The 72089-nt window shown below is 42.6% G+C and overlaps 2 protein-coding genes across 4 annotated transcripts; one reads left to right on the top strand and one right to left on the bottom strand.

Annotated features, from left to right (window-relative positions):
- The first annotated feature begins 13852 nt into the window (after window positions 1-13852).
- LOC121581320 (opsin-5-like) lies at window positions 13853-48982 on the top strand. Its single transcript, XM_045224859.1, has 6 exons — window positions 13853-13945; window positions 16850-16943; window positions 42693-42855; window positions 43646-43773; window positions 44807-45141; window positions 48275-48982. Exons 1-6 carry the CDS (start codon window positions 13853-13855, stop codon window positions 48980-48982), a joined length of 1521 nt encoding a protein of 506 aa, XP_045080794.1.
- Window positions 48983-58578: 9596 nt separating this feature from the next.
- Window positions 58579-71409, bottom strand: LOC121581011 (receptor-interacting serine/threonine-protein kinase 1). 3 transcript variants are annotated; one of them, XM_041896297.2, is made up of 11 exons: window positions 71334-71409; window positions 70802-70992; window positions 69626-69782; window positions 69245-69382; window positions 68787-69030; window positions 67207-67356; window positions 66501-66577; window positions 66129-66204; window positions 62753-63463; window positions 62418-62570; window positions 58579-61185 (listed from the first exon to the last, which is right to left on the bottom strand). In XM_041896297.2, the coding sequence occupies exons 2-11, from the start codon at window positions 70957-70959 to the stop codon at window positions 60890-60892; spliced, it is 2160 nt and encodes a 719-aa protein (XP_041752231.2). In that variant the 5' UTR covers window positions 70960-70992; window positions 71334-71409; the 3' UTR covers window positions 58579-60889. The 3 variants fall into 3 exon arrangements, with proteins under 3 accessions (XP_041752231.2, XP_041752233.2, XP_041752232.2); XM_041896299.2 differs by having other exon boundaries at window positions 62418-62567; XM_041896298.2 differs by having other exon boundaries at window positions 70802-71391.
- Window positions 71410-72089: the final 680 nt, after the last annotated feature.

Below are 72089 nucleotides of genomic sequence, written 5' to 3'. Positions count from 1 at the left end.
TAACCGTGATATCATTCAACCCCCGATAATCAATACACGGTCGAAGAGAGCCATCCTTCTTACCCACAAAGAAGAATCCTGCCCCCAGGGGTGATGACGAGGGATGAATGAGACCAGCAGCTAGGGACTCCTTGATGTAGGTCTCCAAAGCCTCACGTTCAGGTCGGGAGATACTGTATAACCGTCCCTTGGGATAGACAGCTCCAGGGAACAGGTTGATGGCACAATCATATGGTCGGTGGGGAGGGAGTGACAGAGCCCTCTGCTTACTGAACACTTCCCCCAAATCGTGATATGTCTCGGGATCCAGGGACAAATCTGGGGGTTTAGCCTCAATCACCTGACTGGGAACCGAATGGGAACAGGCAGTCTTGAGACAGTTAGCATGACAATCAAGGCTCCAACTAGTTACCTTGCCAGTCACCCAATCGAACGTGGGATTGTGTTCCTTCAGCCAGGGGTATCCAAGGACCAGAGGAACATGGGAAGAAGGCAGAATGAAGAATGAGATCACCTCAGAATGATTCCCTGACAACAGCATCTTAACCGGTTCAGTCCTCATCGTGATACGTGCCAGACTACTGCCGTTCAGAGTGGTAGCTTCAATGGCTTCCGGTAATTGCTCCTTGGAAAGCCCCAGCTGTTCCACCACTTCGGCATCAATAAAGCTCCCATCGGCACCTGAATCGACAAAAGCGTTAATCGCTAAACTCTGATTCCTGTTCATGAGGGTAGCCGGGAAACGGGGTCTGACAGAGGTATTGAGAGGTTGAAACTGGCTCGCTAAAAGTCCTCCCAACTTTAGCGAGCCGAGCAGTTTGACGACCGCCGGGAACAAGTGGAGATGTAATGTCCCGAACTACCACAGTAGAGGCAGCAGTTGGTCTTACGTCTATGTTGGCGCTCCTCCTTGGTTAACCCGTGCCGCCCCACTTGTATGGGTTCAGAATCGGGAGGCAGGACCTCTCCACTAATACTGTGTGGTGGACAATGATCGACGTATTCTGGTCCACCCCCCGACCCGACTGGGAACTGAGAAGCTGATCGACTGGACGGGCCCCATTGCTTCTCCCTCCTTCACTCTCGAACTCGGTTATCCACCCGAATAGACAAGGCTACTAAGCTGTCCAGGTCACTAGGCTCCGGATAGGAGATCAACTCATCCTTGAGCTGCTCCGACAGGCCCTGGTAAAAGGCCGCTTGCAGAGACTCCTCATTCCACCCACTCTCCACAGCCAACGTCCTGAACTCGATCACGAACTCGGCAACGCTGCGAGTTCCTTGGTGAAGCGAAAACAGGCGCCTAGCTGCGTCCATACCTCGGACGGAATGGTCGAATAGCTTCCTCATCTCGGGCGTGAACTCCTGGTATGAAGCCATGCAGGTGTCCTGTCGTTCCCAAACGGCTGAAGCCCACTCCAGCGCTCGACCACGCAGCAACTCAATAACAAAGGCTATCCTAGCCTTGTCTGTGGCATAATAGTTGGGCTGTAGATCGAACACCAATCCACACTGCATAAGGAAAGAACGGCATCTTCCCAGCTCCCCCTCATATTTATCCGGCGTCGGAACCTTGGGCTCACGGAAGGACACAGCTCCAGAAGCGGCAGGCGAGATGGGTGAAACCGGTAGTGGGTTCTCCACCGGCAAACTGAGCTGGGCCTGGATCTTCGTCAGACTGGTAGAAAGGTTCCGAACTGACAACGCTATCTCCTGTAGTGCCGTGCTATGGTGTCCCAACATCTTCTCCTGATGGGTAATGGCATGGCGAACAGAGTCCAGGTCCGCTGGGTTCATTACGGGCCGGATCGTTCTGTCACGGGTTACAAAGCCAGAACCCAGAAGCAGACCAGGACAAGGTGAGTTGAAACGAAGGTGAATATTTATTTAACAGATTCAAAAGCGATGCTGAATAATCCAGGGAACAGAGCGGGCGGCGGAGATGAGTTGGTGGGGGTGCAGTGACAGGTCCAATAATGGCTCGGCAGCCGCCGACCACCAGGCAGGGGTTGGGTGAAGGTTCCGGGTGAGTGACTGCAGATAGAACAAAACGGAGGTAAGTACACAGCAAGCCAACAAGGTGCAAAACAACAAAACTAACGCTAGAAGCTCCAAGGCTGATACACTGACAAACATACTGTTCATGGCTAACGATCCGGCAGGGAATGGATGTCAGGTCAGAGCTTAAAAAGGGTGATGATCAGGACCAGGTGTGCAGATCGCTGATGGGATGCAGGTGCGGTTAATCAGGAGAGCTCCCGCCTAGCAACGTCGCCCGGCAACCAGGCAGGGAGCGTTCCAGAACCCTCAGGAAACTGGAGATTCCGAGCAGAAAATGACAACACAGGCAGGAACCGACTCAGGATGCAGGGTTCATGACAGTATACTTATCTAACCAAGATATATTAGTGTTTTATTTTCCATTCATTACAGAGTATTTTGTGTAGATCATTGACAAAATATGACAATTAAATCAATTTTAATCTTACTTTGTAACACAATAAAATGCGGAAAAAGTCAAGGGGTGTGAATATTTCCTGAAAGCACTGTACCTGTGATGCAATACAGAGGGAGAAATCATTTTACTGTCATGTAGCGATTGAGGAGGAAGAGTAGATGTGGGGTTTGAACAAGCAACCCTGTGGAATCAGAGTGCACTTCCACCTGTTCCAAAAAGGCTCACGTCTTGGCTGAGGCTGTAGTGAACTGATATACAGGGAGAACGGCTACGCTAAAGTCTGTGAGAGAGTCTGAATGTTTGATTTACATTTGGTTGAGTTGTCGACTATTGGGAATTCAACGTGAAATCAACAAAACATTTCACCATGTCATTGGATTTAGATAAACATTTAGGTGAAAAATAGACACAATTCCCTTCCGTTGATGACTTTTTGCAAATCCAATGAGTTTTCCACGTTGATTCAACGTCAACACATTGATTTTTTGGGTTGAAATGATGTGGCATCAACGTTGATTTAACCAGTTTTTGCCCAGTGGATTTTTTCAGTCGATACATACTAAATAAAACATGTAATAATTAGTGCTTGGATTCTTGAAGAAATGTTGATCAGCCATATGTGCAATTTGAAATGATGATGAACACTTCAATCATATACACCTTTCAAACCAAGACATTTTTTCGCGAACTTCAGCTTCCCGCCATTTCCCCCCCCACTTTTTCTTTATATCTGAAAGATGTTGCCAGTATCAAAGCCTAAACTTTTATTTCCGCAAATCGACGTACTCATGATTGCGGTAAAGTTCTTAGTAAAGTTAATCAGTCCACGCCTACGCACACTTCTAAACTTGCCGGCATGAGCACGGGAAATATAAAAGGCTTATCACGGCAAGAATGTGGCAAAAATGGAACTGTGAATTGGGTTCTAAAAAACATTGTCTGGGTTGAACATTCATCATGTAAATATTTTAGTTTAGAACAGGGAACTGTTATGACCCTGGAACTATAATGATGAAATGTTGTGATTTTGAAAGCAAACACCCAAATCTGGTACAACAATGTTATAACAATGATTGTTATTACACACTAATTGAAGTCCCTGGGACACACAAACACAAAATATAGTTCCTACCAGATCATGTAAAAAGTTTTATCACAAACAAATCATGTTTGCTGCATGATGAAGTTCTCCACTTTATAATTCAATAAACAGCTTGTGGATAAAGGAAATAAAGTGTATCAACTTAAAGCCCAACTTTAGTTAGGCCTTTTTATCATTGATTGAACTGCAAACAAGTGCTAACAACTGTGAGACCATTTCTTTGCCAAAAAATTCATTTTCATGTCTGAGGGGTCATGCTGTTCAGTCTTATCATCAACATCAAATTCATTCTAACCCTCATGGATGTCTGGGTGCTTCAAGGACACTACGTTTTCATCTTTCAGATAAGCTTTGTGCGTCATTAGACCAATTATACCAGTATCACTAATTGAATGTCCCCTGGGAAACACAGACGCAACATATAGCTCCGACCAGGTCACATAAAGTTAATGTTACTTTTAACAAACAATATTGAGCTGCACTGCCAATTAATGTGTTCTGCTTTATAATAAAACAAAGTACAATAACATTAGCCTGTGGTTAAAGCGGAATGTAATGGGATCAATGTTTAGCCCATGTTTATATCCAAGGTCTTTCTAGCTATAATAAACAAGAACTACTGAAACAAAGTTCCTGCAAAACAAAGCCTTTTCATTCATGGTAGGCAGAACTCTCCCCAGGTCATGCTGCTTTTAATCTCATCATCGAGATTCAATTAATTCTAACCCCTGTGGGTTTCTGTGTACACAATTAATTCATGGCCACTACCTTTACATCTCGGCGATAAACTCGCTTAGCAGAATTCTAGCAAGATTCACTGTCCTGCGTTCCAACGCAGCTCTTCCATCAATGAGGGGAGAGAAAGGCATGTGGATATCCAGGGGCCAATAGAGATAGTTTAAACATGCAAGATGGGTAACTCGTCCTCCGCAGATGTAATTTGTTTGAGGATAATTCATCTCAGCTTTCAAGGTATGATAAATGTGAATGTTCTCCCCTTTTTTCATTTTCTGTGGCAAATGACATTTTCAAGAGGTAACCATATGCGCATTTTGACCATATATATAAACAATCCTTTGTAGGAAGTGCCTACTTTATTATGCATCTTATTCGTCAATTGTTGAATTAATGTATGCGGATAAAAATGATATAATGATATAGTACAACCGAATAATCGAGACGCAAACAAAAGGAGTTTGAAGAAGTTATTCAGGAATGATCGGGTTTCACAGAGCAAATTGGATGGAGAAGTTTTTCCTAAACCTTCAATATAGAAATACAACCAAAAATAACATACATCAAATACAGTGAGCTCTAAAAGTATTGGGACAGTAACAATTTGGTTGTTGTTTTGGCTCTGTACTCCAGCACTTTGGATTTGAATTCAGGTCCGCTCCTTTAATTTGAGGGTATTTTCATCCATATCAGGTGAACCGTTTAGAAATTTCAGCACTTTTTGTACATAGTCCCCCCAGTTTATGGGACCAAAAGTAGTTTAGTCGAATATATGATATTTGTGCGTCTGTAACTTTCTCACTCATCATTATCCACAATTTATTCAGGACTATTCGTAATCATGGTAGCAGAGATAAAAAGCTGAAATGTCTTGAGTCAGTAAGTATTCAACCCCTTTTGTTATGGCAAGCCTAAATAAATTCTGGAGTAAAAATGTGCTTAACAAGTCACATAATAAGTTGCATAGACTCACTCTGTGTGCAATAACAATGTTTAACATGATTTTTGAATGTCTACCTCATCTCTATACCCCACACATACAATTATCTGTAAGGTCCCTCAGTCGAGCAGTGAATTTCAAACACAGATTAAACCACAAAGATCAGTGAGGTTTTCCAATGCCTCGCAAAGAAGGACACCTATTGGTAGATGGGTAAATAAAAAGCAGACATTGTGAATATCCCTTTGAGCATGGTAAAGTTATTAATTACACTTTGGATGGTGTAACAATATATCCAGTCACTACAAAGATACAGGTGTCCTGTCACGGTTTCGGCCGAGGCTGCTCCTCCTCCTGGTTCGGGCAGGCTTCGGCGTTCGCTGTCCCCGGAATACTAGCTACCACCGTTGTATGTTTCGTGTGTTGATTGCTTTGGTCTGTCTGGTACACCTGTGTCTGTTTGTGTCCTAATTACGTGTCCTATAAGTTCCCTGTTTTGTGTTTGTGTGTTGTTGTCCGCGTGTCGTTTGAGCTGCGTGTTTTTTGCTCTATATGTTTTGTTTTACGCATGTTGCGTAGTGTTCTCGCCTCTGTATTTTCGAGGTCGTGTATTGTATATTGTTCACTTTACAATAGTAAAGTTTGTTGGACTAAACCTCTGTGTCCTGCGCCTGACTCCTCATCACATCCACATCGGTGCCAAACTGACATGTCCTTCCTAACTCAGTTGCTGGAGAGGAAGGAAATCGCTCAGGGATTTCACCATGAGGCCTATGGTAACTTTAAAACAGTTACAGTTTAATGGCTGTGATGGGAGAAAACGGAGGATTGATCAACATCATTGTAGGGTGGCAGGTAGGGCGGCAGGTAGCCTAGCAGTTAAGTGTGTTGGGCCAGTAACTGAAAGGTTGCTGGTTTGAATCCCTGAGCTGTCTAGGTGACAAATCTGTCGATGTGCCCTTGAGCAAGGCACTTAACCCTAAGGGCTCCTGTAAATCGCTCTGGATTTGAGTATCTGCTAAATAATGTAAATGTAGTTAATCCACAATACTAACCTAAATGACAGAGTGAAAAGAAGGAATCCTGTTCCAGAACATCCATCCTGTTTGCAATAAGGCACTAAAGTAAAAATGTGACAAAGAAATTAACTTTATGTCCTGAATATAACGTGTTATATTTGGGGCAAATACAACACAACATATCACTGAGTACCACTCTTCATATTTCCAAGTATGGTGGTGGCTGCATCATGTTATGGGTTTGCTTGTCATCGGCAAGGACTAGGGAGTTTTTTAGGATAAAAATAAATGGAATAGACTTAAGCACAGGCAAAATCCTAGAGGAAAACCTGGTTCAGTCTGCTTTCCAACAGACACTGGGAGACAAATTCCCCTTTCAGCAGGACAATAACCTAAAACACAAGGCCAAATATACACTGGAGTTGCCTACCAAGACGACATTGAATGTTTCTGAGTGGCTTAGTTACAGTTTTGACTTAAGTCGGCTTGAAAATCTATGGCAAGACTTGACAATGGATGTCTAGCAATGATCATCAACCAACTTGACAGAGCTTGAAGAATTGAAAAAAAAAACAATGTGCAAATGTTGTACAATCCAGGTATACAAAACTCTTAGAGATATACCCAGAAAAATTCACAGCTGTAATCGCTGACAAAGGGGATTCTAACATGTATTGACTCAGGGGTGTGAATATATTGGAAACTGCATTAGACAACTACTAGACATAATTGAAAACTATGAGAATGCAGGGAAACCAGGTATAATCTTTATAGCAGATTTTGTGAAAGCCTTCAATACAGTACGTCTAGAATCTGTTTTTAAGTGGCTGAATTTTTTCAATTTTGGAGAATCTCTCATAAAATGGGTAAAAGGGATGTACAACAATCCTTTATGTAAAATAATAAATAACGGTTAATTCTCTGAGAACTTAGAATTTTAAGAGGCGTAAAACAAGGTTGCCCTCTGTCATCATACTCATTTATTATGGTCATTGAACTGTTAGCTATAAAAATCAGATCTAATGATAACATTAAGGGGCTAAAAATGTATGGATAAGAGACAAAAGTATCAATGTATGCCGATGATTCAAGTTTTCTCTTGTCCTCAAACTTCAACCTTGAAGGGCCTTATTGAGGACCTGGATAATTTCTACAGTTTCTCTGGACTAAAGACAGCTATGATAAGTCTACTATTTTATGGATTGGGTCTCTAAAATATAAACTTTGAATTGTCATGTGGTCTCCCGATTAAATGGGCCGATGGTGAAGTTGATGTGCTTGGTGTACATATCCCGGAAAAGTTTAGTGATCTTGCAAAAATTAACTTCGATAGAAAGGATATTGAAACCGTGGAGAGGGAAACCACCTGTCCATCTATGGAAAAGCTACTGTTCTGAAGGATCATGCCATCTCAACAATTCCCTAATTACCCTCTGGATACGCCCCCTCTCCTGCCAACTCACCCCACTGAACTCACTCTGATAATCACCATTCCTCTCCCTTCCTCACCTATATAAGCAGCTTGTTTTACTTCATTGTTTGTTCAGTGTTTGTGGTGGCATGGGGCGGCCCAAGTCCTTATTCTTTGTTCTGTGTACCTGACGCTAAAGTAAGTAAAACCGAGGCTTCCGCACTTTCACCAAATTGTGCTGAAAAATATTTTAATCAAAACTCTGTGGCGCAGCGGTAAGTGTTTTGCTTTAGTAGCCTATAATCAGTTGGAATAACAACCAAGTTCACATCTTACATAATGCTTTTCTTTTTGTTGCTTCAACTTTACTCTTTTTCAAACACAGAATCTATGGCATTAATTAGGATGCTTAAGACAGAAGCTTCTTCTTAGAATGGCAAACTTCTTAGAATGATGCCGGATGGGATGGCTGCCGTTTTACAGGCTCTTAACCAATTGTGCTATTTTGTGTATTTTTCGCATTGTTTGCAATGTATTTTTTACATAATGTTTCTGCAACCGTCTCTTATGACCGAAAATAGCTTCTGGATATCAGAACAGTGATTACTCACCTCGAACTGGACGAAGATTTTGAATTAATGAATCTGACGCAAAGGATTTACTGCTTCTCCCGGACCAGGCCCAAATCCCCGTTATTCACATAAAGAGGCGACGGAGATCCAGACGCCGCAGATCCGGGTGCCTTGTGAGAATTCGTTGGCAAGTGGATAACCTGTCTCTACCATCCGTCCTATTGGCCAACGTGCAATCAATGAAGAATAAACTGGATGAGCTCCATTCGAGACTATCCTACCAACGGGACATTAAAAACTGTAATATCTTATGTTCCTTAGAGTTGTGACTGAACTATACATGGATAATATACAGTTGGCTGGGTTTTCGTGCATCGGCAAGACAGAACAGCTACCTCCGGTAAGATGAGGGGTGGTGGTCTGTGTCTATTTGTCAATAACAGCTGGTGCGCAATCTCTAATATTAAGGTAGTCTCAAGGTTTTGCTCGCCTCAGGTAGAGTACCTCATGAAATGCTGTAGACCACACTATCTACCAAGAGAGTTTTCATCTATATTTTTCGTAGCTGTCTATTTACAACCACAAACCAATGCTGGCACTAAGACCGCACTCAACGAGCTGTATAAGGCCATCAGCAAACAAGAAAATGCTCATCCAGAAGCGGCGCTCCTAGTGGCTGGGGACTTTAATGCAGGAAAACTTAAATCAGTTTTACCTTATTTCTACCAGCATGTTAAATGTGCAACCAGAGGGAAAACAACTCTAGACCACCTTTACTCCACACACAGAGACAGGTACAAACTCTCCCTCGCCCTCCATTTGGCACATCTGACCATCATTCTATCCTCCTGATTCCTGCTTACAAGCAAAAACTAAAACAGGAAGTACCTGTGACTTGGTCAACATGGATGTGGTCAGATGACTTGGATGCTAAGCTACAGGACTCTTCTGATAGCACAGACTAGAATATGTTCCGGGATCCATCCGGTGGCATTGAGGAGTGTACCACATCAGTAACTGGCTTCATCAATAAACTACCAGTCAAACATTTGGACACACCTACTCATTCAAAGGTTTTCATTATTTTAATTTTTTTCATTGTACAATAATAGTGAAGACATCAAAACTATGAAATAACACATATGGAAACATGTAGTAACCAGAAAAGTGTTTAACAAATCAAAATATATTTTATATTTGAGATTCTTCAAATAGCCACCCTTTGCCTTGATGACAGCTTTGCACACTCTTGACATTCTGTCAACCAGCTTCATGAGGTAGTCACCTGGAATGCATTTAAATTAACTGGTGTGCCTTCTTAAAAGTTCATTTGTAGAATTTCTTAATGCGTATGAGCCAATCAGTTGTGTTGTGATAAGGTAGGGGTGGTATGCAGAAGATAGCCCTATTTGGTAAAAGACCAAGTCCATACTCTGCTTCACAGAGTTCAAGTCACAGACACATCTCAACATCAACTGTTCAGAGGGGACTGTGTGAATCAGGCCTTCATGGTCGAATTGCTGCAAAGCATGTGACCAAACGAAGATTCGGACTTCATTGACGTACTTCTCATAAAGTGATACACGCATTGGACACTGCTGCGAAGTTGGCTGCTTAGCGATTTCGATGCATGCCTCGGAGCTCCGGTATCAAACGTAACATCACTAGTAATTGCCTTTCATGTGTATGGTGAATTGTATAATGCTAATGTTAACTTTCTAGCCTGTATGTTTATTGTGAATCAGATGTTTTTGATGCTTTCCTTAGAATACTTTCTTGGTTGTCCTATCCTGAGTTCCATAGATATTGGGAATGTCCTTTGTTTGGTTAGCATGTTTGTTTACATTTACATTCTCCTATTAGTTATGGCACTTTGCTTTCTAAAGTCATGCGATGAATTTTCTTTTTCCTTTTATTTGAAATGGCAAACCAGAAAGTTAAAACCTGAGTTTGGAGGGTTAAAACTATTAAATATGAAGGCATTAAACCTCTCTTAAAGCGTATATTATATCTAAATCCAAGCTGGTTTCCAGCAGGCTACTACGAGGGGCACATCCAATGTCCATTACTTTTTTACATTTACATTTTAGTCATTTAGCAGACGCTCTTATCCAGAGCGACTTACAGGGGCAATTAGGGTTAAGTGCCTTGCTTAAGGGCACATCGACAGATTTTTCACCTAGTTGGCTTGGGGATTAGAACCAGCAACATTTCAGGAACTGGCACAACGCTCTTATCCACTAAGCTACCTGCCGCCCATTCATAAGGGGGCTTTTTGCCATTATACAGATTAAAACCAACTATTTCTGGTGGATTGATAATGGAACCTTGTTTAAAGTATCCTCCTTTTTAAATGAAGCAATAGTTGGTTACGATTTCATCCTCCAGAAGAGCCAAAACAAATACTACAGCAAATAGTATGGCTAAACACCAATGTACTGATAGAGGAAAGTACCAAAAAAATGTGTGAAGGTATCATGTTTATGAATGATATTGTAAATAAGGACGGTCAAATTGTCACACGCAATTAACAAAAGTGTAACAAAGGTGTATTCCAACATAAAGTATAATTAACTCATCACAACTCTGCCCAAAAGAATGGAAGAGGCAATTACTCAAGAGAAGAATGAATTGGGGTGTCTGCCTCCAATGAAAAACCATGCATGGCTTAAAATGACTAGTATAAATCCTAAAATGTATGTTTCACTTAAGGTCGAGAGGTTTGACAACTATGCTGCATAAAATCCAAGATAGTTGGGAACAGATTTGATGTCCCAATATCATGGCATCGAGTTTATGAACTGATAATCAAAATAACAATGTGCGCATAAATCCGTTATTTTCTATTTAAACTTATATAAAATTCTCGCCACAAAAAGAATGCTCAATACAGTGCCTTGCAAAAGTATTCATCCCCTTTGGCGTTTTTCCTATTTTTTTGTATTACAACCTGTAATTTAAATGGATTTGGATTTGGATTTCATGTAATGGACATACACAAAATAGTCAAAATTGGTGAAATGAAATGAAAAAAAATGACTTGTTTCAAAAGGACATTAATCAGAGAGGCAACAAAGAGACCAAAGATAACCCTGAAGGAGCTGCAAAGCTCCACAGCGGAGATTGGAGTATCTGTCCATAGGACCACTTTAAGCCATACACTCCACAGAGCTGGGCTTTACAGAAGAGTGGCCAGAAAAAAAGCCATTGCTTAAAGAAAAAAATAAGCAAACACATTTGGTGTTCGCCAAAAGGCATGTGGGAGACTCCCCAAACATATGGAAGAAGGTACTCTGGTCAGATGAGACTAAAATTGAGTGTTTTGGCCATCAAGGAAAACACTATGTGGCTAGATATGCCAAGCTTATAGAGACATACCCCAAGAGACTTGCAGCTGTAATTGCTGCAAAATGTGGCTCTACAAAGTATTGACTTTGGGGGGGTGAATAGTTATGCACGCTCAAGTTTTCTGTTTTTTTGTCTTATTTCTTGTTTGTTTCACAAAAAAAATATTTTGCATCTTCAAAGTGGTAGGCATGTTTTGTAAATCAAATGATACAAACTCCCCAAAAATCAATTTTAATTCCAGGTTGTAAGGCAACAAAATAGGAAAAATGCCAAGAGGGGTTAATACTTTCGCATTGAACTGTCAGCCCTTTGCAGACTCTGCCACGTGGAAACAGAACCAATAGATAATCTCTTTTGGTACTGTCTTTGGTGGCTCGCTTTTGGAATCAGGTTCAGGAGTGGTTAAGTAATGTCTATGTTCAGATGGACTTACAAACAGTACTGTTAGGAGATATGAAACCATGATCAATCAATGAGAAAAATGATTATACTCTTAGGTAAAGTATTTCTTTTTAAGGCAATCTCGGTAGAAATTATACAAATAGAGAGGTTCAAGACCCTCGACATCACAGTAAAATGTGTAGGATGTATTGCAAATGGAAATAGTAAAATGGTAGTGTACTGTGAAAAATGGGTTAGCCTGTGGACATCTGAGGGTTGGAATTAAGATTAGTGTATTGTTTATGTGTGAAAATAGCTGTACATTTCAGTAGAAGACTTATTGTTGTCTGTTAGTTTACTCCAATCAGGAGAGGGGTGGGGGGTGGGGGGGGTGATTAGAAATTATACAAACAATGAAATCGATTTTGGGTCCTATCAATCTGCAGGGTATGACAGATGTGAATGTTTCCCCTTTTTTTCATTTTCTGTGACAAATTGAAAAATTTATTTTCAAGAGGAATCCAAAAGGGCCTTTGATTTAATCCAAGCAATGGATCCCTTTAAGGTTACGGGGGGGATATGCAATGAACTTCTGTTGTAATTAAAGATGGATCAGTGAGGCACATTTAAAAGAAAATGACTCAACCATTGAATACAATCCCCCCAAAAAATTGAGGCGATGGGGGTTGACTGCATGAAATTACAAATTTGTCCTCGATATGAATTATTAATTAAATCTGACATGCCAGTGACATACAGTTCCACTTTAGGGATGCCAGCCGATCATGTAGAGTCCCTAATTACAATATAATAAAGTTCGTAAAAAAAGTTGTGATGAGCTTGTATTGAACCCTCTAGAATGTTGTCCAATGTCCACTATAATCTTTGAAAGTGAAAATCCATTTGGAATGCAATTAGGTACAGATATCTGTACATAAGTGCATTCCAAATGGATTTTCACTTTCAAAAATTATAGTGGACATTGCAGGACATTCCATACACACAATGAAATGGTGATGGATCAGTACATAATGTACTTTGGAAGGTTATGCGACGTCTGAAAACCCATAGGGGTGGGTGAGTCACATGGCCTAGGAATAATTAAACATGTGTACCATAATATTTCACAGGGGATGCTCACACAGAATACAGGCAACACAGAGGTAATTAGATAATGGGGTATTGTCCACAATTAAAGGCTACTTTTTCTCTTCAGCATATACTGATCCTACTCACACAAGCTACAAAGTGGAGAGGCTATTCATCCATGGACTGCCATCACACAAATCCACAAAGTAAATTATGCACTTCATGTAGGTTACTCATCACACTAAACTAAAGGGTACTATTATCATATTTAGACGAGTCTAATAAAATAAATAATTTGGTAAAGTTGAGGAAGTTTTAGATTTTGAATGGAAATAATCAAAATAGCATTTGAGATAAGTGTAATGTATGAATAATTGTTTGAATACCATCCGTGTGTAAAATGTCTAAGTTATACATGAGTGAATGCTGACAAAATAAATAAGTGTATCAATGTGCGTAAAAGCCCCGGGCTCCCATTGTCTACAGAATTCTACGAATTTCCACCTGACGTCAGCCATTAACAGAAGCATTATGCTGTTGAATTCATTCAGTAGTGTTTTGACAAAGCCAGTGAAGTAGGCTTCAGAACATGTGGACAGATTTCTATTGGAAGCCCAATTGACACACAGACGATTCTCTCACAGCTGCACTATGCCACCTTTCGCCAGGAACCTTCAATGAGCGCTCAGCGTGCGTTCCACATTTCTTAATTCATTTTGGAGACCGGGGGAGCTGATTGTTTTGTGTGCATATTTCCGACACACAACTCACTGAATAACCACGGCTGGACATGACCAATGTGGATTGGAGGGCATCTTCAGGTAACTTCCTGGGGCTTTCTAGAAATTGACAAGCAACATACCTGGAATCCAGCAGCACACTCTGACAAGGTAAGAAACTGAATTAGCCTTTACTTTTTTTCATTTTGAATGCACAATTAGGCTTTTGGAATGGGATTCAATATGTAGCCTACTATCAACACTTCAAAAAATGCTTTGCACGCACAAGTTGGTATCGAATATGTATCATCATTTCAATTTTTTACAGTTCTCATTTTACATAACAACAGAACACTGTTTATTGCTGTTCTTTAAGCACCACTGGTGATGCTTTTTGGGAATTATTGTTGGACATGAAAGAGTGTAAAGTCAGCAGAAATCAGTTCCAGGTGATTTTAATTTTGGAAATCTGTTCCAAGGTATTCCCACACATAATAGAGAGATACAGTATCTCTCTATTATGCGTGGGAATACAGATTTCCAAAATTATATTCACTTGGAGCTGATTTGCTGATGTTTTTACAATATTTTACGTCCAACAATAATGTGATCGTATACAAATGTAAGCCAGGTTTGAAATTATTTTGTTTTAGTCAAATATGATATTGTTTGGGCTTTTGGTCATTTTGCAGTCTACAAATTATTTGTAATTATGTGACCATCCGCTGAAGAAAAAATCGGCCTGCGGCTGAATCTAGTTGATGATCCCTGGGTTAGGGGTTAAGGTTAGGGAAAGAGTTAGCTAAAAGGGTTAGGGGAAGGGTTAGCTAACATGCTAAGTATTTGCAAAGTACCTAAAAAGTAGTAAGTAGTGCCAAGTTGCTAAAATGCTAACGTTGTCCGTGATGAGCAAAGAACACGCAACCTTTGGGCTGCTAGACATTCGCGTTATACACCCACCCATTCATTTGACTATCCATCCTCAATTCATTTTTGCCTTAAGTCACCTTCTGTCTTCTTCTGTCTTATGTAACCATGCCAAACACAACATATACTAATTTGAGTGTCCCGGATTTACATTTACTATGTTACGTCCAGTCTGAGACCAGTCAGAGCTTTGTTTTGTCAGGATGTCCAATAATAAAAAATACAGCGATTTCACACATGATAGAAAATCACTCCAAAATCCATCTCAATTCCACTGAACTGAAATAATCTAGACGGTATAGTCTAGGCTAGAATTAAAGTTACTCACAGAAGGTGTGGAATTGGTGTGACAGAAAACTCAGCTGCAAAACATCAACTGAAGATACATCAAATCAGAGTTAGCGCATACCTGGTAATTAATTACCTTTCAGAGCTGACAACGTGTTCTGCTTTTGAACAGAGCTCACAGCAAATCCATTACTGAATTTGGCCAACCGTAAGAAAAGTCATTTCAATTTAACATGCCCCCAGTCAGCATGGAGTTGAATTTAGTTCGCTAACCCCCAGGGTGACTTTTGATTAAAGCAGTGGTGTTCTAAAGTGTAGGTCATTGTCTTGTCATCCACACAGGTAAGTGGAAACCCTGCACTTCACATTTACTATCCAATTGGATAGTGTAGCCTACTTCTGTCAAATGACTGAATCGAACTCTCATTTAACTGTTGTGATGGCGGTTTAAAGCAGAGCTTGTGACACAGTGGTTGAAGTCAATACAAGTATTTTTGGAACATATTGATACTCTTGTCTAATCCTTGTCTTGGACTAATGATAATAAGAGTTCTAACTTGATACATAGACATTTCAATTGTGATTTCATTTCTGGTTGGAGATGTTGGCTATGCCATTGCTCAATATCTGGTCTTACCAGGCAACCCAAAGTAATTGACCCCTGTGACCACTGTGTCTGGTGACATCATTGGTGTATCAGATCTTTACTTGATCCCCTCAAAGAAAATAGGTGATTAAGATCATCACCTGTAAAGGATAGTTGAGGTACAGCCTTTTATTGTGTAACAGCTTAGTTATTATGTAATTAGTTAAGGCTACTAGTTTCATTGCAGATTTTATGTCCTATTTCTGTAGTACTTTTTATGTGAAAATGGAAAAAAACATCTCATATAATGATTGATGTTTCATCTTAGGGAGAATAACATTGAACCAACAACAGGCTGAAACCATGTGTTTGATGTATTTGATACCATTCCACTGATTCTGCTCCAACCATTACCTCCCCAATTAAGGTGCCACCAACCTTCTGCGCTGTAAGTCAAACAAGTCCACATCAACCCCCCCCCCATCTCACTCTCTCTCCATCTGTTTCTTTCTCTCTCACATGCAAATGTGTGCGCTCGCACACACACACCGTCTTCTTTACAGTAGCCTACAGTAGATGATCCATGCATAAAGATTGCAGTTTTGCAATGACAATATCCATTCAGAAATCCATTTCATACTACCACCAGTGGTCCCAGCGCCATGCATTGGTTTAAATGTGTGACCACATACACTCAAACAGACTCACACTGAGCTAACATGACCCTGCAGTGCTAAGCACCACATACTTAATTGCTGTGAACAGCCGAAAGGATCATATACTACCATAAGGTATAATCCCATTTATTTATCTCTGATATCCCACAACACACCACACACACACACACACACACAAATAATCAAGCATACTCTCATCTCCCATCCCTCTCCATGCCTTGGAGCAAATAAAGAGTTCTTACTCATCTTTCTGTTAACAATGCAACTTAAAAACACTTTGGTGATGGTGTGTGTGGACTTGGGGGCATGGATGTTATCTGATTTGCTGACATGCAACACAGAAAAAAAAGCAAACTTGTCAGTAAACCTCCAAGTACACCAAGGTGAAAACAGACTGTGAGAGGTATTCAACCTTGGAGGATGAATGGAAGTTGATAGATTTTTGTATTTGTTGAAACCAACATGTTTTGATGTCATCAACTGAACGTATTTGCAATGTACACTTCAATGAGAGCGAGAGAGAGAGGCGATAAAGTGTATTGCTCATGTTTAGTACACATATGTAACTGTATCTCTTTCTATTCTGTTCCATTTCAGATGAGGGTGTTTGCAGACATTGAGGACATTGCATTCCATTCAAACATATCTGTGGCGGCGGACATAACAGTAGCCATAGTGTATGCTGTGTTTGGTAAGTGAGCTCTCTCTTCAAAAAGGATTCACTCACAACCCCAGTCAGCCACATCTGAATGACAACTGAGCCGCGCTACTTTTCTTCAAATGTAGGCAGAGAGGAGATGATGAAGCATCTTACTGAACTGTAACATGATGACCAACTCTATCAGTCAGTTCCTTGCTGTATGCTGTATTCTGCTTCAGCTGAAATGTCCACCAACTCGGCATGATGCCAGACTACACACTGGGACTAAACCTGGGAGTGTGTGTGTGTGCACACGTGTGTATCTGTTTCAAGTTTTATTAGTCATATGTACAGGAAACACATGGTATACACCGTCCAACTAAATACTTAATTGCAGGTTCCTGCTCCACAACGCAACAACAATAATAAATAATAAAAGATAAGAATACGAACATAAAGTAAATGGCTCAATAGAACAGAATAAACATGTTAGCATAAATATAATACAGGAAGGCACAATTTATAGAATAATATTTACACGTTTTGGGGAAGTGGGGATAAACATGTTAGCATAAATAAAATACAGGAAGGCACCATTTCTAGAATAATATTTACACATGTTTTGGGGAAGGGGGGATTGGGGGGCAAGTGTTTAAATTGTGCAGTATCAGTATCTAGCAGGAGTAGGCAGGGTTGCCTTGTCCGTGGTTTTCTAGCCAAATTGAGCTACTTTGAAAACGATTTTGCGGGTGAAGATGTATTTCTTGGGCTATATCGCGGGTTGCGTTTTTAGGGCTATCTCTAAGTTGCACCATGGCATTTCTCATTGTTTAAAAAAAATCTATTTCACTGTGACCTGCTGCTGCTGCTGACTATCAGGCACTGAGGCAGGCTGTTGCTGAGTGAGTGAGTGAGTGAGTGAGTGAGTGAGTGAGTGAGTGAGTGAGTGAGTGAGTGAATGAGTGAATGAGTGGTGGGCTGGGGAGGGCCTAAGGGGTGTGTGTGTTGAGAGAGCACTACAGCATGCAGTTTAGTCCACTATTGGCTGAGTCATGTGAGTGAGAGGACACAGAGCAGCACGCTCGCACGTCGTGACTACTTTTTACCAGTTGTAGGTAGGTTATTTAGATTGTCATTATATAGACGCCTTTTTTTTTAACACTTTTTCCATAAAACATATTAACACTCTAGAACTGATGCGCATCAAGAAATAACTTGACAAAGCACTGGAAAACGACCTTGGGCACACTTGAGCGCATTAGATACATTTGCTCGGAGGTGGTTTAAACTCCATTCTAATGTCTACTTTGCTTATGGAAAACGGTATCAAGCAAAGTGTTTTACGTATATGCCATTGTAGGCTACTGTAGGCTACCATTTGATACAATAAATATGTTGAAATGACAATATTACTGGAGTCATTGCAAATCAATTTGTGCCACTTGTGTAGCCTACCTGGATCTGGCAAACTGATTTAATAAATAGCCTATAACTTCAGTTTATTGTTGTTGTAGCCTTGTGTTAATATTCAATTATTAATGGCCATGTTTAGTTAATTAAATTGGAAGTTATCCAAGCTCTATCGCAATTGCCGAGCAATTAATAGAACGCATTTGTGAGAATGTGATTTGAAGGAGTCAGGTGCAGGAGGGTAAATCACCGAATACAGAGTTTATTCCGTAGGACACAGTTATGCTGGATAGCGTCAACAGCACAGGGTGTAATACAGGCGCACTGGAACACAATACAGGCACACGGGGAGAAATAACCCCGGCAATACAAAGTACGGGTAGCTCAACCGAGCTACACTCATCTTCACATAAAACAATCACCCACAAGGACAAGGGGGCAGAAGGAACACTTATACATGGACTAATGAGGGGACATGAACCAGGTGTGTGTAATTGACAAGACAAGACAAATGGAATGATGATATATGGAGCGGCAGTGGCTAGTAAGCCGGTGACGACGAACGCCGAAACCTGCCAGAACAAGGAGGGGAGGCAGCCTCGGCGGAAGTCGTGACAGCATTAGATTTATGGTAACAATCAGTCAGATTAGGCTACAGGTAAGAAATAAATAAAAAATTATAACACTGGCTGTTATTGACAAGCATATTCAGTTCATATACACATTGTTAATATTTAATTCGGTGATTGAAATTACGACCCCATCCTCAGTAGCCTCTTCCAGCAGGCTATTGGGAAACACAATCACTTCTGACCTCGAAATCACCTTGCTATTCATGTTGAATCAATTAGTCTGTCAATTTGAACTAAGCAAGCTAAATCGTTCAGTTTACATCTTGCCTACATCTTGCCTAGGCTACTGTAGACTATCTGAAATTAGATGTAGGCCTATCAGGGACTATAGGCTACTATGGCAAAGTTGAATTATAATCATAAACCCAGATTTAATCAGTAGCGTATGCATATTCAAATTACAAATCAATCTTGCAAATATGCCATTTATAACGGTTTGTAGTCTTAACATCTGGCACATAATAACGGCACAATTGGCAGAAAATTGTGCCGGTACCCCCTGTATACAGCCTCACTATTGTTATTTTACTATTGTTATTTTGTTGCTGCTCTTTTATTTTCTATATTTTTTAGGGTATTCTTTCTTAAAACTGCATTGTTGGTTAAGGGCTTGTAAGTAAGCATTTCACTGTAAGGTCTACACCTGTTGTATTCAGCGCATGTGACAAATAACATTTGATTTGATTTTATCTGAAAATCGTATTTTTTAAGTTCGTCCAAGTATTTCTTGCTCAAAGATTCCGAGATCCTCTGTCCAACTTTCATCACTCAAACTCACCTGTCGGATTGATGTATAATTATGCACATGCGCAAAAGGGATTTATGTACAATTATAAGCCGGGTTCGAGCCCTGAATACTGATTTGGCTGAAAGCATCAGACTGTATACCAGGGGTATGACAAAAAAGTACTTTTTACTGTTCTAATTACGTTGGTAACCAGTTTATAATAGCAATAAGACACCCCTGGGGTTTGCGGTATATGGCCAATATCCCACGGCTAAGGGCTGTATCCAGACACTCCGCTTTGGGTCATGCTTAAGAACAGCCCTTAGCCGTGATATATTAGCCATATACTATACCCCCTCGTGGCTTATTGCTTAATCATAGCAGTCAAACAAGTTAAATCGACATCCATTGACGGAAAATGATCTGGCAAGTTTAAGGGCGAAAAATATTTTATCTTGAGACATTCAAATTCCTTTATTATGTCATGTCATAGCTTGAAGAAAACTTAATTTAGCTTCTAACAAATGTAGCTTCTTACAAGTTACGTCAATATTCCTTCTTTGACTTGATAACGTTATGGAAAAAGGGTTTATTGTATAAATGTGGCAACCCTTCTCTTGCTGCAGAAAAAAAATGTGGGCTAGTTTTCAGACCTTTTGGGCTGGTTTTGAGTGGTCATTGTCTTTGAAATTTTTGTTAGACCTGGCAACCTCGGGTGGAGGAGGGGTCTTACGGTATGTGTACTGTGAGCGAATGACACGAGGAGCAAAGACTTTTGTAACTAACCCAAGATAGACCACAGCCTGTCATTTCCAATGGGAGCAAATTAATCCTAGTGAGCAGAACAAGCAAAGAGGTGAGCAGAGCCAAGCACGAGCAAGCAAGAGCCTAATAATCAATGCTATCCTAAGAATTGAGTAACAATGTAATTTTTGAATTGACTGAATTTAAATGGAATTGACACGTGTAAAAGGAAAGGTACAATAAGGGAGGTCAAAACAGCAACTCCTCTCCTCTTCCTGTCCTTCCTGTGAGCTGGTTGGCTAATTTGACTCCATCCCTGGAAGGGAAGAGAAAAACAACAAATACAAGCATTACACAATATAACACCATAGAAGGTGAGATTTATGGTAACTAAATACTGCTTGTATAGTGTAGTTAGTGGCATTAATATTGGAACAGTGTGGTAAAGTTGTTCATTCTTGCTATGTACTCATGGAATTTGTATGTCAGATCAAAATATGAATATGACAGGCAAATATTTAGACAGCAAACGGTTGTTTCAGGGTATTTTTTAACCCAGAAACAACTATACATTTGCCTCATATTAATCTTTTGATCTGAAATAACAATTAGCCTATATGAGTATACTGCAAAAATAACCCACTTTACTTCACTGTCGTAATACTTACCATTGAACTCGGCTTTGAAAAGCAGCTGATGAATTTTAACCTTGACTGCTGCTTTTCTTTGCCGAGGCAGCCTCTTCATGGTTGGCACCAGGCTCATGGCAAAGAGGGTCTCTTCATCCTCCTTCCTGTGAGCATCAGGTTGGGCTGCATCCCTCTCGACGGGTTGGAGGAGCCTCTGCTGAAATGAGGTGAGTGGATCAGGGGGCTGGTACCGCCGATGACGCCTGGTGTGACGTCGTTCCTCTTCGTTTCTCTCCCTGTGTCTCTCCTCGTTTGTCTCCACGGCCACATCCTGTTCAACGAGGTCCTCAGCTGTCACTTCAGTGAAGGTCATAATAATCTCACCGGGTCCCAGATCCAGAGGTGCTTCCTCCATTCCAGCATCTTCCATGGCTGCACCGGTGATAGTCACACGTAGACATCGTAGAGGGTCTCGCTGCACTGTTGGTGGCGGTGGTCACACTTGTGGATGACGTAGAGCATTGATGCCCAGGACGTCGATTGCGGTCGACCGGTCAATCACAAACTTCTTTCTAATAGACTGCATAAAAGTTTTCAAAATGTATGCACAAAAAATATATATTTTGGCAATTCACAGCGTTACCATCGAGTCTGCTTAAAAATAATGAGGTCCACAGTTCTGAAGCACCGTATGCTTTGCTTACAGGTTTGCTTCTTTGTCGAATATTACTGCACAGCCAAAATATAAAAAAAACTGCTTGATTGACATAAAATTGGACCAACCCGCTACCATAGCAACCATCTGCAGTTAGTACGTTCACATTTCCATGCTTGCAAGACCTATAACAGACCTGTAACAGAATATTCTTTGTTGTTCCAGTGGTAGTTTTTTTTTACTATGAAGTTGCGGTTACGTTTTTAATATGAGTGCTGGACCAAGCAGAAAGAAACCGAAAATCTACCACTTTCACAGTGAGTGGGAGGAAGATTATTTTTTCACCACAACAAATTCAAAATGTGTGTGTCTGATCTGCCATTCAAACGTAGCTCTTACTAAGAAGGGAAATATCGATAGGTATTTCAAAACTGTTCACAAGAAATATGAAAGTGACTTTCCAGCTAAAAGTGAACTACATAAGAGAAAAGTAAAAGTCTCAACTAGCTGCCCAACAATCAATCTTTACAAGGCCCAGCTCAAAATCAAAGGCAGCCACGATTGCATCATTCTGGGTGAGTCGCATACTAGCAAAGCACAAGAAACCGTTCCAGGATTGAGAAATTGTAAAAGAGGCCTTTTTAGAGGCAGCAGAATCATTGCTTAATGATTTCAAAAATAAATCAGAAATAATTTCCGCTATTAAGGATGTTCAGCTATCTGTTACATGGCGCTGTGAAATGATGGATGAGGATTTGAGGGAGCATCTTAAAAAATACATAAATGAGTGCGTGTTCTTTTCACTTCAATTTGACGAGTCGACAGACGTCTACACATCTCAGTTGCGCATTTTCATCAGAGTGGTGTTCGAAGATATGACTGCCAAAGAGGAACTGCTCAAAATCATGTAATTGAAAGGAAAACTCGAGGGGAGGACATTTTTGTGGCATTCAAGGACTTTATTAATAGCACTCAGTTACCCATTTACAAACTTGTGTCCATACCTACAGATGGAGCACCAGCCATGACTGGCATCATCAATGGGTTTATTGCCCTTTGCAAAAGTGATGATGACGTTCCAGACTTCCTCAATTATCACTGCATAATCCATCAACAGGCCTTGTGTGGTCAAATGCTGAATATGAAAGATGTCATGGATATCGTGCTCAAAATCGTGAATTTGATTCGGGCCAGAAGTCTGCAGAGGCGCCTCTTCAGCTCTCAACTGGAAGAATGTGAAGCTGAACTGTCACGCCCTGACATAGAGTTCACTAGTTGGTTTGGTCAGGGTGTGAATATCTATGTATGTGAATATCTATGTTTTATAGATCTATGTTGGCCGGGTGTGGTTCCCAATCAGAGGCAGCTGTCGATCGTTGTCTCTGATTGGGGATCATACTTAGGCAGCCATTTTGCCTACCTTAGTTGTGGGATCTTGACTCTTGTTTGGCTTTTTTTTGGGGGGGGGGTTTTGGGGTTAACTTCCATCAATGTAATTGTCTGCATCACTTCCAATCCCCCATGTTTTTATATATATATATATATACATATATACATATACATATATACATACATACATACACATACATACATATCCTTTAAAAAAATATATTTTTTTCTTTATTACTTTCCAACCCCGCCACCCTTTCCCCATTTGGAGTAAACTAGTGAACAACAACACCTAGGCCTCTACTTCCAGCCCATACCCACTATCTACATTTTATGGACACAGCCAATTCTACAGTAATTACATTTTGTTTGTTCTTTCTCCTGAACTTCTTCTACTCTCAACCTCTCCGATCATTTTCATGATGTCCATCCGGTTTGCTTCTATATGCCATATCTTTCTAACTGTGCTCCTTCACAAAAGCTCCCAACCTACAACCCATACACTTATTATGGACACAGCGTGCCTACATTATTAGTTATCTTGTTATTGTTTGTTGTTAGTTGTTATTAGTCCCATCCTTCAATTACATTCAACACCTCCCATCTATCTTTTAACACCATCCATATAGGATTTCTATTTGCCATATATATTTCAACTGTACTGTGATGTCTTACAAAAGTTCTGAACCTTTCTATTCTCATTGTTTCTACAGATTGTGAATTGAAAATAAACATTTTTGCTAATAGTATTATTATGTTATTGATCGATTGACTATGACTTTTCAGATCACCCAGTAGTGCTATCTGCAGGGTTAGCTCCAGGTAAATATTGCAATCCTTTAGCCATTCCTGGACCTGTGTCCAAAAACAAGCTACAAATGGACAGTACCAAAACAAATGATCTAATTATTCTGTCTCTTCGCAGCAAAATCTGTAGAGCTGGGAAGATTGTATCCCCCATATAAATAACATTCTATTGGTAGCAAGAATTTTATATAAAAATTTAAATTGAAAGATTCTAAGTTTTGAATCCGGTGTCGTTTTGCGTATCAGTTCATAAACACTATGCCATGGGATCGGTACGTCAAAAATCTCTTCCCAACTATTTTGCAATCTATATGGGACGGCTGTCAATCCTTTGGTCCTTAAATGTAACTGATATACCTTTTTATTTATCAGTTTTCCTTAACCAATTATGTTATTTAATGCAAGGCCGACAGACAAGTTCCTTACTTTCTCCTCCTTCCACTTTCCTCTTCCATTTTTTCGGTAAGGCTGCAATTATTTGGTTGTAATTTTGGGTAGAGCAGACATTTCCATATGTTTTTGTTAGCTGCATGTGCGACATAACTCCACCAGTCCTACCGATGATATCATTTACAAAGATTATACCTTTTTTAAACCGTATATTTGAGTTTAACCATGTTGCATTATTTGTTCTGTAGTTTCTGTAGGATTAAATTGAAATTGCAACCAACTTTCTATGGCTTGTTTTAGAAATAGTGATATCTGGGAGATGATTTCCTTTTCAAATAACTGAAAGTGAGTGGTTGTAATCTGAATAAAGGGAAAAAGGGCATTCTTGAACATTGGGTGAGACAATCTTACTAATTTGCTAGAGAACCAGTTCGGAATTAAGTATAACTTTTGTATGACTGAAGCTTTTAGTGATAGGTCTAATGCTTTAATATTTAATAATTTCTGTCCTCCGAATTCATATTCATTATATAAATAGGCCCGTTTAATTTTGTCTGGCTTGCCATGTGTAGCCATTGTGAGCTTCACGTTACGTTGCTTTTGATGTTTTGTCGTGTGTTAACGTCGTTAATAAACATGTATCCATTCCACACTGCACCTTGGTCCAATCCTGTATTCAATGAACGTGACAGAAGATCCCACCACCAACGGACCAAGCAGCGTGGCCAGGAAAAGCAAAAAGCCTGGACATGGGAGAAGATACTGGAAGGAAAAGGATCATGGACGTGGGAAGAGATCCAGGATGGTATGGATCGCCTTCCTTGGGAGCAAACAGAGGCAGCGAGGGAGAAAAGACGGCGACTCCAAAATGCGAAACGACGAAGGAGACCCGAGAGGCAACCCCAAGAAAATGTTGAGGGGGGGCACACGGGGTGGTCGACGAAGCAGCAGGAGGCCATAAAAGGGCTGACTGTGGAGGAGGAGGCCACTATTGTAGAGGTCCTCCACGACCTGCGGATCAGCAGTATAAGAGAGGAGGCCACCACATTACGGGGGCTGATAGAAAGGATAGAGCAGGAGAGCTCCCTTCATAAGGAGGCGCTGCAGGAGGCCCTTAGGGAGAAGGAATTAGTGGATGCATGGAGAGAGGAGCTGGTCAGGCAACAGAAGGAGCGTGTGTTCATTGAGGAACCAAGTTATGCGGAGATACGCACTGTGTCGCCAGTGCGCCTTCACAGCCCAGTGCGTCCTGTGCCAGCGCCCCGCACGTGCCGTGCAAAAGTGGGCATCCAGCCAGGACGGGTTGTGCCAGCTTTACACTCCAGACCTCCAGTACGCCTCCACGGTCCAGTATATCCTGCTCCAGTTCTACGCACTGTGTCACCAGTGCGCCTCCCAAGCCTGGTACGCCCGTACCTGCTCCTCGCACCTAACCAGTGGTGCGTGTATCCAGTCCGGTACAGCCAGTACCTGCTCCCCGCACCAACCAGTGGTGCGTGTTGCCAGCCCGGTATGCCCCGTACCTACTTCCCGCTCCAAACCAGTGGTGCGTGTATCCAGTCCGGTACGGCCCGTACCTGCTCCCCGCACCAAACTAGTGGTGCGTGTCGCCAGCCCAGTACGCCTCCACAGTCCCGTACCTGCTCCCCGCACCAAACCAGTGGTGCATGTCTCCAGCCTGGTACGGCCCGTACCTGCTCCTCGCACCAAACCAGGGGTGCGGGTATCCAGTCCGGTACAGCCCGTACCTGCTCCCCGCCCCAAACCAGTGGTGCGGGTCGCCAGCCCAGTACGCCCCGTACCTGCTCCCCGCACCAAACTAGTGGTGCGTGTATCCAGTCCGGTACGGCCCGTACCTGCTCCTCGCACCAACCCAGTGGTGCGTGTCGCCAGCCCGGTACGCCCCGTGCCTGCTCCTCGCACCAAACCAGTGGTGCGTGTCTCCAGTCCGGCACGGCCCGAGCCTGCTCCTCGCACCAGACCAGTGGTGCATGTTCCCAGTCCGGCGCAGCCCGTTCCTGCTCCTCGCACCAGACCAGTGGTGCGTGTTCCTAGCCCGGTGCAGCCCATGCCTGTTCCTCGCACCAGACCAGTGGTGCGTGTCCCCAGCCTGGTACAGCTGGTGCCAGAGCAGTCCGCTCTACCGGTGCCCAGTCCAGCTCCGGTCAGCTGCTCCACTCCAGTGCCAGAGCAGTCCGCTCCACCGGTGCCAAGTCCAGCTCCGGTCAGCTGCTCCACTCCAGTGCCAGAGCAGTCCGCTCCACCGGTGCCCAGTCCAGCTCCGGTCAGCTGCTCCACTCCAGTGCCAGAGCAGTCCGCTCTACCGGTGCCTAGTCCAGCCCCGGTCAGCTGCTCCACTCCAGTGCATGAGCATTCCGCTCCACCGGGGTCCAGTTCAGCCCCGGTCAGCGGCTCCACTTCAGAACCAGACGTCAACCCCTCTCCAGGGTCGGGGCCTCCCACACCAGGTGTCCAGACAGGGCTTGGTGCATCGTGGGAGGACTGAGAGGGGAAGCATCGCGCCGAGGTCCAGACTGGACCAGGGGTGCAACGGGGAGGCAGTAAGGGAGAGGACGTCATGCCCGGAGCCGGAGCCGCCACCAAGGCTAGATGAGCCACCCGGACCCTCCCCTGTTAAGTTAGGTTTTGCGGCCGGAGTCCGCACCTTTGGGGGGGGGGGGGGGTACTGTCACGCCCTGACATAGAGTTCACTAGTTGGTTTGGTCAGGGTGTGAATATCTATGTATGTGAATATCTATGTTTTATAGATCTATGTTGGCCAGGTGTGGTTCCCAATCAGAGGCAGCTGTCGATCGTTGTCTCTGATTGGGGATCATACTTAGGCAGCCATTTTGCCTACCTTAGTTGTGGGATCTTGTAGATGTGGTCCTCTGTAGCTCAGCTGGTAGAGCACGGCGCTTGTAACGCCAAGGTAGTGGGTTCGATTCCCGTGGACCACCCATACACAAAAAAAATGTATGCACGCATGACTGTAAGTCGCTTTGGATAAAAGCGTCTGCTAAATGGCTTATTATTATTATTATTATCTTGACTCTTGTTTGGCTTGTTTGTGTGTAGCCATTGTGAGCTTCACGTTACGTTGCTTTTGTTGTTTTTTCGTGTGTTAACGTCGTTAATAAACATGTATGCATTCCACGCTGCACCTTGGTCCAATCCTGTATTCAACGAACGTGACATGAACACACAGACCTCTTGCAACACACGGATGTAATGTGGCTTAGTAGAGGTAAATTCCTACAGAGATTTAGGGATCTGTTATTTGAAATCAAGGAGTTTCTGGCCTCAAAAGATGCCGAATACGAGCAGTTGGAAGACAAAGTGTGGCTGTTAGATTTAGCTTTTTTGACTGACGTAACTGTTTGGCTGAATGAGCTCAATATAGAGCTGCAAGTAAAAGACACAAATATTGTTGAAATGATTAGCTCTGTGACAGCTTTTTAAAAAATTGAAATTGCTGTCCTCACAATTGCAGTGACATGAACTGAGGAATTTCAAAACTATGATGTCAGAGCTCGAAAGTCAGGGAAAAGCACCTGCACTTTGTGACTGTGGTCGATACGTTGAACAGGTGAACAACATTTGACCGACGTGTTCAAGACTTTGCGATCCTGGAACCTGTGCTTTCCGTTTGGCGTGGAAGTTGATGTTGATGAAATTGCAAGAATAATTGCATCATTGTTTCACATGGAGACATCAGCCGTCGAGAGTGAAATTTTGACTCTGCAAAGCGACCTCCAAATCAAATCGAGTGCATCGGGCGAACACTTTAGGAAAAATATCCAAACATGAGAAAAGTTGCCATGTACTTGACAGCATTTTTGGGATTTACCTACCTTTGCGAGTCAGCATTTTCAGACATGAAGATGATCAAGTCAAAATACCGGTCCACTCTAACAGATGATCACCTGGACACCTGCTTGAGGCTAGCAAACAGTAACTACAACCCAGACTATGCAAAGCTTGCTGACAGCATGCAGTGCAAATCATCCAATCAATAAGGTGAAATGTTATTTAATATTGGCGGGGAGAGGGGGTGGAAAAAGTAGATCCTATGTAACTAAAGTCTGGACACCCCTGATGTAGAGGGTCTGGCTGTAAAATTGCCATTTGTTGCCGTAGGCACAATAAATGGATCCAGAAAATAAAGAATGTGGCAGAAGTGCCAAGGCTGCTGACCTGAAGCTGCTGACCCAGACCTCTTCTTCTCTTTCTCTGCCCTTCTCTCTCTCGCTATCTGATACCTGTCCCTGAGTCCTCTCCACTTCCTTCTACAGTCATCTTTTACATAGTCATGAACATGATAAGCCAAACCATCACCTAGCATAACTACAGTTCTAGCTAACATGGACATGTCACCTACTGTACACACAGACACACACACAGTTATCTGACCAAATGATCAGGGGTAGTATCTACCATAATTTCTATGACTATTTCTCTCACACACACACTCTCTAGCATACACACTCACATTCTCGCATACACACTCACACTCTCTCACACAAACACATACAGTTATTTGGCCAAATTATCAGTGGTAGTAGCTAGCATAACTTATATTACTATTTCTTGGTATTTGGTATTTTGGTATTTTATTAGGATCCCCATTAGCTGTTGTGAAAGCAGCAGCTACTCTTCCTGGGGTCCACACAAAACATGAAATATGACATGATACAGAACATTAATAGATAAGAACAGCTCAAGGACAGAATTACATCAATTTTAAAAAGGCACACGTAGCCTACATATCAATACATACACACAAACTATCTAGGTCAAATAGGGCAGAGGCATTGTGCCGTGAGGTGTTCCTTTATGTTTTTTTTAAAACCAGGTTTGTTGTTGATTAATTTGAGCAATATGAGATGGAAGGGAGTTCCATGCAATAATGGCTCTATATAATACTGTATACTTTCTTGAATTTGTTCTGGATTTGGAGACTGTGAAAAGACCCCTGGTGGCATGTCTGGTGGGGTAAGTGTGTGTGTCAGAGCTGTGTGTAAATTGACTATGCAAACAATTAGGAATTTTGAACACATGAATTTTTCTTATAAAAAGAAGAAGTGATGCAGTCAGTCTTTCCTCAACTCTTAGCCAAGAGAGACTGGCATGCATAATATTTATATTAGCCCTCTGATTACAATGAAGAGCAAGACATGCCGCTCTGTTCTGGGCCAGCAGCAGCTTTACTAGGTCTTTGTCGAATATTACTGCACAGCCAAAATATTTAAAAAACTACTTGATTGACATAAAATTGTACCAACTAGGTCTTTCCTTGTAGCACTGGACCACACGACTGGACAATAATCAAGATAACACAAAACTAGTGCCTGCAGGACTTGCTTTTTGGAGTGTGGTGTCAAAAAAGCAGAGCATCTAATTTATCTCTCTCACACTCACTCTCACACACATACGCACGCACGCACACACAAATAACCAAGTGTACTCTCATCTCCCATCCCTCTCCATGCCAATGACGCTGTCGGTGTGATCAAGGCTATATACCTGTCTGGACTGCAACAAACCGAGAGAAGCTACTTAGCTAAGAAAGGTAATGCCTCGATCACACCGACAGCATCATTGCATTTTGGTACACCAGAAGTACATTCATTTCCAATGGAATGCTGCATTTGCCTTGCAGCATTGCGTTGCAGAGCCAAATCAATGTACTTCTGGTGTACCAAAACGCAATTAAGCTGTCGGTGTGATCGAGGCGTGAGGTGCAGAGCAGGTGGTAAGTCCAGTTCAAGTATTCAGCAGTCTGATGGCTTGTAGATAGAAACGGACTCTGATGCCTCGATCACACCGACTGCGTCATTGCACAAAATGGTACGCAGCATCATCTGGATATGTGTGCAACCAAAGTTCAACATTCACATTCTGCTACCATTTCTGTCAAGCAATGTACGCATGCAGTTTGATGCAAGCATTCGATAAATCCAAGGTATGCAACACGCAAAATGCACTGCACACGCACTGCAACTGCCTCTGCAATGCAATGCTGCAAGGCAATTGCAGTGTTCTATTGGAAATTAATATAGTTCTGGTGTACCAAAACGCAATGACACTGTTGGTGTGATCGAGGCATGAGCCTGTTGGTATCAGACCTCATGCTCCGATAACGTCTGCCCGACAATAAGGGAGTGAACAGCTTGTGGCTGGGGTGTGTGTTTCGAGTAGATGTCATGGATGGGTGGGAGCACAGTCCCAATGACGAACTGGGCCGTCTTCACCACCTGCTGGAGGGACTTGCGGTCGTGGACTGAGCAATTCCCATACCAGGCCGTGATCAGTCAGGACGCTCTCGATGGTGCAGCGGTAGTATTTGGAGAGGACCGTGGGTGGCATGCCAAATTTCTTCAACCGCCTTAGGAAGTAGAGGCACTGTTACGCCTGTTGTGTGTATTCCCAAATATATTTATACAGTAAATGCACAGGTGCGTAAGCATTCTCTATCTGTCTTCTGTAAGCCTACACATGAGCACACACACACATATACACACATATACACACACACACACACACACACACACACACACACACAGTCTTGTACAACTAACCTTGTGGGGACACATAATTCAGTCCAATTCAAAATCCTATTTTCCCTAACCTTAACCCCAAAACCTAACCTTAACCCCAAAACCTAACCTTAACCCTAGCTCCTAACCCTAAAACTAACCCTAGCTCCAAACCCTAACTCTAATTCTAACCCTAACACTAACACTAATTCTAACCTAAATAGCATTTGACCTTGTGGGGATTACAACAAAATGTCTGGTCCCCAAAAGTATAGTTTAACACGTCCAAAACACACACACACACACACACACACACACACACACACACATACATACATACATACATACATACACAACCATTCAAAAGTTTGGGGTCACTTAGAAATGTCCTTTTTTTCCATGAAAACATACATGAAATGAGTTTGAATAGGAAATATAGCAAAATGCATAGGAAATGTAGTCATTGACAAGGTTAGAAATAATGATTTTTATTAGAATTAATAATTGTGTCCTTCAAACTTTGCTTTCGTCAAAGAATCCTCCATTTGCAGCAATTACAGCCTTGCAGACCTTTGGCATTCTAGCTGTCAATTTGTTGAGGTAATCTGAAGAGATTTCACCCCATGCTTCCTGAAGCACCTCCTACAAGTTGGATTGGCTTGATGGGCACTTCTTACGTAGCATATGGCCAAGCTAATCCCACAACAGCTCAATAGGGTTGAGATCCGGTGACTGTGCTGGCCACTCCATTATAGATAGAATACCAGCTGACTGCTTCTTCCCTAAATAGTAATTGCATAGTTTGGAGCTGTGCTTTCAGTCATTGTCCTGTTGTAGGAGGAAATTGGCTCCAATCAAGCGCCATCCACAGGGTATGGCATGTAATTGCAAAATGGAGTGATAGCCTTCCTTCTTCAAGATCCCTTTTACCCTGTACAAATCTCCCACTTTAGCACCACCAAAGCACCCCCAGACCATCACATTGCCTCAACCATGCTTGACAGATGGCATCAAGCACTCCTCCAGCATCTTTTCATTTGGTCTGCGTCTCACAAATGTTCTTCTTTGTGATCCGAACACCCCAAACTTTGATTTGTCTGTCCATAACACTTTTTTCCAATCTTCCTCTGTCCAGTGTCTGTGTTCTTTTGCCCATCTTTTATTTATATTGGCCAGTCTGAGATATGGCTTTTTCTTTGCAACTCTGACTAGAAGGTCAGCATCCCGGTGTCGCCTCTTCACTGTTGATGTTGAGACTGGTGTTTTGCGGGTACTATTTAATGAAGCTGCCAGTTGAGGACCTGTGAGGCGTCTGTTTCTCAAACTAGGCACTCTAATGTATTTGTCCTCTTGCTCAGTTGTGCACCGGGGCCTCCCAATCCTCTTTCTATTCTGGTTAGAGCCAGTTTGCACTGTTCTGTGAAGGGAGTAGTACACAGCGTTTGACGAGATCTTCAGTTTCTTGGCAATTTCTCACATGGAATAGCCTTAATTTCTCAAAACAAGACTGATGAGTTTCAGAAGAAAGTTATTTGTTTCTGGCCATTTTGATTCTGTAATCGAACCCACAATTGCTGATGCTCCAGATACTCAACTAGTCTCAAGAAAGCCAGTTTTATTGCTTCTTTAATCAGCACAACAGTTTTCAGCTGTACTAACATAATTGCAAAAGGGTTTTCTAATGATCAATTAGTCTTTTAAAATGATAAACTTGGATTAGCAAACACAATGTGGCATTGGAACACAGGACTGATGGTTGCTGATAATGGGCCTCTGTATGCCTATGTAGATATTCCATAAAAAATCAGCAGTTTCCAGCTACAATAGCCATTTATAACATTAACAATGTCTACACGGTATTTCTGATCAATTTGATGTTATTTTAATAGACAAAAAAATTGCTTTTCTTTCGAAAACAAGGACATTTCTAAGTGACCCCAAACTTTTGAATGGTAGTGTACATACATACCAGTGGGGAGAACAAGTATTTGATACACTGCCGATTTTGCAGTTTTTCCTACTTACAAAGCATGTAGAGGTCTGTAATTTGTATCATAGGTACACTTCAACTGTGAGAGACGGAATCTAAAACAAAAATCCAGAAAATCACATTGTATGATTTTTAAGTAATTAATTAGCATTTTATTGCATGATATAAGTATTTGATCACCTACCAACCAGTAAGAATTCCTGCTCTCACAGACCTGTTAGTTTTTCTTTAAGAAGCCCTCCTGTTCTCCACTCATTACCTGTATTAACTGCACCTGTTTGAACTCGTTACCTGTATAAAAGACACCTGTCCACACACTCAATCAAACAGACTCCAACCTCTCCACAATGGCCAAGACCAGAGTGCTGTGTAAGGACATCAGGGATCAAATTGTAGACCTGCACAAGGCTGGGATGGGCTACAGGACAATAGGCAAGCAGCTTGGTGAGAAGGCAACAACTATTGGCGCAATTATTAGAAAATGGAAGAAGTTCAAGATGACGGTCAATCACCCTCGGTCTGGGGCTCCATGCAAGATCTCACCTTGTGGGGCATCAATGATCATGAGGAAGGTTAGGGATCAGCCCAGAACTACACGGCAGGACCTGGTCAATGACCTGAAGAGAGCTAGGACCACAGTCTCAAAGAAAACCATTAGTAACACACTACGCCGTCATGGATTAAAATCCTGCAGCGCACGCAAGGTCCCCCTGCTCAAGCCAGCGCATGTCCAGGCCCGTCTGAAGTTTGCCAATGACCATCTGGATGATCCAGAGGAGGAATGGGAGAAGGTCATGTGGTCTGATGAGACAAAAATAGAGCTTTTTGGTCTAAACTCCACTCGCCGTGTTTGGAGGAAGAAGAAGGATGACTACAACCCCAAGAACACCATCCCAACCGTGAAGCATGGAGGTGGGAAACATCATTCTTTGGGGATGCTTTTCTGCAAAGGGGACAGGTCGACTGCACCGTATTGAGGGGGAGGATGGATGGGGCCATGTATCGCGAGATCTTGGCCAACAACCTCCTTCCCTCAGTAAGAGCATTGAAGATGGGTCGTGGCTGGGTCTTCCAGCATGACAACGACCGAAACACACAGCCAGGGCAACTAAGGAGTGGCTCCGTAGAAGCATCTCAAGGTCCTGGAGTGGCCTACCCAGTCTCCAGACCTGAACCCAATAGAAAATCTTTGGAGGGAGCTGGAAGTCCGTATTGCCCAGCGACAGCCCCGAAACCTGAAGGATCTGGAGAAGGTCTGTATGGAGGAGTGGGCCAAAATCCCTGCTGCAGTGTGTGCAAACCTGGTCAAGACCTACAGGAAACGTATGATCTCTGTAATTGCAAACAAAGGTTTCTGTACCAAATATTAAGTTATGCTTTTCTGATGTATCAAATACTTATGTCATGCAATAAAATGCAAATTAATTACTTAAAAATCATACAATGTGATTTTCTGGATTTTTGTTTTAGATTCCGTCTCTCACAGTTGAAGTGTACCTAAGATAAAAGTTACAGAACTGTACATGCTTTGTAAGTAGGAAAACCTGCAAAATCGGCAGTGTATCAAATACTCGTTCTCCCAACTGTACATACATACACACGTGCATGTCTCCTGACAAGAGAGGAGTCCGTGAGGCGTTGGTTCAGTTGATGGATAAATTGTGTGCTGCCACAGCCGGGGCCACAATGCTGTAGAAATCCAATATAGATTAACTAGCTAGCTTTCCATCAAAGGCTTTTTTTTACCCTTATTTTACCAGGTAAATTGACTGAGAACACATTCTAATTTACAGCAACGACCTGGGAAATAGTTAGAGGGGAGAGGAGACGGGATGAATTGGAAGATGGGGATGATTAGGTGGCCATGATGGTATGAGGGCCAGATTGTGAATTTAGCCAGGACACCAGGGTTAAAACCCCATCTCTTACAATAAGTGCCATGGGATCTTTCGCAATTCTTTTGGACCAGAGGAAAGAGTGCCTCGCACTGGCCCTTATCTTGAAAGCATTACTGGAAAATGTTCATATCTAATAGACGGGTGGGTTGTTTAGCATCAAAGGATTGTTGACAACATTTCCTCTCCAAATCTTTATTGAACATTGAAATACATTTCCACAATGAGCACTTGTCTCTCAAATACATCATTACAGTTATTGGTTAGCTAGCTAGTGAATTTCTGCCATATTAGCAATGACAAGAGTCCAAAACACCTCAAAACAAGACATGGTATAAAACAAGCTGAAATGAACCTCCTACGATTCACCACATGGCAGCTTCTTGTCATTGTTGCTAGCTATCTGACTGTCCAGAATCATAACAACACAGGGACTTCTGCCCCATCGACGCGCATGCATCGTTTGTGACGTTCTCAGCTAACCCGTCTATAGGAGGCTAAAGCAACCCGCTCTGATTAGAGAAGAAAAGAGGGCACACTACCCCCCCCGGTGCACATTTCTGATTAAACACAGGCAGAACAAGCCCGAGAATGCACGCCGAAGATCGTTTTATGTTCAAAGAGGTCGGGGATAAAACGTTTCGAGTGTATTTTTACAAACGGTCTCTTGAAGAATTCCCCACACTCTTATGTATGGATGCATGTAGAGTACTGTAACTAGAAGTTTTCCATTGGATATGATTTGACTATGAGAGGAACCTGTTACTGTTATGTATTGCCATTCCGCACTCCCAGGCGTGTCTGAGAATAGTGAGCTAAGATCTGGCTATCTAAGACCCTCCTCTCAAGCTGTCTGGGAATTAGGGTGGGATAGTGCAGGGACTATGTGAGCAGGTGTTAACATAAACCCAGAGAAATTGATTTCAAAGCTATGCTGTCAAGGGATATACAGTGGGGGAAAAAAGTATTTAGTCAGCCACCAATTGTGCAAGTTCTCCCACTTAAAAAGATGAGAGAGGCCTGTATTTTTCATCATAGGTACACGTCAACTATGACAGACAAAATGAGGGAAAAAAACCCAGAAATTCACATTGTAGGATTTTTAATGAATTTATTTGCAAATTATGGTGGAAAATAAGTATTTGGTCAATAACAAAAGTTTCTCAATACTTTGTTATATACCCTTTGTTGGCAATGACACAGGTCAAACGTTTTCTGTAAGTCTTCACAAGGTTTTCATACACTGTTGCTGGTATTTTGGCCCATTCCTCCATGCAGATCTCCTCTAGAGCAGTGATGTTTTGGGGCTGTCGCTGGGCAACACGGACTTTCAACTCCCTCCAAAGATTTTCTATGGGGTTGAGATCTGGAGACTGGCTAGGCCACTCCAGGACCTTGAAATGCTTCTTACGAAGCCACTCCTTCGTTGCCCGGGCGGTGTGTTTGGGATCATTGTCATGCTGAAAGACCCAGCCACGTTTCATCTTCAATGCCCTTGCTGATGGAAGGAGGTTTTCACTCAAAATCTCACGATACATGGCCCCATTCATTCTTTCCTTTACACGGATCAGTCGTCCTGGTCCCTTTGCAGAAAAACAGCCCCAAAGCATGATGTTTCCACCCCCATGCTTCACAGTAGGTATGGTGTTCTTTGGATGCAACTCAGCATTCTTTGTCCTCCAAACACGACGAGATGAGTTTTTACCAAAAAGTTATATTTTGGTTTCATCTGACCATATGACATTCTCCCAATGCTCTTCTGGATCATCCAAATGCACTCTAGCAAACTTCAGACGGGCCTGGACATTGTGACGTCACGAGAGGCTACACAGCTTTCAGCGGGATTGCTCAAGTAGTGCAAGGAGACAAGGTTCAAACAAAACAAGGATTTTATTATAGGTCTTGGGAAATTAACGAAAATATAACAAAATTCTGTTCTCTTGTGGCTCTTTAAGGGTTAACAGTTCAGGGATGTCTCTTCCACATCCAAAATCATAATTCTCACTCGCTCAGATAACTTTTCCCCAGCCTTACTGTAGTCCACGTTGCAGCTAGTGGCCAACCCAGCAAAAAGTCCTTCCAAATGTCTCTCACGTATTTCCACAGGTGCATATATCCAAAGGTGAGTATTTCCCAAAGGTAAGTATCTCCAAATCCTTATATTCCTCATGGAAGTGGACGTGCAGCACTCTTGACCTCCAGAGAGCCCAGGTTGGAGACTGTGTCTCTTCACCCCCACACACTCCCTCAGTGTGTCTCTTCCCTTCCCAAACCTTCAGCTCATCAGCTCCTCATTTGTTTCAGCTGCGTGGGAAGATTGGCCATAGAGGGGTGGAGTTCCCGACCATACCAGCAGATGGAGCCATAGCTGTCTGGGTTTGCAGCCACCTCAGGGGATGTAACGTCCCTCCAGGACACAGCCTCTCGTGACATCACACATCCCCTCCTCGGGACCGACGTCCTCGTCGGGGTAAAGGCAGCGAAGAAGGCATCACGCCGGGAGAGGGCGTCCGCATTGCCGTGGTGCTTGCCAGCCTGCTCTCTCTTCAACTCCTCCACCTCTAGGACCAGGGACTCAGCCTCCTGTTGTCTCTCCTTGAGTTTCTTACTGAACGCATCAGCCTTGGTTTTAGCAGAGTTTAGCTTCTGTTGAGCAGCTTTCAGTTCCTTCTCTCTCTCTGCCTTCTTCTGGACCTCCTTACTACTGCGCAGGGTCTCCTCACACTCCTCGATGGTCCTGCGCAGCCTCTCCAGCTCCTCCTGTTGCTTATGGAAGGAGCTCTGTTGGAGTTTAGCCTGGAGGATATCTAACTCTTCTGTCTTCATGTCTAACTGTTGCTTTAACAAACGATACCTCTCAGCGGTCCCCTTCAGACCAGACAGTTCTTTGTCCAGATTCTGTAGTTCCGTCTCTGTGTCGGTCTGGGCACCTGCCATCCCTATCAGAGCCCGGGCGGGAGTGAGTAACTCGGAGGATTGCACCGGAGCCTTCCCAGGATGAGTCTTGCCTCTCCGTTTCCGAGGTACTCGGGTTATCCTCTCCTGAGACTCTCTCCAGAGTGGGTAAAAGGCTGGGCAGTCTCGTCCAATTAGGACAGGGACAGGGAGGGAATCAACCACCCCCGCCGTCGTGTGTATGGTTCCCCGTGTGCTGGTCATTGTAAGTTCAGTAATGGGGTATTCTCTGGTGTCCCCATGGACACAGGAAACTGGGAGGACTTTCCCCGGGGTCAGACACGTTGGGCCCACCAAATCCTTACGCACCAGGGTGGCCCGGCTACCAGAATCCAGTAAGGCCTCCACATCATGGTGATTCACAGTTACCGGGCAGGTGGGGGGTCGATCTGGGCCGCCATCTACGACTCCCAAGAGCGAGGCAAAACGGTGGGTGGGTGCTGAGCTGGAGGACTCCGCAGTGGGCATAGGTTCATCGGCTGGTTTCCCACACTGCCAGGAGATATGTCCCATCTCCCCACACCGGTAACACTGTCGAGTTTCCCCCTCCTGGTGTACTCTTCTTGGACCCGCCTGGTTTCTGGCTCCCCCTGGAGCCGGGATAAGTCCTGACGTGGCTGGGTTCGAGACCTTGGGGTCCTTTGGACGGGTTCTTCCCATTTGTGGTGGGGCCGCACTCCTGGGGTCTTTTCGGGAAGCATTCAGCATCTCCGCTGTGGCCTGGTACTTTTCCACAGCTTCCACGGTCAGATCAGCCGTGGTCAAGGCCTGTTGACTGATGAACCGTTTTGCCTCATAAGGCAGGGCGCGTAGGTAACGATCCACCACAACGGCCTCCACCACCGCCGCTGCTGTATTCCTCTGCGGATCCAGCCATTTCCTTGCGATTCGGACAAGTTCATGCATCTGCGCCCGAGGAGGTTGGTCTGGTTGGAAGGTCCAGCCGTGAAAGCGCTGGGCCATACCAAACTTTGTGAGTCCATATCTGCTGAGGATCTCAGACTTCAGGCCATCATAGTCAGTAACCTGGTCAGGGCCCAGGTCCCGGACAGCATTCAGCGATTCCCCGGTTAGAAAGGGGGCTAACAGACCAACCCACTGTTGCTTGGGCCAGGCTTCCCTAGTGGCCGTGGCCTCAAATGCATGCAGGTATGCCTCAATGTCATCGGTAGCTCCCATCTTAGATATAAAGTCACTTGCCTTTATTGGGCGGGTATTTTGGACAACCCTCTGTCTCTGCAACTGCAATTCTCTCTGCCTTCAGAAGGTTGGCTTTCTTTTGCTCCTCCAAGAGAGCCACGGTTGCTTGCATCTGGGCTTGCTGGCCAGCAACAAGGGCTTTCAATATGTCCTCCATTTCAGTCGGCGGGGAGCCTACGGCCAACTTGGAAAACTGGGTGATCAAACCTTCGGTATCCTCCTCTGACATGCACTATTAACGCTTGAGCGTGCCCGTATTCTCCACCATCTGTGACGTCACGAGAGGCTACACAGCTTTCAGCGGGATTGCTCAAGTAGTGCAAGGAGACAAGGTTCAAACAAAACAAGGATTTTATTATAGGTCTTGGGAAATTAACGAAAATATAACAAAATTCTGTTCTCTTGTGGCTCTTTAAGGGTTAACAGTTCAGGGATGTCTCTTCCACATCCAAAATCATAATTCTCACTCGCTCAGATAACTTTTCCCCAGCCTTACTGTAGTCCACGTTGCAGCTAGTGGCCAACCCAGCAAAAAGTCCTTCCAAATGTCTCTCACGTATTTCCACAGGTGCATATATCCAAAGGTGAGTATTTCCCAAAGGTAAGTATCTCCAAATCCTTATATTCCTCATGGAAGTGGACGTGCAGCACTCTTGACCTCCAGAGAGCCCAGGTTGGAGACTGTGTCTCTTCACCCCCCACACACTCCCTCAGTGTGTCTCTTCCCTTCCCAAACCTTCAGCTCATCAGCTCCTCATTTGTTTCAGCTGCGTGGGAAGATTGGCCATAGAGGGGTGGAGTTCCCGACCATACCAGCAGATGGAGCCATAGCTGTCTGGGTTTGCAGCCACCTCAGGGGGATGTAACGTCCCTCCAGGACACAGCCTCTCGTGACATCACAACATGTACTGGCTTAAGCAGGGGGACACGTCTGGCACTGCAGGATTTGAGTCCCTGGCGGCGTAGTGTGTTACTGATGGTAGGCTTTGTTACTTTGGTCCCAGCTCTCTGCAGGTCATTCACTAGGTCCCCCCGTGTGGTTCTGGGATTTTTGCTCACCGTTCTTGTGATCATTTTGACCCCACGGGGTGAGATCTTGCGTGGAGCCCCAGATCGAGGGAGATTATCAGTGGTCTTGTATGTCTTCCATTTCCTAATAATTGCTCCCACAGTTGATTTCTTCAAACCAAGCTGCTTACCTATTGCAGATTCAGTCTTCCCAGCCTGGTGCAGGTCTACAATTTTGTTTCTGGTGTCCTTTGACAGCTCTTTGGTCTTGGCCATAGTGGAGTTTGGAGTGTGACTGTTTGAGGTTGTAGACAGGTGTCTTTTATACTGATAACAAGTTCAAACAGGTGCCATTAATACAGGTAACGAGTGGAGGACAGAGGGGCCTCTTAAAGAAGAAGTTACAGGTCTGTGAGAGCCAGAAATCTTGCTTGTTTGTAGGTGACCAAATACTTATTTTCCACCATAATTTGCAAATAAATTCATTAAAAATCCTACAATGTGATTTTCTGGATTTCTTTTTCTCAATTTGTCTGTCATAGTTGACGTGTACCTATGATGAAAATTACAGGCCTCTCTCATCTTTTTAAGTGGGAGAACTTGCACAATTGGTGGCTGACTAAATACTTTTTTTCCCCACTGTATAATGTGGCAGCTGTGATATTACACCACTTTCCAGTTCAAAGGAAATGTTTTTTGTATTATCTACTTTAGTTTTTTGTAGTATCTACTGGCCAATATTTTAATGATACAATATTTCCTTTGTGTCATTATAAATTCATTTGGAGAATTTGGAAGGTCGTAAAGGATGTTCGTGATACTAATATTATTGATATTGCAACCCTGTCTTCATCTCTTTGTTGCTTCTCCGATATTGACAACAAAAAGAATGAGGGCATCTTTTGACGATTGATTTAGATTAGAAGATGGGAAAATCAATTAAGTGAATTTCTATAGAATGATTGAATGATATGTGTAATATTTTTTTTTAAAGATGTTCTTTCTTTGTCCTTCTATACTGAACAAAAATATATATGTAAAGTGTTGGTCCCTTGTTTCATGAGCTGAAATAATAGATCCCAGAAATGTTCCATACGCACAAAAAACGTATTTCTCTCAAATTCTGTGTACAAATTTGTTTACATCCCTGTTAGTGAGCATTTCTCCTTTGCCAAGATAATCCATCCACCTGACAGGTGTGGCATATCAAGAAGCTGATTAAACAGCATGATCATTACACAGGTGCACCTTGTGCTGGGTACAATAAAAGGCCACTCTAAAATGCAGTTTTGTCACACAACACAATGCCACAGATGTCTCAAGTTTTGAGGGAGCGTGCAATTGGCATGCTGAATGCAGGAATTTCTCTACCATAAGCCACCTCCAACAGCGTTTTAGAGAATTTGGCAGTACGTCCAACCGGCCATCACGTGAAACCACGCCAGCCCAGGACCTCCACATCCGGTTTCTTCACCTGCGGGATCGTCTGAGACCAGACACCTGGACAGCTAATGAAGCTGTGGGTTTGCATAACTGAAGGATTTCTGCACAAACTGTCAGAAACCGTCTCAGGGAAGCTCATCTGCGTGCTCGTCGTCCTCACCAGGGTCTTGATCTGACCGCAGTTCAGCGTCGTAACCGATTTCAGTGGGCAAATGCTCACCTTCACTCACTGGCATGCTGGAGAAGTGTGCTCTTTATGGATGAATCCCGATTTCAACTGTACTGGGCAGATGGCAGACAGCGTGTATGGCGTCGTGTGGGCGAGCGGTTTGCTGTTGTGAACAGAGTTCCCCATGGTGGCGGTGGGGTTATGGTATGGGGATGCATGAGCTATGGACAATGAACACAATTACAATTTACCAAGGGCAATTTTAATGCACAGAGATCTCATGACGAGATCCTGAGGCCCATTGTTGTGCCATTCCTCCGCCGCCATCACCTCATGTTTCAGCATGATAATGCACGGCCCCATGTCGCAAGGATCTGTAAACAATTCCTGTAAGCTGAAAATCTCCCAGTTCTTCCATGTCCTGCATACTCACCAGACATGCCACCCATTGAACATGTTTGGGATGCTCTTGATCAACGTATATGACAGTGTGTTCCAGTTCCCGCCAATATCCAGCAACTTTGCACTGCCATTGAAGAGCAGTGGGACAACATTCCACAGGCCACAATCAACAGCCTGATCAACTCTATGCAAAGGAGATGTCGCGCTGCATGAGGCAAATGGTGGTCACACCAGATACAGACTGGTTTTCTGATCCACGCCCCTACCTTTTTTTAAAGGTATCTGTGACCAACAGATGCATATCTGTATTCCCAGTCATGTGAAATCCATAGATTAGGGCCAAATGAATTTATTTAAATTGACTGATTTTCCTTATATGAACAGTAACTCAGTAAAATCTTAGAAATTGTTGCATGTTGTGTTTATATTTTTGTTCAGTGTAGTTATGGAGTGTCCTTGTTCATTTGTTACATCAATGTGTAATTACGCTTCATTGATAGGACAAGTCTATAACATATTCATTGTCTCTGAACACTGCCCTTAATAGTCTTTCTGGACCCAGTCCCATTGGGACATCATGTATTTCGAACATGTTCCTTAACTGTACTGATTACAGGCATGGACATAGAATTACTAGAACGGACATACCCCCCAGACCACCGCCAGTTGACAGTACATCCATGCCCGTTCTAGTATTTCTATTTCTGCATATTTATATACCCCTCCAGTTGTTGTCCTGAGGTATGTCTGTCTCTGTGGTAATTCTCACAGCAGGGTACTGAGTGGTGTCTCTTTGTCTCTGTCTCTGGTCTGCAGGTGTGTGCTCTCTGTTTGGCAACAGCACGCTGCTCTACGTCTCCTACAAGAAGAAGCACCTGCTCAAACCAGCTGAGTTTTTCATTATCAACCTGGCCATCAGCGACATGGGTCTGACCCTGTCCCTCTACCCCATGGCCATCACCTCCAGCATCTACCACAAGTACTGTACACCCATGTTTACACCACAGAGCCAAGCCTAGCAAATATCTACCACAGGAACTGTACAAACCTTCAAATAATAGTGAAATAAGGGAGTACCCAGGTCTGGCACTGTTTCCTATTTACAGTGCCAAGCCAAGCTGCACTGTGCTGAGTCTGACCTGGTTACTCATCCACTGGATGCTCCTGGAAAGGATAATGTGAAAATGACATTTTCAGGCCAGCACAGTGCAGTTCGGTTCAGCAGAATAGTATGAAAGACCCCATACAGACTTGCCAAGCCACAGTAACAGCCCATTGGAGAGGAAAGGAAATGCTTCACATCACATGTGATTGGCTCCTGTACTTCACAGACACACTATTAAAAAATCCTGTTTTTTAGGGTAACTTACTGGCAGCCAGTTGCCTATAAATGACTGTAAATAAAGGTACAGTAAGTTAACGTAAAAACAACAAGATTTTGTATTTTTTACAGTGCAGAGAAGGAGGAAACGGTAGTGTTTTGACTGAAGGTTTTGATGTCTAACACTGGCCGTATGCCACCACACTGTGTAAAGGCAGATTAGTAAAGGTGTTGGGTTTGGATTAAAAACGATCCTCTCCAATTGTCATGGTTCAATTAGCTTTCTGGTTTGGTCGTGTGGTGACAGGTCCTGCTTTATACTGTACATTGAATGGTCAGTGTGTTCTCTCACTCTCTTTCTTGCTCTCTTTTTCTCACTCTCCTTCTACACCCTATCTGACCCCTCCCTCTCTCTCTCTCCCTATCTGACCCCCCTACCCCCTCTCAGGTGGCTGTTTGGGAAACCGGTGTGTTTGATCTACGCGTTCTGCGGCGTGTTGTTTGGGATCTGCAGTCTGACCACTCTCACCATGTTGAGCATGGTGTGTTTTGTGAAAGTATGTTATCCTCTCTATGGTAAGTCATCAAAGAGCCTGGCCCTAGTCTTGCCCATGGAATTGACAGAGGATTAGTGAAAGTCGACACTAAGTGGTTGACTGTTGATTTATTGATGGGGCGAAATCGAAAGTTCAAAGGAACTAGATAATCAAAAGAACTAGATAATTCCTCAGCGACCGAACAAACATCAGCCACTGCTTTGATGGCTGACAAGTCCACTTGCGACTGACTAGCCAACATTCAATTAGTATGGCTTGTGATGTTGGTAAAAATTGTGCCATCCAGCTTTAGATTCAGCGTTGTCCTCTGAGAATTAATTTTTTGGGAAATGGTACTGAAAAATGGAATCTGCATACGATACTTGGATATTTTAGCCGGAGGCACGCTCAACCAACTTAAACAAATTAGTTATTCATTTATTCTCTCATTGCTGTTCTTTTAAAATGTGGCCTAGTACATAATGGGCCAGTTATCCATGTATTTAGTATGTGCACCATAACATACCCAGGGCTGGAAATTGAGAAAATCACTCTGGGAGCATTCAAAACAGTTCTGAAAAATGTGTACCTGTCAAAATATTCCCCTATGACATTTTCACTTTGAGAAATCCCTCCCTGTACTTATCAGAATCTCTAATGATGACCATGCTATCCTATTAAACGGACTGTCCGTCTCCCCATACATCTCTCCATCCATCCATCTCCCCATCCATCCATCCTTCTCCCCACCCATCCTTGTCCCCATCCATCCATCTCTCCATCCATCCATCTCCATCCTTCCTTCTCCACATCCAACCATGTATCTCCATCATCCTTCTCCCCATCCATCCATCTCCCCATCTTTCTCTCATCCATCCATCCATCCATCCTTCCTTCCATCCTTCCTTCCTTCCTTCCATCCATCCATCCATCCATCCATCCATCCATCCATCCATTCATCCATCCATCTCCCCCATCCATCCTTCCTATCCATCTCCCCATCCATCCCCCTTCCACCCCCCCATCTCTCTATCTATCCATCCATCAATCAATCCATCCATCCATCCATTCAGGTAACCAGTTCAACCCGGGGCATGGCCGTCTTCTGATAGCCTGTGCGTGGGTCTGGGCCCTTGTGTTCGCCTTCTCCCCTCTGGCCCACTGGGGTGAGTACGGTCCAGAGCCATATGGCACAGCCTGCTGCATCAACTGGCGCCTGTCCAACCTGCAGCACGTGGCCCGCTCCTACACGATGGCGCTCTTTATCTTGTGTTACATCGTGCCTTTGTGCATCATCGTGGTGTCCTACGCGGGCATCCTGATGACGGTTCGAGCCTCCCGTAAGGCCATGGAACATCACGAGGCCCGGCCGGCCAAGATGAGCAACATCCAGGCTGTTATTGTGAAGGTGAGCACTGAGTCTCACAGGGGTACTGTAAAGCATGTTGTGACGACTGTTGATTTTAAAAAGGGATAAATATATTTCATTGGTTGATTATTGAATTTCGGAAGAAAAATTCAATTGCGTATTGTAGTCACTACTAAGGCCACTTCACATAATAGGAGGTTTGTATAGGTTAATGTCATGAACAGGATGCTCAGAGCTTGCCTGGCTACCCAAACTCCTTGCTCCGGCCAAACGCTACGCCACGCCCACGGACATTGGTTTCTTCTCTGGATTTGAGTACTTCCCCGACGAGTTCTAGAATGCAACCACATTATAACCGTTCTGATTGGTCCCAGAAACCGATGGGTTGGGCCAGAGCCAGAACACACATAGGTAAAGCAGAATTTTGAGAAGTCGTCATTGGCTTTGATACTGATTGGTTAGAGATGATCCAATCGCTGATGACTTTGTTTTGTACAACACGACAAACGACTTCAACGATGGCAGTCTCAGACTGAAGTATACAGCGAACATAGAGCAGCGGAAAAATTCAGTTTGAGTCGTCAGGCAAGCTCAGTGCAGGAAATGGTTTAGGATTATTAAATACTATGTAGTCCTCCCCTTTTGCTCTCTTTTCCTGTCTCTCTCTTTCCCCCTTTCTCATTCCCTCTCTCTTTCACGCTCTCTCCTTTATTGCTGTGTCCCTGTATAATCACTCCCATAGGAGCTTTATTAAAGCACTCATCCTCTCCCAGTCCTGTACAGTACAGTATGTGCCGTGAATGTAACACACACACACCTCTTCCTGCTACCAGCCCAGCTCCAGGGGGGATGGCTCCCCTCCCCACTCACACCTGGGATTGATGCAAATCTTATTATCAGGAAACCCACTCTGGTTGGGGACTCTTCTCTGAGGCGTGATTCCAACGCCATCCGCCATATTAAAAAAAGAGGGTCAAGGGGTCAGAATTAAACAAATTTAGAGGAGCGAAGCGACGGGTGAAATATTTTTTTATATCAAAAGCTTCGCCTCAGAGACAGATGACTCTCTGTAAAGCTCAGCTCCATCTCTCTCTCCATTTCTCTCGCTCTCTCTCTCCCTGAGGTTGGAAGTGACCTCAATAAATCCCCTAGTGATGGGAGCTTTTCATTAGAGGGATTTGGCTACAGTTATACAGGAATACATTATGATGGATGTGGAGTCGGGTGCAGCTTAGTGGTCATCATCAGCCACAGTCTTCCTTGCTATAAATTTGGCCCGTGATCCATATGAGAACGCTTCACCTATACCTTTTTACTCTCTTCATCCAATCAATGGCAGTCAGATAGGGTGTGATGTCCCTCGCTCTAACCTTGATGTTAAAAGAATCTCAATGGCCTGTTTAAATCGTTCAATCCTCAGGAGTCAGTCAGTTGTGTATGGAGTACCGAGTGCACTAAAAAGCCATCTGCCAATAGATCTTCTTAAACTGTTATACAGTGGGGGAAAAAAGTATTTAGTCAGCCACCAATTGTGCAAGTTCTCCCACTTAAAAAGATGAGAGAGGCCTGTATTTTTCATCATAGGTACACGTCAACTATGACAGACAAAATGAGGAAAAAAAACCCAGAAATTCACATTGTAGGATTTTTAATGAATTTATTTGCAAATTATGGTGGAAAATAAGTATTTGGTCAATAACAAAAGTTTCTCAATACTTTGTTATATACCCTTTGTTGGCAATGACACAGGTCAAACGTTTTCTGTAAGTCTTCACAAGGTTTTCATACACTGTTGCTGGTATTTTGGCCCATTCCTCCATGCAGATCTCCTCTAGAGCAGTGATGTTTTGGGGCTGTCGCTGGGCAACACAGACTTTCAACTCCCTCCAAAGATTTTCTATGGGGTTGAGAACTGGAGACTGGCTAGGCCACTCCAGGACCTTGAAATGCTTCTTACGAAGCCACTCCTTCGTTGCCCGGGCGGTGTGTTTGGGATCATTGTCATGCTGAAAGACCCAGCCACGTTTCATCTTCAATGCCCTTGCTGATGGAAGGAGGTTTTCACTCAAAATCTCACGATACATGGCCCCATACATTCTTTCCTTTACACGGATCAGTCGTCCTGGTCCCTTTGCAGAAAAACAGCCCCAAAGCATGATGTTTCCACCCCCATGCTTCACAGTAGGTATGGTGTTCTTTGGATGCAACTCAGCATTCTTTGTCCTCCAAACACGACGAGTTGAGTTTTTACCAAAAAGTTATATTTTGGTTTCATCTGACCATATGACATTCTCCCAATGCTCTTCTGGATCATCCAAATGCACTCTAGCAAACTTCAGACGGGCCTGGACATGTACTGGCTTAAGCAGGGGGACACGTCTGGCACTGCAGGATTTGAGTCACTGGCGGCGTAGTGTGTTACTGATGGTAGGCTTTGTTACTTTGGTCCCAGCTCTCTGCAGGTCATTCACTAGGTCCCACCGTGTGGTTCTGGGATTTTTGCTCACCGTTCTTGTGATCATTTTGACCCCACGGGGTGAGATCTTGCGTGGAGCCCCAGATCGAGGGAGATTATCAGTGGTCTTGTATGTCTTCCATTTCCTAATAATTGCTCCCACAGTTGATTTCTTCAAACCAAGCTGCTTACCTATTGCAAATTCAGTCTTCCCAGCCTGGTGCAGGTCTACAATTTTGTTTCTGGTGTCCTTTGACAGCTCTTTGGTCTTGGCCATAGTGGAGTTTGGAGTGTGACTGTTTGAGGTTGTAGACAGGTGTCTTTTATACTGATAACAAGTTCAAACAGGTGCCATTAATACAGGTAACGAGTGGAGGACAGAGGAGCCTCTTAAAGAAGAAGTTACAGGTCTGTGAGAGCCAGAAATCTTGCTTGTTTGTAGGTGACCAAATACTTATTTTCCACCATAATTTGCAAATAAATTCATTAAAAATCCTACAATGTGATTTTCTGGATTTTTTTTTCTCAATTTGTCTGTCATAGTTGACGTGTACCTATGATGAAAATTACAGGCCTCTCTCATCTTTTTAAGTGGGAGAACTTGCACAATTGGTGGCTGACTAAATACTTTTTTCCCCCACTGTATAACATTTGCTCTCTCGCTCTCTCTCTGTCCTTCCCCCTTTTTCTGTCCTATTGTTTCTTTTTCTCCTCCAGCTGAGTGTTGCTGTCTGTGTCGGTTTCTTCACAGCGTGGAGCCCTTATGCCGTGGTGTCGATGTGGGCAGCATTTGGACACATGGAGAACATCCCACCGTTGGCATTCGCCATACCAGCAATGTTTGCCAAGTCCTCCACCATCTACAACCCCATCATCTACCTGCTGCTCAGGCCCAACTTCCGCAGGGTGATGTACCGGGATCTGGTGAGCTTTCGCAGGGCCTGTCTGAAGGGCTGCCTGTGCTCCTGCTCCCAAGGCGCTGTGGGGAAGTGCCGCTCCGGCTCTGTGGTCCAGGTCAGCCTCCGGTCACTCCGCAGACCACCAGGACACGACCAGTCCTGTTCCACCACCTCATCCGCCAACCAAGCCCTCGCCGGGAACAGAGGTTGCAGCAGCGCCTGCGAGAAGTGCAGCAACGCCTTCGAGTGCTTCAGACACTGCCCCAGAGATTGCCATGGTGGCACCAACCCCCCCAGCTCCTCAGTCAACACTAATGCACCTCAGAATCAGCTCTCAACAGATCCCCAGCTGCAGCCAGTGACGCAGAAACCGACACGGAAGCAGAGGCAGAAGCATAAAAAACCGGAGGCCTGTCACAAGAAGTCCCTGCGAGCCACCATGCGCGGCAAAAGGACCTCGGAGATCGTCAACCTTCAGATGAACTTGGAGATGGTGCCGGGACACGCTAAAGTTGCCTGGCCCTAGAATGTTTTATATGCATTCTCTGGTTTTATATTTTTTCCATCTCTGATATACACTACCGGTCAAACATTTTAGAACACCTACTCATTTATTTTTGCTATTTTCTACATTGTAGAATAATAGTGAAAACATCAAAACTATGAAATAACACATGGAATCATGTAGTAACCAAAAAAATGTTAAACAGATCAAAATATATTTTATGTTTGAGATTCTTCAAATAGCCACCCTTTGCCTTGATGATAGCTTTGCACACTCTTGGCATTCTCTCAACCTGCTTCACCTGGAATGCTTTTCCAACAGTCTTGAAGGAGTTCCCACATATGCTGAGCTCTTGTTGGCTGCTTTTCCTTCACTCTGCGGTCCGACTCATCCCAAACCATCTCAATTTGGCTGAGGTCGGGGGATTGTGGAGGCCAGGTCATCTGATGCAGCACTCCACCACTCTCCTTCTTGGTAAAATAGCCCTTACACAGCCTGGAGGTGTGTTGGGTCATTGTCCTGTTGAAAAACATATGACAGTCCCACTAAGCCCAAACCAGATGGGATGGCGTATCGCTGCAGAGTGCTGTGGTAGCCATGCTGGTTAAGTGTGCCTTGAATTCAAAATAAATCACAGACAGTGTCACCAGCAAAGCACCCCCACACCATAACACCTCCTCCATGCTTTACGGTGGGACCTACACATTCGGAGATCATCCGTTCACCCACACCGCGTCTCACAAAAACACGCCGGTTGGAACCATCAATCTCCAATTTGGACTCCAGACCAAAGGACACATTTCCACCGGTCTATTGTCCATTGCTCGTGTTTCTTGGCCCGAGCAAGTCTCTTCTTATTATTGGTGTCCTTTAGCAGTGGTTGCTTTGCAGCAATTTGACCATGAAGGCCTGATTCACGCAGTCTCCTCTGAACAGCTGATGTTGAGATGTGTCTGTTACTTGAACTCTGTGAAGCATTTATTTGGGCTGCAAATTCTGAGGCTGGTAACTCTAATGAACTTATCCTCTGCAGCAGAGGTAACTCTGGGTCCTCCTTTCCTGTGGCGGTCCTCATGAGAGTCAGTTTCATCATAGCGCTTGATGGTTTTTGTGACTGCACTTGAAGACACTTTCAAAGTTCTTGAAATGTTCTGTATTGACTGACTTTCATGTCTTAAAGTAATGATGGACTGTCATTTCTCTTTGCTTATTTGAGCTGTTCTTGCTATAATATGGACTTGTTCTTTTACCAAATAGGGCTATCTTCTGTATACCACCCCTACCTTGTCACAACTGATTGGCTCAAACGCATTAAGAAGGAAAGAAATTCCACAAATTAACTTTTAAGAAGGCACACCTGTTAATTGAATTGCATTCCAGGTGATTACCTCATGAAGCTGGTTGAGAGAATGCCAAGAGTGCGCAAAGCTGTCATCAAGGCAAAGGGTGGTTATTTGAAGAATCTTAAATATAAAATATATTTAGATTTGTTTAACACTTTTTTGGTTACTACATGATTCCATATGTGTTATTTCATAGTTTTGATGTCTTCACTATTATTCTACAATGTAGTAGTAAAAAATTAAGAAAAACCCTTGAATGAGTAGGTGTTCTAAAACTTTTGACCAGTAGTATATATTTTGCAGTTGGTATTTTAAATTATGGAATTCATTTAAATATGTTTATATATCTTTATTTATTTATCTTTTTTTTTTATTTATCTTTTTTTTTTTTTTTTTTCTGTCAAAATAGACAGTGACTTTGTTGAAATGTACTAAGTAAAATCCTGGGTTGTCCCTCAGGGATTAATGTGGCTGGAGGAGAACACAGTGAAACAAAAGGGAACCCCATCATCCTCAGAAGGATCGGGACAGAAACCAAGGTACAATACTGTTTCCTGTGTGCGGCAATAAACGGTTTGACACATGACGATGGAAAGCGAAACCCACTTTGACATCAGTTCCACTTCCTCTATAATCCCATTTCTAACCAGCGTTTACATTTGTCTAATACAGGTACATATACAGTAGGTGCTGGATTTTTTATGTTGGTTCAGTACAGCATGGCTTAACTCAACATGTATAAAGGATATCGATGAGAGAGACAGAGAGATAGAATCAACCAAAGTCATAATCAAACAGCTGAAGATACTGATATTCACTCAACAATAAGCACTACAGCATACTGTGTATATAAGCGCAACAGGGAGAGGAGAAAGGGCGAGCAAGGCAATTAACCAAGTACAAATTGAGCAACTGTAGATAGTCAAATTCAGAGAGTGAGAGAGAGGAATGGGTTAGAAAAAAACAAGAGAAAACAGATGTGTGGTATTGACACATTGTGAACCGTGTTGTGTGTGAAAACTGTGTTTAAAATATGCATGGAAGTCATCGGCATGGGATGTCCTCCATTGCACAGTCCAAAAAATGACTTGACCAATTTTACAAGCTGTCGATTCCTTCCAATCATGTTACAAGGCATTTAATCTTCCTCCTGTTTTCCACAGCTGAACTAACAGTACTGTAGCACTTTGCCATGCACCTTCTCTCTCTGGGTAACTGTATTGAAATCTGTTGTTTAATAATTAATTTAATTGCTAACTGCCTATTTGAGAAACTAATGAGGAAAGTTTTTTTTTTAGTCTTCGTTAAAGTAAATATAGGTACATTATTCGCATTATTTATGGGGGGTCAATTGGAACAAAGTTAATTTAAATATCCATAAATCTGATAGAATGTAATTATAGGGTGGAAAACAGACGCTAATCCATATTTGCATTCGCTGATTTATTCATTAATCATTAATGCAGATTAATTTTCTCCTGTTTCCAAAAGGGATTAACAGGCTCCAGCCTTGATAAGAATGTTAGCATTACGATATGGGAAGGTTTATACAAAACATGAATCAATGCCTTTAAAAAATGTCGAGCTTATCTCTTATTCATCCCTGATCCTTTTTAAAACATGCAATTAAAACAGTGTTTCGCAGCAGCCCATCAGGCGTGTGGTGGTTAGATAGAGATGGCCCACTGGGGATGGATCTGGGATCGGATGGGTCTGACTCAGAGGAGAAGCTTCCTGAACACAGCAGCTGATGGTCTTCTAATCAAATGCATCTAGGCTCTACCCAAGTTCCTGTTGTTGCTTGCTGCCTGGCCAAACGAAATCTGGGCACTACCCAAATAAAATGTTATTGGTCGTGTACACATATTTTGCAGATGTCATCGCGGGTGTAGAGAAATGCTTGTGTTCCTAGCTCCAACAGTGCAGTAATACCTAACAATGCACACAAATCCAAAAAAGAATAAGGAAATAAGAAATATCAGAACGAGCAATGTCAGAGTATGGAATATAAATATATATTCAGTACCAGTCAAATGTTTGGACACACCTACTCACTCAGGGTTTTTCTTTATTTTTTACTATTTTCTAAATTGTAGAATAATAGTGAAGACATCAAAACCATGAAATAACACATATGGAATCATGTAAAAAAGTGCAAAAAAGTGTTCAAAAAAATTAACACTTATTTTATATTTTAGATTCTTCAAAAGTAGCCACCCTTTGCCTTGATGACTGCTTTGCACACTCTTGGCATTCTCTCAACCAGCTTCATGAGGTAGTCACCTGGAATACATTTCAATTAACAGGTGTGCGTTGTTAAAAGTTAATTTGTGGAATTTCTTTCCTTCTTAATGCGTTTGAGCCAATCAGTTGTGACAAGGTAGGGGTGGTATACAGAAGATAGCCCTATTTGGTAAAAGACCAAGTCCATATTATGGCAAGAACAGCTCAAATAAGCAAAGAGAAACGACAGTCCATCATTACTTTAAGACATGAAGGTCAGTCAATCCGGAAAATTTCAAGAACTTTTACAGTTTCTTCAAGTGCAGTCACCACAGGAAAGGAAGACCCAGAGTTACCTCTGCTGCAGAGGATAAGTTCATTAGATTGCAGCCCAAATAAATCCTTCACAGAGTTCAAATAACAGACACATCTCAACATCAACTGTTCAGAGGAGACTGCTTGAAATCAGGCCTTCATGGTCGAATTGCTGCAAAGAAACCACTACTAAAGGACACCAATAAGAAGAAGAGACTAGCTTGGACCAAGAAACACGAGCAATGGACATTAGACTGGTGGAAATCTGTCCTTTGGTCTGAGTCCAAATTTGAGATTTTTGGTTCCAACCGCAGTGTCTTGTGAGACGCAGAGTAGGTGAACGGATGATTTCCGCCTGTGTGGTTCACACCATGAAGCATGGAGGAGGTGTGATGGTGTGGGGTAGCTTTGCGGGTGACACTGTCAGTGATTTATTTAGAATTCAAGGCACACTTAACCAGCATGGCTACCACAGCATTCTGCAGCGATACGCCATCCCATCTGGTTTGCGCTTAGTGGGACTATCATTTGTTTTTTAACAGGACAATAACCCAAAACACACCTCCAGGCTGTGTAAGGGCTATTTGACCAAGGATAGTGATGGAGTGCTGCATCAGATGACCTGGCCTCCATAATCACCTGACCTCAACCCAATTGAGATGGTTTGGGATGAGTTGGACAGCAGAGTGAAGAAAAAGCAGCCAACAAGTGCTCAGCATATGTGGGAACTCCTTCAAAACTGTTGGAAAAGTATTCCTCATGAACCTGGTTGAGAGAATGCCAAGAGTCTGCAAAGCTGTCATAAAGGTAAAGGGTGGCTACTTTGAAGAATCTCAAATATAAAATATATTTTGATTTGTTTAACACTTTTTTGGTTACTACATGATTCCATGTGTTATTTCATAGTGTTGATGTCTTCACTATTATTCTACAATGTAGAAAATAGTAAAAAAAAAAAAAAACCTTGAATGAGTAAGTGTGTCCAAACTTTTGACTGGTACTGTAGGTATTCCTCTTGTCCAGATAGGATAAGGCAGTGTGCAGTGCGATGGCAATTGCGTCATCTGTGGATCTGTTGGGGCGGTATGCAAATTAGGTGGGTCTAGGGTTTTGGGTAAGGTGGAGGTGATATGATCCTTAGCCTCTCAAAGCACTTCATGATGACAAGTGAGTATCTAAGTCCTGTTGTTGCTGTCTGGATACACAAGTTCATCATCTGTCCTGGTCAGGAAAAACCATAGAATTGGAATTAAGACTACTAATAATAGTAAATTTAATAGGATCTCTATGGGAAAAACACTATTGGCCCCATTTAATGTTTTCTGGTGCTTCAAGCGAGAATGGTATATCCACATTTAGAAGATGTGTGAGGGCTACATTAAAACCGATCGCCCCTTTTCAGCTATGCACCTAGCATGACTTAGTGAGTCATGGACTACAAACAACTAGATTGCTTAACAACAATTATGACAAAACTCACTTTTCCCTAAACAGACTTTATTTAAAAAAACAGTAAAAAGTGACAACACCAGCTCTTTTTGAAATGCCTCTCTGACACACATATGAGCATACACACACACATTTAAGCGTATGTGCACACACATGCACACTCCTAACTGCAACTGCCAACCGTGAAAATAACATACAAGCACGCACCAAAGCACATTCATTGACGTACAAACAGAGTCATGTCCAAGAGCAGACATTATGGCGGAAAATAGACCTGCAGTGCATGAATGCTGTTCTGTATCACAAAAACACTACAATAGTTCATTTAAACTAGCCTAGAGACAGAAGTTTCAATAACAGCGGCACACTGATAGGACCTTTAATCTGTCAAATTGGTAATTGCCTCAACAAAATTCATATGCATTTATGTTTCATTTGCCGTACACTGGGGTAACTAACTGTCATGCATGGAGGAGCAAATTCCTGCCTGGTAGCTGTATGGGATAAATAGTGTAAGGTTGGAGGCTGGTTCCCCATGATTATGAGACAAACCTGACAAGGAATACATGCAGTCTGCTGCCCTCTAGAGGAGAGCAGGTCAGCAACAACGTCTATGTTGGTCAAGTCACGTGGTTGTTGTACACAGGATGGCTGTCTCTTTGTTCTGTTCTTGGAAAGCTACTGTACATAGTGTGCTTTTGTACTACTGCAGACCTAAATAATCAAGGTCTCGAATTTTGATGATTAAATCAGGGTGTGTTGGTGCTGGACTCGAACAAATGGCTGCACAGCCATAGAATTACAATGAGTTAATTCTATGTCTATGGGCACTGACTGCACACCATGTAGCTCGCCTAGGCCAAGGTTCATTATACTGGAAGGATTATATGTTTTTTTAAATGTCCACTTCAGTTTTTCTTTGGTGCTTATAAAAATATTAAAATCAACTAAAATCAAATATGAATAGAAACATATTTTTGATTGTGGGTGTACTGGTTTTTAGAACGTACTGTACCACAGATCAAATTGGTCTCTGAGTTCATAGCAGATGTGTCCAATCCAAAGGCTTGTTTGAGCCAAGTGATTAACTCTTTGAAAGACTGACAGGTAGTTTAATTAAAGAAGATGACACTGTCAGTTAAATTGGGAGTTTACGAGGGTGTGGTGACAGGTTTAGAATGTGTTTAACGGTCATGTTGACAAGGCACTAGAACTGCTTTAAGACCCCAACATGTTTACAATTTAGGAGATGTGGATGTAGTTTAAAGCGTCAATCAGCAGTTGAAACAATAACAAAGCGTTTTCTCCGCACCTGTTTTGGTAAAAAGCTGAGGGATGGGGCTGGAGAAATGTAACCACTCAAATTCATAGACAGCTATGGATGTAAGGACTGACCATCCATGATATCAAAATTATAGTTTTAACCATGTTTTGAGGCTGTATAGTGTTTGTTTACATTTACTTTGTTTACAAACATTGGAGTAAAACAAGCTTATATTTTGAGTTCTGAGTGGCATACTACGAAACAAGCTAGACCTACTCAGACTTTTATAAAGCTAGCCAGCTTCAGTTAGCTTCACATTCCAGCTCAGGCTTCATCCGTACTACGACGGTGGATATTGCTTGTCTGCCTGCCGCTAACTTTAGCAGGCTTGTAACTTCGTGTGTATGTCACACGTCTAGTCGAAGGCCGAACTCTTCACTGAGACAATGCTGAAACATTAATCCAAGGGCGAGTCAGTGACACATTTTCATTTGTGCCAAAATCAAAATGAAAGAAAAGGTTATATAGAAAATTCAGCAGGCTATGGTGTGAAATAGGCTTTTTATTACTTATTGTTAATGCCATCTTTGGTGTGCTAATCCAGGTGTAAAAATAAGTATAAATCCCATGACTGAAACTTACGTCGATCTCAGATCAATTGTCTGGGGCCAAGTTAACCTCCCCTTTCATGTAAGAAAGTCATGACCATCATGCTTTTATGGAAAGAGGATCATTGTATTAAACTGCGAGTTTGACCAATTCCAGTCCCCTTGCTTACGGGGTCCGGAGTCCTCCCCGGGATAATTTTTATGTATAAGGACTGAAAAGCTCTGTTCTGGTAACTTTTTAAAAGGACATTCTACTCCAAAATTAATCAAAATAAAATCATGCTGCACCATCTAAAATGCATTTTCCACCTACAGAAAAATCGGCCCAATAACATATTGGTAAAAATGAAGTTTAAATTATTTTAACATATTGGACCATGCATATAGCCTATGCCTGCTCTATATTATCAGATGTGCTATTAGCAATAAGCATTATCACCTGTAGCCTAACTGATGCAGCATAGGGGCTATAAAATGTATATGATGAAGCATGGGGTTTGTCCATCTGCATTTACCCCATTGGACACAACATCCTGATTGTTATTATTAACAATTATTTTATTATAAATATGAATATACAGTGGGGGAAAAAAGTATTTAGTCAGCCACCAATTGTGCAAGTTCTCCCACTTAAAAAGATGAGAGAGGCCTGTAATTTTCATCATAGGTACACGTCAACTATGACAGACAAAATGAGAAAAAATAATCCAGAAAATCACATTGTAGGATTTTTAATGAATTTATTGGCAAATGATGGTGGAAAATAAGTATTTGGTCAATAACAAAAGTTTCTCAATACTTTGTTATATACCCTTTGTTGGCAATGACACAGGTCAAACGTTTTCTGTAAGTCTTCACAAGGTTTTCACACACTGTTTCTGGTATTTTGGCCCATTCCTCCATGCAGATCTCCTCTAGAGCAGTGATGTTTTGAGGCTGTCGCTGGGCAACACGGACTTTCAACTCCCTCCAAAGATTTTCTATGGGGTTGAGATCTGGAGACTGGCTAGGCCACTCCAGGACCTTGAAATGCTTCTTACGAAGCCACTCCTTCGTTGCCCGGGCGGTGTGTTTGGGATCATTGTCATGCTGAAAGACTCAGCCACGTTTCATCTTCAATGCCCTTGCTGATGGAAGGTTTTCACTCAAAATCTCACGATACATGGCCCCATTCATTCTTTCCTTTACACGGATCAGTCGTCTTGGTCCCTTTGCAGAAAAACAGCCCCAAAGCATGATGTTTCCACCCCCATGCTTCACAGTAGGTATGGTGTTCTTTGGATGCAACTCAGCATTCTTTGTCCTCCAAACATGACGAGTTGAGTTTTTACCAAAAAAGTTATATTTTGGTTTCATCTGACCATATGGCATTCTCCCCAATCCTCTTCTGGATCATCCAAATGCACTTCAGACGGGCCTGGACATGTACTGGCTTAAGCAGGGGGACACGTCTTGCACTGCAGGATTTGAGTCCCTGGCGGCGTAGTGTGTTACTGATGGTAGGCTTTGTTACTTTGGTCCCAGCTCTCTGCAGGTCATTCACTAGGTCCCCCGTGTGGTTCTGGGATTTTTGCTCACCGTTCTTGTGATCATTTTGACCCCACGGGGGTGAGATCTTGCGTGGAGCCCCAGATCGAGGGAGATTATCAGTGGTCTTGTATGTCTTCCATTTCCTAATAATTGCTCCCACAGTTGATTTCTTCAAACCAAGCTGCTTACCTATTGCAGATTCAGTCTTCCCAGCCTGGTGCAGGTCTACAATTTTGTTTCTGGTGTCCTTTGACAGCTCTTTGGTCTTGGCCATAGTGGAGTTTGGAGTGTGACTGTTTGAGGTTGTGGACAGGTGTATTTTATACTGATAACAAGTTCAAACAGGTGCCATTAATACAGGTAACGAGTGGAGGACAGAGGAGCCTCTTAAAGAAGAAGTTACAGGTCTGTGAGAGCCAGAAATCTTGCTTGTTTGTAGGTGACCAAATACTTATTTTCCACCATCATTTGCAAATAAATTCATAAAAAATCCTACAATGTGATTTTCTGGATTTTTTTTCCTCAATTTGTCTGTCATAGTTGACGTGTACCTATGATGAAAATTACAGGCCTCTCTCATCTTTTTAAGTGGGAGAACTTGCACAATTGGTGGCTGACTAAATACTTTTTTCCCCCACTGTATAGATAATTATGATTCACTCGAAAAATGTTGGGGTTTCTATTACAAAGTATGTCATTGCCGTTTTAAGACGCCATTGCCACTTTGAGAGCTCTGTTAAGCATCTGCGCCTATAAGCCAACTTATGCGTGATCCAAAAATGTGGTCGGAGGCGTCGTATGGATGGTGGGACGCAATTGCAGAGCCTCTTGAGGCATGCAGAGGCTAAATAGAAGCCAATAGAAGGAGTAGAGAAATAAAAATGGTAGCAATGTAAAACTGGGATGCCCCTCATTTATTAACAAAGGCCAAAACTGCTTTCAAAATCCATTTCCCAAAAATGCTTTCAAAAGTTTGCATTAAGAATTGTTGTGCATTGAATGCTTGTCAGAATATGTTTCCCTCCCATGGCTCTCCCAACTTGAATGCACCTCGAGAGGAATAATACTCTTGCATAGAACACACAACAACAAGCCGACTAGGTAAATAGGTAAACTATTCTACTATGGGGTTGTCCAATTTAGTTTTAATAACAACATTACATGGCAAAAATAGTAGCACTGGAAAGTTACATTCTGAGTGATAAAGTGTAGGCTTTGAATGACTTTGCCAGCAGCTACAGTAGGTTACACACCACTGTTTGAGTGTCAGCAACAATCATCATGCATGTCAGTTCAGTCCAGACTAACTGAGAAAATAAAATATTTGAAAAGAAATGTATTTGGTAATATATTTAGTAGAACAAACATGCTTCTGTCTGTATTAGGCTGTCATTTCCAAAATGACCTCTTCAGAATCCATGACGGAAATCCGTCGCAGTGACGGAGAACTTTAACCCCTGCTTATCAATGCACGAGCACCTTTCCCCCCCACTCCTATCGATAAAGTAATTGTATTAAGTCATACAAAAGTTTTACTGTGCGTGAAGTTTCAAATGCATGTCATTACTAAATGTGTAATGTGATAGGTATTTTAACATTACTATTAAAACATTTTAAAAATGTGATTAATAAAATATTTACTCAGTCATCTTCCTCAAATTAAGGGGATGATGACGCAATCTTTGCAAGAGGGATGGAATCTGATTTTATTGGTCCTCAACTCGAAGCTCATTCAGGACAATGGAGTTAGCCCTGAGTTATGCAGTGTTCAAAACAACTGGGAACTTGGAACTTGACTCTGACCTCCGACTTCAGTGCGTTCAAAACAACAAGGAACTCAGAAAAAAACGCACTCCGACTGGGAAAAAAACTATTTGAACGATCATCCAACTCGGAGTTCCAACTTGGGTCTCTTTCTAGAGCTCCGACCTGAAGATCACTGACGTCATGATTTGACCTCGTATTTTTCAGAGTTCCCAGTTGTTTTGAGAGCGGCATTAGCCTGCCCGGAGCAGGTTAGATCTGAAGGATTCATTGCCATTGAAATGTCCCTGGCTAAAAGGTGAGCCACTTTCGTGGTACCTGTTATCCCGAGTTGAAATCAGAGTTGACCAAAGTTACCTCGCTAACTTGGTGTGCTTATCAATACACAAGCACCCTTTTTCCACTCCTATCGTTCCTCTTCTATCTGTGGAACAGCTTGTTGCAGTGTGGCTTCAGACATATAATCCATAGAAGGATTTTAGAACCTCTAACCTTGGCAATTTGACTGTTAAACTCATGGGTACACTAGCAATGGCTTCCAGTCTTGACTTGAATGGGAACTGCCATCTATGGATTATATGTCTATGGTTGGATGCGGCTGTTGCAAATTTGAAAATACAATCACACGAAAAACGTAGTTTGGAAAGCCAATGCTGTCATTACTATGTGTAATGTGATAGGTATTTTAACAATTTTTTACACACAAAAAACATTTGAATAATACAAATATTTAAATCAGTCATCTTCTTCAAATGAATGGGATGATGACAATCTTTGCAGGGAGGGTATCTGATTTCATAATTCCTCAACTCGTGGCTCAGACACTTAATTCAGGGTAAATGGAGATAGCCCCGAGTTAGCCTGCCCCGGAACAGGTTTGTTCTGAAGGATTCGTTGCCATAGAAATGTACCTGGCTAAAAGTTGAGCCACATTCGTGGTACCGGTTATCGCGAGTTGAACTCGGAATTGACCAAGGTTACCTCCCCAACTCCTCAAACCTGATTCGTAGTATAGGCAGGCCTCTGATGCGGCACGACAGTTGAACTAAGCTCATGAAGCATTTATAAGTTCTTTCTTCAAGAATCAATGGGTACATTTCATTAACTTAAGTCCAGAAATGGATGTAGCAACTGCAGATTGCCCCTTTAAAGCAAATACTTGAATTTGGGGTTGGCAATGTTTATTTCAGATTGGAATGGTGTATTTGGGCTGCTACACTCATATCCATATCATATGGCAAGAAAATTCCACCCAGACTACCTTACAGTAATTAAGTGGTTCAAAGTCAATACTAACTACTCAACTCACAGTCATTAAACGTTAGATTGGTTGGTAGGAGTGGAAGGGTGTGGGTGGGGTGCTGGAGTCGATAGTAATCCCTCTGGTATAGGGTTAGGGGGAATGAAATACAGTTGATACAGGCTATTGTACCTACAGAGAACTGTTGGTCCTGCTGGAGTGCAAAAGCCTCTTCACCAGGTCGATTTTAACACAGTTCTCCAGGGCTCTGCAGAGCCGGCCCACGGTGCAGCCCACAGAGCCCTCCTTCATCCTCCAACGCTCCAGCATCTGGTGCACCTTTTCAGGCAGCCCGTCACGATGGAAGTCATGGTCAATGGTCTCCACCTCCACCTCGCTCAGGCCCAGACGACGGGCGCAGCGCTTCCAGTCCCTCCCAATGTTATCTCTCAGGAGATCCAGGTGCTCCTCAGTCACAGCCTGGTCCTCTGAACACGGGACAGGACACAACAGAACATATTGTATAACATGGAAGTTAATGCCCTGTTCTGTGATATTAACAATAATTTTTTATCATTTACTGTCAATTAATGATACATACCCATTGACTGTTGAATAATATAACTTATACATTCCCCATTGTCTTAGATTAACTATCCAACCCAATTATAACCTCAAATATATACTGAACAAAAATATAAATGCAACATGCAACAATTTCAAAGATTTTACTGAGTTACAGTTCATATCAGGAAATCAGTCAATTGAAATAAATGCAATAGGCACTAATCTATGGATTTCACATGATTGGGAATACAGGTATGCATCTGTTGGTCAGACACCTTATAAAAAAATGGGCCTCGCAATGGGCAACAGGATCTCGTCACGGTATTTTTGCGCATTCAAATTGCCATCGATAAAATGCAATTGTGTTCGTTGTCCGTAGCTTATGCCTGCCCATACCATAACCCCACCGCCATCATGGGGCACTCTGTTCACAAAGGAGACATCAGCAAACCGCTCGCCCACACGACACCATGCACATGGTCTGCGGTTGTGAGGCCGGTTGAACGTACTGCCAAATTCTCTAAAATGACATTGGAGGCAGCTTATGGTAGAGACATTAACATTAATTTCACTGGCAATAGTTTTGGTGGACATTCCAGCAGTCAGCATGCCAATTGCACACTCCCTCAAAACTTGAGACATCTGTGGCATTGTGTTGTGTGACAAAACTGCACATTTTAGAGTGTCCTTTTATCGTGGCCAGCACAAGGTGCACCTGTGTAATGATCATGCTGTTCAATCTGCTTCTTGATATGCCACACCTGTCAGATGGATGGATTATCTTGGCAAAGGAGAAATGCTCACTAACAGGGATGTAAACACATTTGTGCACACAATTTGAGAGAAATAAGCTTTTTGTGTATATGGAACATTTCTGGGATCTTTTATTTAAGCTCATGAAACATGGGAACAACACTTTACATGTTGCGTTAATAATTTTGTTCAGTGTAAATTTGTAAACAAACAATGCATTGATTAATGGTTTTATGGTACATTTTGTGGTTCCCTTCCTGAACCATATGAGCATAGAACCCCTCTATTGTGGCCAAATGCAAAATATGGGACTAGTAAAAAACATGACATAGACAAATAGGAAGCTGATGTCTATTTTCAGGAAGTAGGCTCCTCTTTGCAGGATGTATTCTACTCTTACCATACATCTGCAGGTTTTCTTTGAGCAGAGAGAGTGAGTTTGCCCCGTTGGAGAGAGTGCTGGCTAAGCTGCTGTCGAATTCATGACCCCTGATGCTGAGTGTGTTGTTGCTGCCTATCTGGATCCCACTGGCGTTCTGGATAAACAGGCCTGCTGCAACACACACACACACACACATACATGCACACACAAACACACCGTTTCTCATAAATGCTTTCCTGATTGAAGTGCTAGATAGCTGTCATATTGATTAGGGAATCTACATCAGCTGTAGACTAGCTGTAGTAATGGTAATACTGGTATCAAGCAATGTAATCTTTGTGTATCATCCCTACCTGGGTCTTGTGAAGGTCCAAACTTAGCACCCGAGTTCAGGTGCAGCCCTGCAGAGAGGTCTGGGGCAGCTGACTCTGGCACTGGGTAGGCTGGCCAGGACTGGAGGCGGTCGTACTGGGCGTAGGGATATTGCTGCTGGGGGGAGTACTGGCCCTGGCTCAGAGAGGGGCTGCTGGTGGACTCAGGGATGTGGCTGGATAGCTGGTGTCTGGGTGTGGTGGCCCCGGAGGGGGCCGCAGCCTCGTACAGGCCTAGGTTAGAGAGATGGAGGTGGTGGTCCACCTCCACGCTGCTGGGCTGGCCGGCCTGGGTTTTGGTCCAGGACTGGACAGAGGACACTGGGGGCTGGGAGGGCCTGAGGTCCGGGAGGCCTCTGGTGGAGGAGAGGTCCTGTGATGAGAGGCGCTGTGGGGTGGTAGGGTGAGGGTAGGGGCTGAAGTCAGGCTGGTCCATCCGGCAGTAGCTGCCGAATTTGTGGTACTCCAACTCCTGGGCTAATTTGACCTCCAGGTTTGACCTCGAACTGCTGACCAGTTTGAGCTCCATACCCGAGGGGGTGCTGATGGGGCCGAGGGCCCGGGCGTCTGGCTGGATTAGGGAGTGCTCACAGGGGAGGAAGAGGTTCAGGTCCTCAATGCTGGCCTCCACTGGACCAGCCTCTATACGGACAGCCCCAGCACTGTCTGAGCTCAGCAAGGGAGCTGGCCGGTCTATAGGGAGAAGATGTAGAGGGTTCATTTTAAAAAGCTGAATTCTAAATTGAGATCCATGTGCATTACTTGATAACTTCATATAAATGGTTTATTGGTGAGAATGAGAGATTTGAACAAAACATTTAGATACGGGCAAAGATCTCAAGTTAGGTCTTAGTTAGGGCTGTTATGGTGACCGTACTACCGCCACACTGGCGGTCACGAGTCATGACTGTAGTCAAATTCCATGTGACCGTTTAGTCACGGTAATTAGGCTTCTCCAAGCTCTGATGCTGCTGATGTTCATTAGTAGCCTATCAAAATTGCTAACTGCCTGGTACTCAGCACTCTATTGTCCCTCTAATCACTCTGACATCAATGCAAATGTTCAAAGATCTAATCAAACACGTCATGAGAGCCCATGGGCTCAGGTTGAGCAACATTTCCATAGGCTATGCAATTGCATGAGAGTGATGGCCTCTATTAAAAAGAGGAGGATGCCATCAGTTTTCTATAGGCTAAGCCTACTACATTTATTTCTCAACTTTCCTAATACTAAGCACATTGCTTCTCTTTACAACAGGTGTACAGCCTACCTGGCTGGCATGAAAATGAACCATAGGAAAAGCGTCCTACAGTTTTTTTTTTTCTGCTGCCGGTTTCGAGACAGGTGCATGATAATGGTCCATTCTAAAACAAAACATATTTCATTCTAAATCAAAACAAATTTCACACATATATTATTTAGTATGAGTAAGAATAGTGTGATGGGTGACAATATTAGCCTATCACTTGAATGATGCCCAGCTTAAGGCAAGAAACAGCGCATGCTTTTTGTTGCGGCTTTTTTAAATCATAGTCGCACACCTCATGTAGCCTAGCCCGTAGGCCTATATGTTTTGATATTGTTTGTATCAAAACTAAAGTGGCCAAATAACTTCTTAAAATGAAGCATATTAATCCGCTTCACAATGGGTGTAGAGCCTAACTGGCATACATGCGCAGCGTGCAAGTTTCAAGTTTGGGGAAGATAATTTTCACCATAAAAACGCACCTTTATAATAAAAGCATAATCGCATTTGTTAGAGAATGGTGTTTTCCTGCTAATTGAACATTTGCGCTTATAGCCTACTGCCATGTGTGTGCACATTGCTGCGCTTATAATGTGAAGAAATAGCATAATAGTTTATTAACATTTTAAGATAAGCGTTCTCATCTGTTGCATCATGCTCATTGCTTAAAACAGTTTTTTTTATGCTAGTGGTTATATTCATTTGGGATCTATCGCATCCCACAACTGTCCCAGACTATGTTTGGAATATTTATTTCTCACATAGAATATAATAGGTCAACTTCTGTACTATGGGGGATAGTAGATTGACATAGGCTAGTGCTTTTGTTGTTCGTTAGGCATACTCATTTTGTTGGCTGACGAAAAGTAAACGTGGACAGTTCTTCCAAAATCTACAATATGTGCCTCGGAATTAGATAAGGACCCGCGCAGTTGCGTCCCTGATGTGCCTGTCTTCACTTGTAGCCTGTGAGAAAGACCCGATCACGTGACGGAGAGCCAAAGGAATTATAATTATTATATTCAACCCAAGGGCACAACGGCCACAAAAGGCATGGATTTTTTTAGGGGGCATTACGGCCACACAAAGGGGATGCAGCCGGGAAATTCAAGGCATTATCAAATGGTTGTCAAATTGTGAATGAGAGACTGATGAAGTGTGTACAGCCTGGCAAAAAAATTAAGCAGAGCTCATGCCTTTCATGCAACTTTTTTCAAATCATCATTAGAGTTGCATTATGCAGCCTTATAATGTATTAAAAATCTAAACATATAGGCCACCATTTGTATCACTACTAAAGTTACATAAATAACTCTAAATTAGCATATAGGAGTACCTGTTTCTTTGTTAACCGCTCAACACAGAATAGCCGCATGTGCACACTCCCTCAAATCGTTCGGAGAAAATATCCTTTCTATTTTATTCAGCTATGTTCAATTGTATTCTTCATACTATAAAATAATATAAAATAATGCCACGGACTTCTAAGCAAATCTTGTCTGCTAAATGAACTAGTGTAGCCCACAGCCATATGGCATAGACAGATCAGGGCCTAACATAAGGAGAACTCAGAGTACGCTACTCTGTTCTTCCGAAATAGACTACATTTTCTTCATATCATGTTTCTTTAGACCTGTCTAAAATAAATAATGGATTAATTGTGTTGGTGTAGGCTTTGTGTTTAAATGTAGATTCCAAAAGGTCTGCATCAGTGGCTTGTAGGCTATGCGTTTTATGTTAATTAACGGTCAATTGCCGTAAGACTGGCAGTTATTTGCTTGACAACCACTGGCTGACAACATTTCATGACCGCCGCAGCCCTAGTCTTAGTGCATCCCGTCTTGTTTGATTTTTTATCATTTTCTGTCATGCCCAATATTTCAGTGGACTTTGTCCAAACTTTTGGATCAGTGGGCTTAGGCTGAGTATATTAAATATGAAACTTGACACAAGTCTACACCACGCTGAGACTGTATAGCAAGGCAGTGTGCGGTCTGGAGGTGTACGGCATGTATAAAGAGGCAGCGAGCAGTCTGGAGTTGTAAGGCGGAGAGCTATAAAGGGTCAGGGCCATGAAGCCTGCCTCCCGTGGTGCTCATCAGACCACTCACCTGCTGTAAGGCTCTCAGGAGGCATCGATAAAGATTTCATCTTCTCCACCAGCTCCTCAGGCCCCTCGTACAAGTCCTACATGCCAATGAAACAAATCACAGGATGCATAATATATTTTAAAAGGTGTTATGGACCTTTTATGATAGATGAGGTAATATTGTGGTAATATCATGAGGTAATCACTCACTCACATAGGTAATATTGTGTTTTCAAAAGTTATCTACAACTTAGTGAATCACCACAAACAAAGCACCCATCAATATCTTTCACTAAGTTACTGTATTTGTTCCAACATTGTTTTGTGGCGCACTTGGTTAATTCAATGATGTACTCATGGCAACGCTATCACTTTGTTCACGCATTCAACTTACTCTGAGACCAAGTGAGTCCCTTTCTACATCTGGCTCCAACTTCTCCCTGTAGACGGGAAGGAAGAAGTTGTAGCCCTCTTGTAGAGAAAAAGAGAGAGAAGAGCAGAGAGAGAGAGAAAGAGACAGCAATTAGAGCAGTCATATGACTAACATAGCCACAGAAGAGTCTGTGTATTAGACCATGATGCAAAATTAGACTCATGAATGCCAAGGGCTCACTTGAATTGATGCTTGTTGGAAGTACTCATTTATTCATTAGGTCCAATGTTCACTTCTGATGATGACACAGCATATTGGTTGCATATTGCACTTGTTTTGAACTCATATGTGTTGGAATGTACAAGTTGTAAATGCTTTGTAATACACCCTTTAATACCGTGTCTGTACATGTATGTATGTATGTATGTATGTATGTATGTATGTATATATATATATGTCCAGTTAGTCACAGGTGTATGGGGACCCCTGAAGGGTCTGGTTCCTCTCAAGGTTTATTCTACACTCCCCTAAGGAGTTCTATCAAGCTCCTGTTGCCCTGAACTTGCTATTTAGGGGCGTTAGGTCTGGGTTTCGTGAATTGTGCCTTGATATTAATTTGTAAAAAGTGCTATACAAATACAATTTGATGTATTGCCATTGTGTGTATGCTGTAATATATTATTAGAAATTCCTGTACCTCAATCTCACTACACATTTGCACACACACCTCCAAATGTTGGTCGTTGTTGTGGATCCTGATGCCAGCATCTCTTCATTAGCTCTATGATCTCTACAGGTGTATCATCAGGGATGAGGTCTTCATCAGGACGATCGCCTTTACGGACACACTGGCAGATATGGTCCTCACTCCGAGCATCTGAAAATACAGTAGTCCAATATTAATTCAGTGCATTCAAATCTGTACAGGCATTTGAAAACCTTATCCATTCATAAAATGTTTACTATAAAATACAGTGGGCTCCAAAAGTATTGAGCCAGCGACACAGTTTTTGTTGCTCTGTACTCCAGCACTTTGGATTTGAAATGATAAAATGACTATGAGGTTAAAGTACAGACTGTCAGCTTTAATTTGAGGGTATTTTAATCCATATCTGGTGAAATGTCTGCACTTTTTGTACATAGTCCCTCCATTTTAGGGGACCAAAATTATTGGGACAAATTAACTTATGTGTATTAAAGTAGTAAAAAGTTAAGTATTTGGTCCCATATTCATAGCACGCAATGACTACATCAAGCTTGTGACTCTACACATTTGTTGGATGCATTTGCTGTTTGTTTTGGTTGTGTTTCAGATTATATTATATTATATTATATTGTGCCCAATAGAAATGAATGGTAAATAATGTATTGTGTCATTTTGGAGTCACTTTTATTGTAAATAAGAATAGAATGTTTCTAAACACTTCTACATGATCATGGATGCTACCATGATTACATATAATCCTGAATGAATTGTGAATAGTGATGAGTGAGAAAGTTACAGATGCACAAATATCATCATAAAACGTGGTAATTAACTACAATGACCTTAATCCATTGCGCATCTACTTGTCCGGTCTGTGTTTCTTTTACGCCTGCTACAGAAGAGACAGAAGAATGCGTGATTGTGAGTTTATATAGAGAGCAGCTGTTGCTTCAGGAGGTATCTCTACCTGAAATACATGATCTAAGTGATTGATAGTTGATATTCAGCAGTCATTAAAGTATGCCTTATTTACTTTGAAGAACTACAAAATAGTGATTTTGTCAGACAGCATAGGAAGCAGCTCTATAGAAATGAGATTTGGTATGAAATAATAAAGTATTCAAATAAATCAAATGTAATATAGGCTACAGAACAACTGAAATATTTTATTAAAGTAATGTGAATAAATGATGGTTAATAAGTGATAAGCAGTAAATGGGCAGTCCCTACCATCATGGGACTTTTATTCATTGTTTTATTCTGTGTTGTTACAACATTTACAACCCACATAATGCATAGCGCATAATGTACATTAAAAAAATTTTTTTTAAACTAATCGCTCAGCACTACCCGATATGGATGAAAATACCCTCAAATTAAAGCTGACAGTCTGCACTTTAACCTCATAGTCATTGTATCATTACAAATCCAAAGTGCTGGAGTACAGAGCCAAAACAACAACTGTCACTGTCCCAATACTTTTGGAGCTCACTGTATATGAGAGTTCACCAAAGAAAACAAAAAAAAGACTATATGGCTGAAATCGCATCAGACTACTTTAACCCCAACAGGCCTCTGTAGACTGAGTGAGCAACACTCACTTTCATAGGGCTCACTGGCAGTGAGGATGACCCAGACGACAATAGCGAAGCTATAGATGTCAGACTTCTCAGAGGAGTGTGTATGGATGCTGTCCAGGTGCTCAGGAGCCATGTAGCACAGAGTACCAGCTGCCCTGGCCCCCACTCCCCCAGCCCCCATACGTCCTAGCCGGCTCTGCCTGCGAGACTCCTCCTTAGTCAGCCTACTCCACATCTGACAGGTGGCCAGGCCCAGGTCTGCAATCTGGAGCACAGATACAGACATGCAAATTCATACATGTACATGCATTGCGCACATGTATACACAGATTACACACACACATCCATATTCATACACATATATCAGCATAGAGACATCAATACACAGACAGACACAACACAGGTGCGCGCACACACACACAGTGAAGTCTGATAGAAACAATAATAAAGTATAATATGTTATACAGTGTGTGCTGTACCTTAATATGAAAATCCTTGTCCACCAGTATGTTTTCTGGTTTGAGATCTTTGTGTATGACACGGTTCTTCATCAGGTACACCATCCCCTCCAGAATCTCCAATATGATCCTGCCCTTGATAGATATCGGCACAGAAACCTGGAGAAATGACAGGAACATATCAAAGTTGTTTTCCCAAAGAGAAAATAGCTTGTTGATGTTACACAGACAAAAGTGTGATGTGGAGTTCTGCTTGAAGACCTCCCACCTCTGCAGTGAGAGGAAGGAGGCTAGCCTGTGAGTTCAGGACCTAACCTCACTCCTAAAGTGACACTGTAGACTAAGTTAGCTATTGTTGTTGTCATTGTTGTTGTTGTTGTTGTTGTTGTGAGCTCCTCTCACCTGGTCCAGCATGGCCAGTAGGTTGCCTTTAGGGATGAGCTCCATGACCAGAGAGTAGTCCCCATCCTCCAGGATCACCCCAAGCAGCTTGACCACCCGCTCATGGTTCAGTCTGGTCATCAGGTTGCCCTCCTCTAGCAGGGACTGCTTACTGCCCCTGGGGGAGACAGGGAGGAAGGCTTGGTCAAGACAACCAGTTCGGAAAATATGTTAATTTGGACATGTATTACTATGGAATAACTAAGCCGACTGTAGCCTAGTTGAGGACTATAAACATTACAGGAACATGTCTGCAGACACCCATTTTCTCTGTTTTTAACATCCTTTGTGTCACAGGAAAAGAGAAGTGTAACCTACCCACTGGAACTCTCAAACAACTGAGCCGCTGTGTCTGGTCTGACTGGTTCTTTTTCTATGTGAACTTATAAAACATTATCTAAAACAGCGGTTTCCAAACAGTGAGGCACGCCCGTTTGTTTTTAAAAGGAACACAGTCTGGCTTTAAACTTACTCTTGAAAGTTGTAATAGTAGAATGCACAGGGTGCAATTTTTAAATTGGGTAGGGCACAATCAGTTCCTCTTGTCATGTTAGTCATTGCATTCCTTAGAGAGTTATTTACAACTTGTCAGAAATGTCCAAATCAACTAGCCCATGCCAGCGAACTTTTTTTTATTTCGTTTTTTTAGCCCAGATTGTTGTAACTTTTTACTCACTCAAATATCACATGAATACACATTAGACATGGCAAAATGTATAGAATTGCAAGACAATTAGCTTTAAAACTACAGTATTTTCTTTGCAACCCATGACAAAATGTGTAGAATTGCAGGAAATAAGCTTTAAACCTGCAAAATTCTCTCCATGAACGAGAGGGGTGTGAACAGTTTGTGTCGTGAACAGTGCTTGTGGCCATAGAAATAGAGGTGGCGTGGGATGTTCGCCAATGCTGGAAGGGGAATCCCTTATCTAAAAGGTGTGTTAAACCTTGCAAGTAAGTAGCCTACCATTAAAAAAATATATATTATGAAAACAAACTTTACTTAATGGATCACATACAAAAATATACTTTAAAGTTGCTACTTTAAATCAGAAAACAATATGAAACTTTTGGAGCGTGACAGTCACAACACTGGTCATGGACACTGGGGAATCCCCACCATGGCCAACTACTCACTCATTGCGCGGTGGCCCGGTGTAGACGGTCTTCAGAACCACCTGACCGAGGGTTTTGTGATAGCACAGGTACACGGTACCGAAGCCGCCGTAGTCCAGAGGCTCCTTTTTGATAAGGTCAGCAGATTTCATGTAGATTGAGTCCTGCACAGCAGCCATGGTGGCTGGCTACCTGGTCCTCGGTATGTCCCTCTAACGTTGAGATGAGACCAGCGCATACATTGTTAATAATAAAGAGCACTATCTCATTATGTAAAAGTATCAATAGTTGATTTCCGAACGAAAGGAGCAGTAGGCTAATGACATTCAGCGGCGTTTAATCGAAATACAGAACTGAATCTGGAAGTGAGACGACGTCGGAAATCCAATAGACTAACTTCAACAACACATTTACCAACAATGTTGTCAACTTATAAAGTTAACAAAATAAAGCACGCATGCCGTTTAACATTCGATGTAAATAGGCTATGACTATGTATGCACCATGATACAAAATGTTGGACAAAACTGTAAATTATAGAGAAATACCCTACTTTCACATTCCACGGATATATCCGGTATTTGTAAGTCTCGCTTCTTCTTCATCGACAGGGTTTAACGGCGGTTGGCATCCAATGTTAATGGTGCATTACCGCCACCAACTGCTTCTTCTGCTTCTTCTTCTTCTACTTCTTCAATGCGGTTTAACGGCGGTTGGCATCCAATTTGTTGCATTACCGCCACCTACTATACTGGAGTACAACTCCCTTATCTTTTCTTGAAAAATAAAATAAAACAAAGCAAAGAAATATCCTACCATCTAACACTACACTCACAACTTCAAACCTACTACTAATAATTAACCCCACCCTTCTCCACTATTTAAATATACTCACTCCTACCTCATGCCCTCAACCTGAAATGATGGGACATCACAATTTAACACTCCCTGTAACTCTTCTGCTGTCAGGTCTCGCACACCCAAATATCTCTCTGCAGCTGGCACCACAACCTCAATTTTCTTCGATTTGCGTTCCATCCCTGCAGTACAATTAATAACCATTGCTATAAACGCTAAAAACCCAATCTTACTGAAACATATATCACTTGCTTGCCTATCCCACTGTACTGGTATATACAGTGGGGAAAAAAAGTATTTAGTCAGCCACCAATTGTGCAAGTTCTCCCACTTAAAAAGATGAGAGAGGCCTGTAATTTTCATCATAGGTACATGTCAACTATGACAGACAAAATGAGAAAAGAAATTCCAGAAAATCACATTGTAGGATTTTTTATGAATTTATTTGCAA

The sequence above is a fragment of the Coregonus clupeaformis genome, chromosome 14 (assembly GCF_020615455.1).
Source record: "Coregonus clupeaformis isolate EN_2021a chromosome 14, ASM2061545v1, whole genome shotgun sequence".
Lineage (NCBI taxonomy): Eukaryota > Metazoa > Chordata > Actinopteri > Salmoniformes > Salmonidae > Coregonus > Coregonus clupeaformis.
This window is presented reverse-complemented; position numbering and strand designations above follow the sequence as displayed.

What these genes read in the sequence shown, in the direction of transcription:
- LOC121581320 (XM_045224859.1), top strand. Translation starts at nt 13,853, where the DNA reads ATGTGGATTGGAGGGCATCTTCAGGTAACTTCCTGGGGCTTTCTAGAA. An exon ending in ACCTCCAGCATCTACCACAA is followed by an intron (nt 42,856 to 43,645) that starts GTACTGTACACC and finishes ACCCCCTCTCAG; the next exon opens with GTGGCTGTTTGGGAAACCGG. An exon ending in TCCAGGCTGTTATTGTGAAG is followed by an intron (nt 45,142 to 48,274) that starts GTGAGCACTGAG and finishes TTTCTCCTCCAG; the next exon opens with CTGAGTGTTGCTGTCTGTGT.
- LOC121581011 (XM_041896297.2), bottom strand. Translation starts at nt 70,959, where the DNA reads ATGGCTGCTGTGCAGGACTCAATCTACATGAAATCTGCTGACCTTATC. An exon ending in ACCGGGCCACCGCGCAATGA is followed by an intron (nt 69,783 to 70,801) that starts GTGAGTAGTTGG and finishes TGTCTCCCCCAG; the next exon opens with GGGCAGTAAGCAGTCCCTGC. An exon ending in AGAAAACCTGCAGATGTATG is followed by an intron (nt 61,186 to 62,417) that starts GTAAGAGTAGAA and finishes TCCCGTGTTCAG; the next exon opens with AGGACCAGGCTGTGACTGAG.